General features: G+C 39.6%; 1 protein-coding gene and 1 pseudogene across 3 annotated transcripts; one reads left to right on the top strand and one right to left on the bottom strand.

Annotated features, from left to right (window-relative positions):
- LOC102183506 lies at positions 19,377-31,916 on the bottom strand (annotated as a pseudogene).
- Positions 39,273-58,157, top strand: LOC108636060 (C-type lectin domain family 2 member D11-like). 3 transcript variants are annotated; one of them, XM_018048496.1, is made up of 6 exons: positions 39,273-39,519; positions 49,941-50,069; positions 51,346-51,521; positions 52,094-52,200; positions 54,199-54,305; positions 57,651-58,157. In XM_018048496.1, exons 1-6 carry the CDS (start codon positions 39,321-39,323, stop codon positions 57,659-57,661), a joined length of 729 nt encoding a protein of 242 aa, XP_017903985.1. In that variant the 5' UTR covers positions 39,273-39,320; the 3' UTR covers positions 57,662-58,157. The 3 variants fall into 3 exon arrangements, with proteins under 3 accessions (XP_017903985.1, XP_017903984.1, XP_017903986.1); XM_018048495.1 differs by lacking the exon at positions 57,651-58,157 and having other exon boundaries at positions 54,199-54,636; XM_018048497.1 differs by lacking the exons at positions 39,273-39,519; positions 57,651-58,157 and adding an exon at positions 42,764-42,918 and having other exon boundaries at positions 54,199-54,636.

The raw sequence follows: 72,089 nt of genomic DNA, 5'->3' as shown, positions 1-72,089 counted from the left end.
CATCAGAACTGACTCAAATGTATTCTTTTTAATGGCTGAGTAATACTCCATTGTGTATATGTACCACAGCTTTCTTATCCATTCATCTGCTGATGGACATCTAGGTTGTTTCCATGTCCTGGCTATTATAAACAGTGCTGCGATGAACATTGGGGTACATGTGTCTCTTTCAGTTCTGGTTTCCTCGGTGTGTATGCCCAGCAGTGGGATTGCTGGGTCATAAGGCAGTTCTATTTGCAATTTTTTTAAGGAATCTCCACACTGTTCTCCAAAGTGGCTGTACTAGTTTGCATTCCCACCAACAGTGTAGGAGGGTTCCCTTTTCTCCACACCCTCTCCAGCATTTATTGCTTGCAGATCTTTGGATCGCAGCCATTCTGACTGGTGTGAAGTGGTACCTCATTGTGGTTTTGATTTGCATTTCTTTAATAATGAGTGATGTTGAGCGTCTTTTCATGTGTTTGTTAGCCATCCGTATGTCTTCTTTGGAGAAATGTCTGTTTAGTTCTTTGGCCCATTTTTTGATTGGGTCGTTTATTTTTCTGGAATTGAGCTGTAGGAGTTGCTTGCATATTTTTGAGATTAGTTGTTTGTCAGTTGCTTCATTTGCTGTTATTTTCTCCCATTCAGAAGGCTGTCTTTTCCCCTTGCTCATATTTTCCTTTGTTGTGCAGAAGCTTTTAATTTTAATGTGTTTTTACAACAGAAAAAAATACAAGAAAAGTTACATAACCAATGGAAAGCAAGTGTTCAGTAATGATAAATAAAAGAAGGAAGGATATGTTATTTGAAAATAGTAAATATGTAAGAGGATTATTTTCAACGGAATCTCTTTCTTGTCCCATACCAGAGAATAGGAAATGGTCAATTGTTGGAGGAATACAGTGGGACAATAGACATGGAAGATGTAGGAAAAATCTCTAAGATTAGAGTGTATAGCAGAGTCATCCCGTTATGTTCTAGACTAACACATGAAACGGTGCACATTTGACTGGCTTATCCAGGAATGGAATTATAAACAAAATGATTCCTGCTAAATTTAAGCAATTCAGTTCAGTTCAGTCTCTCAGTCGTGTCCGACTCTTTGCAGCCTCATGAATTGCAGCACCCCAGGCCTCCCTGTCCATCACCAACTCCTGGAGTCCACTAAAACTCACATCCATCGAGTTGGTGATGCCATCCGACCATCTCGTTCTCTGTCATCCCCTTCTTCTCCCACCCTCAATCTTCCCCAGCATCAAAGTTTTTTAAATGAGTCAGCTCTTCAAATCAAAGTATTGGAGTTTCAGCTTCAACATCAGTCCTAGCAATGAACACCAAAGACTGATCTCCTTTAGAATGGACTGGTTGGATCTCCTTGCAGTCCAAGGGACTCTCAAGAGTCTTCTCCAACACCACAGTTCAAAAGCATCAATTCTTCGGTGCTCAGATTTCTTTATAGTCCAACTCTCACATCCATACATGACCATTGGAAAAACCATAGCCTTGACTAGATGGACCTTTGTTGACAAAGTAATCTCTGCTTTTTATTATGCTGTCTAGGTTGGTCATAACGTTCCCTCCAAGGAGGAAGCCTCTTTGAATATCATGGCTGCAATCACCATCTGCAGTGATTTTGGAGTCCCCAAAAATTAAGTCAGCCACTGTTTCCGCCTTTTCCCCATCTATTTGCCATGAAGTGATGGGACCAGATGCCATGATCTTAGTTTTCTGAGCTTTAAGTTGAGCTTTAAGTCAACTTTTTCACTCTCCTCTTTCACTTTCATCAAGAGGCTCTTTAGTTCGTCTTCACTGTCTGTCATAAAGGTGGTGTCATCTGCATATCTGAGGTTATTGATATTTCTCCTGGCAATCTTGATTCCAGCTTGTGCTTCCTCCAGCCAAGTGTTTCTTGTGATGTACCCTGCATATAAGTTAAATAAGCAAGGTGACAATATACAGCCTTGACATACTTGTTTTCCTATTTGGAACCAGTCTGTTGTTCCATGTCCAGTTCTAGCTGGTGCTTCCTTACCTGCATACAGGTTTGTCAAGAGGCAGGTCAGGTGGTCTCATATTCCCATCTCTTTCACTCATGAGCATATAGCTGTACTGCTTAAGTATCAACTTTTAGTTTAAGTCTCAGGACTTCATTGTAAAATCAAATATATTTTATCCCTTCTTCCTCTGCATTCCTTTGGTATTATCAAACTATATCTGTTTTTCTACTGAAAGGAAATTTTCTCTGGAATCATGACTGTTTTCTAATGCAGGAGAATAAGCTGAACAAGAGGACGAGCTTGAATTTGCATTGGGTCTATTCTTTATGCTCTAACCTTATGTTCAGTTGCATGTGCCTCTTAAAGTGAGCTCTGTACCATTGTAAAAGAATGTTGCCTGAAGAACAGCCCTTTCGAGGACTGCCTCCCTGTTTTGGTCTTTAAAGCCACAGCAGTTTTCATAGGTATAGAGATTATAAGCTACAAAACAGAAAGTAACACTAGTCTTGTTTGAGGTTTAGAGGAACATTATGATTAGACCCATGTGGACAGCGAGTGTAACAATGAAGAATTGTCACACGGTCTCTGGGTGCTGACCAGCACCAAGAAGTCTGTAGTAAACAGCCACACCACTCCACTTTTTGTATTAAAGAAGTCTCATATCCAACTAGGGAAAGATCCTTCTCTCAAGACATTAGTCCTCCATCTTCTCCAACAGCTCATTTTCCAAAGTCACTATTCCTTGCTCCAACACATCCTCTCTTGATTTACTGGCCTGTTGTATAGGGAACAGCACAAGCTTAGACTCAGTAGCATGATTACATGGATATATACTAAAGGAAAAAATGAATATTGGATGAGGTCTTGTCTTCATATTCTAGGCTTCCCAGGTAGCACTAATGGTAAGAACAAGCCTGTCAATGCAGCTTAGACATAAGAGATGTGGGTTTGAACCCTGGGGCAGCAAGAACCCCTGAAGGAAGGTATAGCAAGCCACTCCAGTATTCTTGTCTGGAGAATTCCATGGACAGAGAAGCCTGGCAAGCTATAGTCCATAGGATTACAAAGAGTGGGACGCAACTGAAGCAACTCATCTCATATGCATGCTTCTTATTTGCACTGGGGAGGAGATCACATTGTAAAAATTAAAGTCTTCTGAACACCAAGTGAACCTGCTGATTGACACAAGATCAATACAAACTCTTCTATGTTGCCAACACACTCTAGCTTGTTTCAGAATGAATTATACCAATATTCAAAACACATTCAACATGACAATGAGAAGAAAAAAAATACTGCAGATTTGTGTGTGCGTGTTTAAGGTTCAAAATTTTTCACTGCAAGAGAATTAGGCCAGTTACCTTTATGCACAGGAAATGCTTGCTATAAATATCTTCCTAGATACTTTAAAATATTTATCAGTTCAGTTCAGTTCAGTCACTCACGCATGTTCGACTCTTTGCGACCCCATGAATCGCAGCACGCCAGGCCTCCTTGTCCATCATCAACTCCCAGAGTTCACTCAGACTCACGTCCATCGAGTCAGTGATGCCATCCAGCCATCTCATCTTCTGTCGTCCCTTTCTACTCCTGCCCCCAATCCCTGCCAGCATCAGAGTCTTTTCTGATGAGTCAACTCTTTGATGAGGTGGCCAAAGTACCAGAGTTTCAGCTTTAGCATCATTCCTTCCAAAGAAATCCCAGAGCTGACCTCCTTCAGAATGGATTGGTTGGATCTCCTTGCAGTCCAAGGGACTCTCAAGAGTCTTCTCCAACACCATAGTTCGAAAGCATCAATTCTTCTGTGCTCAGCCTTCTTCCCAGTCCAACTCTCACATCCATACATGACCACAGGAAAAACCATAGCCTTGACTAGATGGACTTTAGTTGGCACAGTAATATCTCTGCTTTTGAATGTGCTATCTAGGTTGGTCATAACTTTTCTTCAAAGAAGTAAATGTGTTTTAATTTCATGGCTGCAATCACCATCTGCCGTGATTTTGGAGCCCCCCAAAATAGAGTTTGACACTGTTTCCACTGTTTCTCCAACTATTTGCTATGAAGTGATGGGACCAGATGCCATGATCTTCGTTTTCTGAATGTTGAGCTTTAAGCCAACTTTTTCACTCTCCTCTTTCGCTTTCATCAAGAGGCTTTTTAGTTCCTCTTCACTTTCTTCCGTAAGGGTGATGTCATCTGCATATCTGAGGTTATTGATATTTCTCCTGGCAATCTTGATTCCAGCTTCTGTTTCTTCCAGTCCAGCGTTTTTCATGAGGTACTCTGCATATAAGTTAAATAAGCAGGGTGACAATATACAGCCTTGACGTACTCCTTTTCCTATTTGGAACCAGTCTGTTGTTGTTCCATGTCCATTTCTAACTGTTGCTTCCTGATCTGCATACAGATTTCTTAGAGTCAGCTCAGTTGGTCTGATAGTCCCACCTCTCTCAGAATTTTCCACAGTTTATTGTGATCCACACAGTCAAAGGCTTTGGCATAATCAATAAAGCAGAAATCGATGTTTTTCTGGAACTCTCTTGCTTTTTCCATGTTCCAGCGGATGTTGGCAATTTGATCTCTGGTTCCTGTGCCTTTTCTAAAACCAGCTTGAACATCAGGAATTTCATGGTTCACGTATTGCTGAAGCCTGGCTTGGAGAATTTTGAGCATTACTTTACTAGCATGTGAGATGAGTGCAATTGTGCGGTAGTCTGAGCATTCTTTGGCATTGCCTTTCTTGGGATTAGAATGAAAACTGAGCTTTTGCAGTCCTGTGGCCACTGCTGAGCTTTCCAAATATGCTGGCATATTGATTGCAGCACTTTCACAGCATCATCTGTCAGGATTTGAAAGAGCTCAACTGGAATGCCATCCCTTCCACTATCTTTGTTCATAGTGATGCTTCCTAAGGCCCACTTGACTTCGCATTCCAGGATGTCTGGCTCTAGATGAGTGATCACACCATCGTGATTATCTGGGTCGTGAAGATATTTTTTGTACAGTTCTTCTGTGTATTCTTGCCACCTCTTCTTAATAGCTTCTGCTTCTGTTAGGTCCATACCATTTCTGTCCTTTATCGAGCCCATCTTTGCATGAAATGTTCCCTTGGTATCTCTAATTTTCTTGAAGAGATCTCTAGTCTTTTCCATAGTTATGGTCAATAAGTGTGTCAGGGACTGGAGTCCTAATTTAACGTTTGTCTAAAGTTCAATCACTGAAATGTGTATCAATATTCCTAAATATAACTTTATAATCTAAAATTGCATTTATTTTGATGATAAAACTCTAAAGGCAGAAAGTGAAGAGGAACGAAAGAGCCTCTTAATGAGGGTGAAAGAGGAGAGTGGAAAAAGTTGGCTTAAAATGCAACATTCAAAAAACGAATATCATGCATCCAGTGCCATCACTTCATGGCAAGGAGAAGGGGAAAAAGTGGAAACAGTGACAGATTTTCTTTTCTTGGACTCCAAAATCCCTGAAGACAGTGACTTCAGCCATGAAATTAAAAGGCACTTACTCCTTGGAAGGGAAGCTATAACAAACTGAGACAGCATATTAAAAATCTGAGACATCACTTTGCCGGCAAAGGTCCAGGTCATCAAAGCTATGGTTTTTCAGGTAGTCATGTAAGATGTGAAAGATGGATTATAGAGAAGGTTGAGCACAGACGCACTGATGCTTTTGAGCTGTGGTGCTGGAGAATAATCTTGAGAGTCCCTTGGACTGCAGAGAGATCAAACCAGGCAATCCTAAAGGAGGTCAACCCTGAATATTCACTGGAAAGACTGATGCTGAAGCTGAAACCTCAATACTTTGGCCACCATATGTGAAGAGCTGTGTCTTTGGAAATGACCCTGATGGTGGGAAAGATTGAGAGTGGGAAGAGAAGTGGGCAACAGAGGGTGTGATGGTTAGATGGCATTGCTAAGTTTGAGCAAACTCTGGGAGATGTTGAAAGACAAGGAAACCGGGCCTGGTTGCAACAAGTCAGACACAACAACAAGGGAAAATATAAAGAGTTTCCATTTGTTTTTGAAAATTTTGACCTTGAATGCTAGACTCAACCAAGTTATCAAGCTGTCAATAGACTTAATAAAGTATGCTATATAACATCTTTCCTGGAAAAAAAAAAATCATCATTTGATGCACTTCCTTCTTCTTGGTAACACTTCTTCATTTGCCCAGCAGGACAACGGCCTCTATGGTTTTCCTTCTCCTCAGTGGTGTCTTATCCACAGCCTTTTTTGTTGATCCCTGCAATTCTCCCCAATTTTGCAGTATTGGGGGTACCACCAGGGCTAAGTCCAATGCCTCTTGTCCATCAACATTCTCTCTCTTTATGATCTCATTTAGTTCCTTAGTTTTATATGCTATTGAAGTGAAGTGAAGTGAAAGTCACCCAGTCGTTTCTGACTCTTTGCAACCCAGGGACTGTTGCCAGCCAGGCTCCTCTGTCCATGGAATTCTCCAGGCTAGAATACTGGAGTGGGTAGTCGTTCCCTTCTCCAGGGAATCTTCTCAAGCCAGGATTGAACCCAGGTCTCCTGCACTGCAGGCAGATTCTTTACCATCTGAGCCACCAGGGAAGCCCAGAATACTGAAGTGGGTAGTTTATCCCTTCTCCGGTGGATTTTCCCGACCTAAGGATTGAATGGAAATTTCCTGTATTGCAGGAGGATTCTTTACCAGTTGCGCTATGTTAACCCCCAGACTCACCTGGAGCCCAGAGCTTTCTCCCTAACTGCAAAGTTATGCATTGAGTTACGTCCTAGGAATCTGAAGTTGGGTATCTAGTGGATATCTTGATTTCATTCAAACGAATGAATGGAGGTGCTAATGTATCTCCAAAACTGGTTTATCCAAAGCCTTCCCACATTTCACTTGATAAGTCTCCCTTTCTCCTGCTCCATAACATCTGGACTCACTCTCAGCTGTCCATTATCTCTCATATCCCACACCAGTCTGTCAGCAAATGCTGTTAATTTTGTCTTCAAAATACATCCGTAACCCAAGTACCTCTGATGATCCCCAAGGCTATCACACTGCTTGGAACCTCAATCATCTCTTCCTTATTTTATTATTATTGCACCCTAAACTTCATCTTGATTTTTTTTTGGTTTGGTCCATGCCATGTAGCATGTGGGATCTTAGTTCCCCAGAAGGGTAGGAACCCCTGTCCTTGCACTGGGACCACAGAGTATTAACACTGGACTCCCAGGGAAGTTCCTAGAGAAGGAAAACCCTACAAGTAAAATTTCCCCCCTTAAACCCAACTTTGCCCTCCACAATCTTTTGTTAGCACAGAAACCATACTGATCCTCTAAAACTAAAATACAAGCCAGATCAACTTCTTACTGTGTTCTTCAGCCCCACACTGGTTTTCCATTCTCTTCAGAGGAAAAGCCAAAGTCCTTACAATGACCTACAGGAATTATATGGTCTCACCTTTTCGCCTTGCTCTGTCATTTACTCAGCTCCAGTGGTTTTCACCTTCTCTCTGTTCCTGGAACATACCAGCCATATTTTTATTTTCATTGGCTCATCCTTCTCCCTAAAACTCTCTTTCATAGGGGGATATTGCCTAACTCTTTTATCATTTTGATATTCTGTTGGCTAAATCTCTCACCCACTCCTAGTCCTTGCTTACTATGTCTGATCTTCACCATTTTAATTAGTACAGCAGTCCACACGTCCATCCTTCACATCTTTCACCTTTACTTACCTTTTTTTCCTCTGCTTCGTACTTATTTGGAGAAGGAAATGGCATCCCACTCCAGTACTTCTACCTGGAAAATTCCACGGATGGAGGAGCCTTGTATGCTACAGTCCCTGGTGTCACAAGGAGTCAGACACAACTGAGCAACTTCATTTTCTCTTTCAAACTTATTACCTTTTACACATTTATTTATTGTTATTGTTTATTGTTACCCTGTTTGAGAATGTAAACTCTATGAAACCTGGGATCTTCATGTATTATCTTCACTGATATATCCCAAGAGACAAAATATTGGTGTACATTGTACGTCAATAGCTATTCAATGAATAATTGCTTCTGAACTTCAATGGAACACAAATATAGACTAAGAATATCCAAAGAAATGTTGTTCTAAAATATATGTGGAACATATGGGGACCAAATTATGGTGGGAAGCTTTGCTTTACCCCATGAATCGCAGCAAGCTAGGCCTCCCTGTCCATCACCATCTCCCGGAGTTCACTTAAACTCACATCCGTCGAGTCGGTGATGCCATCCAGCCATCTCATCCTCTGTTGTCCCCTTCTCCTCCTTTCCCCAATCCTTCCCAGCATCAGAGTATTTTCCAATGTGTCAACTTTTTGCCTGGGTGGCCAAAGTACTGGAGTTTTAGCTTCAGCATCATTCCTTCCAAAGAAATCCCAGGGCTGATCTCCTTCAGAATGGACTGGTTGGATCTCCTTGCAGTCCAAGGACTCGCAAGAGTCTTCTCCAATACCACAGTTCAAAAGCATCAATTCTCGACGCTCAGCTTTCTTCAGAGTCCAACTCTCGCATCCATACATGACCACTGGAAAAACCATAGTCTTGACTAGACGGACCTAGGATATAACAGACTAAACAAATATTTGGGCAAATTTATGAGCTTTGTGAATTGTGCACCTCATAGAGCACATAATTTCTTTCAAAAAATCGATTAAGAATTTTGTAATTATTTTAGAAATTCTAAAACAGTTTAAATAAAAGTTTCAGTAGTTGGAAGAAATAAAAATCACTCCTCTAAATATTTCTTGAACTGAGAAGAATTTCAAATGATAAGTACAGAGTATGTAAAGTCTGTATATTGTCACCTTGCTTATTTATTTAACTTCTATGCAGAGTACATCATGAGAAATGCTGGAATGGAAGAAACACACGCTGGAATCAAGAATGCAGGGGGAGATATCAATAACCTCAGATATGCAGATGACACCACCCTTATGGCAGAAAGTGAAGGGGAACTAAAAAGCCTCTTATGAAAGTGAAAGAGGAGAGTGAAAAAGTTGACTTAAAGCTCAACATTCAGAAAATGAAGATCATGACATTTGGTCCCATCACTTCATAGTAAATAGATGGGGAAACAGTGGAAACAGTGTCAGACTTTAATTTTCTGGGCTCCAAAATTATTGCAGATGGTGACTGCAGCCATGAAATTAAAAGACGTTTATTTCTTGGAAGAAAAGCTATGACCAACCTAGACAGCATATTCTAAAGCAGAGACATTACTTTGCCGACTAAGGTCCATCTAGGCTATGGTTTTTCCAGTAGTCATGCATGGATGTGACAGTTTGGGAAGAAGGCTGAGCACCGAAGAATTGATGCTTTTGAACTGTGGTGTTGGAGAAGACTCTTGAGAGTCCCTTGGACTGCAAGGAGATCCAACGAGTCCATTCTGAAGGAGATCAGCCCTGGGAATAACTTGGAAGGGATGATGCTGACGCTGGAACTCCAGTACTTTGGCCACCTCATGCGAAGAGTTGGCTCATTGGAAAAGACTCTGATGCTGGGAGGGATTGGAGGCAGGAGCAGAAGGAGATGACAGAGGATGAGATGGCTGGATGGCATCACTGACTCAATGGACATGAGTCTGAGTGAACCTTGGGGGTTGGTGATGGGCAGGGAGGCCTGGCGTGCTGTGATTCATGGGGTCACGGAGTTGGACACAACTGAGCGACTGAACTGAACTGAGCAGAGTTCTTATATAAAAAAAATGATAGTGTCAGCATAATCTAAATGTGCCCCTTGTGACCTACGTCTTACCCAGAACAAACATCACTGTCTCAAATGCCTTTATTATTGGTGAACAAGTTAAATTTCTAAGAGATCTACACACTTATTTAGGATCACACATTTCAGTTGGCTGGATTAGGACTTGAACCTACTTATTTTCTCAATTTGTTGAGCAGAAGTCAGTAAAGAGACAAGGTTTGTTGAAAGGGAAGTTTGCTTTATTTCAGAGGCCAGCTACCAGGCAGCTGGTTGGGGGTTGGGTGGGGAGACTCCTGTTCAAATGCTGACTCCTCGTTACTGACAATCAGTTGACAAGGGCCTTTATAGATGGAGGGAAGGTACTACATGCAGGAACAGTGCAGTCAGTTCTGATGGTCATCATGAAATCCGTCATTGCAGTCTGACCAGTGTCACCTTGATTGTTTCAAAGACCATTCATCTTCAGTTCCAGGGTTGGATTGTTTCCAATTCCTTGAGGCCATTTTTCAGAACTGTGCCAGCTTACGTCGTGACCTCAGTTTGCTCCTCATGTAGTTCACTTCTCCATTTGGGGTTTCAGGGTATGTAACACAGCTCACAGTATATGGCTCAGAATAACATCTATAGCCTTGGAGGAGGAGCTAAGCATCCTGGGAGAGGAGGACGATAGGGGCCTGCTCTATTTCAGTCTCGCTTATAAGCTTAGAGGCCTACTTCCAACAGCAAGCCTCCCAGGAAATTTTCAGTGTAGGTTGAAGCAACATTGATTTTCATGATCTAGCAAAGATGTTATGTTGGTTGAAAACACATTCAAGGGCACTGGGCACAGACCCTATTCCCAATGGCAAATGTCAACGAAACTGGAGGTTACATTTTAAAATTGATGCTAACGTTTAAGGAAACAATCATATCCCTATCCATAATGCAATAATGCATTTTTATTTTAATGAAATTTTATTGACAATAATATTCACCTAGACTCCTTAATAAATGAATTCCAAGGTAAAACGAGCAAGAGTAGAGGGACAATTCTTTAATAAAACACACTAAAGTGATGTTGGAGACAAGTAAAGAAAAATCCAAATGGAATCACTTGTGTTAAGCACTATGTCACTAAACCAAGTTTTAATTACAGCTTATTCCTAGGTTTCTTTTAAACAGTGACAGTAACCAAATGCAAAGTGTAAACTTTGATTAGCTCCTGCATTGAGGATGAAAGGGTTCTAAAAAACATTTTGGAAGGACTAGGATATAAAATATATATTAGAATATATATTAGAATATTTTGATTTCCTTGTAAAGTGAAGTTGCTCAGTCGTGTCTGACTCTTTGCAACTCCGTGGACTGTAGTCCATCAGGCTCCTCTGCGCATGGGATTCTCCAGGACAGAATAATGGAGTAGGTTGCTATTTCCTTCCCCAGGGGATCTTCCCAACCCAGGGATTGAACCCAGGTCTCCTGCATTGCAGGCAGACGCTTTAACCTCTGAGCCAGCAGGGAATTTTATGTATATATGCAACTTACTAATTGCCACATTCAGAAAAAAAAGGTAACAGAAAGCAAGTGAGAAGAGGTAAAGGCTAAACGGGAAAACTGTAATAATTGTTCGATCTAGGTGAGGAAAACATTGGTATTGAACAAACTGTTCTGGAACCTTTTTGTGCACGTGAACCTGCTTCTATGGTTGCAACTACACACTACAGTCACAAGGTGGCGATAGGCTCACTTATGAATTCCTACAGAAACACTCCTTTGAAAGGAGTCCAGAAAGAAATATTTCTCAGCATAACATCCTTAAGTGCTGGCTCTATGAGGAGAAATGTGAAAATCCCAGAAGGCAAAAATAATGGAGAAAATTCAGGCCTTATTTGAATAGTTAACATTGAATTAAGTGCTGGAAAGTGGAAGAAATCCTGAAGTAGGAAGGGATACTTGCTTCAGAGAAAACCTAGTCTCTAGTCGTGGCTTCATTAACATCTCATTCTGTGGCCTTACACAAGTCGGAAATGAGTAGCTGTCACGTGAAACATGAGGAACATATCTGAAGAAAAACTTGGAGAGTGACTTCAGTTAGAATTGGAATTGCCTTTAAAAATGATGCTTATTAGAGGACTTTGCTTAGAAATTTTTAGCCACGTAGCAGTTACGTAATTCTTAAAGTATAACATTGACAATTTCTCATGAAGCACAGAGAGTAAATCCAAAGCACACTGTGATTATGCAGCCTTCTAAGTTTATTTTGAAAGGACCCTTACACATTGTTTGATAGAGAGTGCAGTTGGATCCATACACCTGGGTGGTTGTATTTGGGTTCTAACCCTGTTAGTGGCTCACCTCCTGTGCTCACATCCTCAGTTGTGTCAGACTGTTTGCAGCTTCATGGAATGTAGTCTCCAGGCACCTCTGTCCATGGAAATTTTGCAGGCAAGAATATTGGGGTGGGTGGCCATTTCCTCCTCCAGGGTGTCTTCCTGACCCAGGGATCAAACCCTCATCTCTTGCATCTTCTGCGTTGGCAGGTGGAGTCTTTAGCACCACCACCGGGAGAGACTCAGATCACCTCCTAAATGCTGATGCATCATTCTATGCTGCTTATTATTTGAAAAATGATCCTTTCAGAAAACTGCTCTTGTAACTCAGTCATCCTCCTGAGGTTTCAAGTAATCAGTCACCACATATACAAGCAACACAGACTTTGAACTAACCCCAGTCCAGTAACCATCTTACACCCGTTGCACGAGAGGCCTCAAGCAAGAATCATCTAGGAGAGCTCATTCAGTAAACAAATTCCATCTGATAATTATGTGTTTGTTGTTCAGGAAATACTTACTGAACAACTACTATGTGCCAAAACCATGCATTGACTTACAATACTACAAAGGTACTTGATCTCATGGAGCTCAAATGGCAATAGTGGTATGCAATAATAACAATAGTAAAATGAGAGATAAATAAATGATCAAATCTCATATGTGATGAAGGAAATAAATAAGCTGTGCAAAAGGACAAAACAGATTAAGCACTTCTTTTTGATATACAATTTTCTTTTCTTTTTTTTACTTTGGTTTTGCTTTGTCGCAAGGGAACAAGCATACTTAAACACACACACACACACACACACATACACAACAAAACCCAATAAGCCAACAAGAGGACAGAATGGAGTTTACCAAACACCTGCAGATGCAAACCAGCTGCTGTCAAGGGGTGAATTAAAAACTTTGCCCATCACACCTGGTTATTTTAGTTGCTTCAAGAGTTTCTAAATGTTTAGAATTTAAAACTATTTTATAATTAACTCATAATCTTAGATTTTCCTCTCCCACACTGCTTGATAAGAATGTAAAAACTTACTCTTGTTTATCCATACCTGAAACAGAATTTAATTGGCGGCTACTTACACATAATAGATAGGAAAAAAATAGCTTAAAAAAAGCTAGGCTATTGTGCTATGCTTTATTTTTAATTTTTCCCATGATAATTGATTTTTTTAAAAAATGGAAATACGGTTACTTTACAATGCTGGGTTAGTTTCCAGCGTACAGCAAAGGGATATACAGTATGTCCTTGCTGTTTATTTTACATGTAATAGTGTATATATGTTAACCATGATACTTGCTTGAACACAGACTGTGTATATGGAGGAGCTCTGTCAATGGGTAGAACATGAAGGTAAAATAGTGGGAAATGAATTTCAAATTCAAATACATGGCCCAGAAAATAAACGGAAGATATGTCACTGGTCCAGTCTCAAGGGTGATTCAGTGCAGCATAAACAGACAATTGTTATGCCCTTACTCTTGTAACTGAGTCAGAGACCTCCCTTCATTGTTCTATCATGATATTTGTCCAACTTTAGCCAGGAAAGAAGCAGAGCCAGTCTTACAATCATAAAATGAACTAACTATAATATGGCAAAAGTGAAAGGAAAGTGAAAGTGGTCGCTCAGTCGTGTCCAACTCTTTGCGACCCCATAGACTGTAGCCTACCAGGCTCCTCTGTCCATGGGATTTTCCAGGCAATAGTACTGGAGTGGATTGCCGTTTCCTTCTCCAGCGGTTCTTCCCAACCCAGGGATGGAACCCAGGTCTCCCACATTGTAGACAGACGCTTTACTGTCTGAGCCACCAGGAAAGCCCATATAACAGGGCAAAGAAGAAGCTAAATCCTGTTTTAGAAAAGTGGGGAGAAGAAGATTAAAAATGATGAGAACCAGGGAGATTTGAGGAAAGTTCAGAAAGAAATGAACCTTCGATTAGCGCTTTCTACAATTCCTAGGCTTTTCCTAGGCAAAGCATCAAAGGGTTATATGAAAGGAATGTGTTACACATGTGGGGCAAAAGTGAAATCCTTAAACATCAGGATCCGTTTGGAGAGTGGTCAGGAACCTGCATCTGAAGCATGGGCTCCACAGAGGAAGTGTAAATGGCTGATCCTGAATGACATGATAGGTTGACATGACTTGGCTTTGCAGTGAGTTTATTGTCAGGAAACGTTGACTCAATACTGCAAACAAAAACAGGTTCTCTTATCTGATATTTTTTTAATCTGTCTATAATACGGTTTCGACTAACCTTCCTCCTGGAATTGCATCTTTATAGTTTGAATTTCAGAGATGACCTCAGCCTTAATATATCCAAGAATGAATTCACATAATTATCTAATAGTGCAATAGCAAACGACAGAGGAAGAACCTAACTTCTTGGGCTTCATTTCATTGTAAAAGGTTCGTACAGATGTGTGCTTTAGGGGTGCTTGATTTCAAATCTCAGAAGTATAGGAGAATGAACTTAGCTTTACCCTGATCTGCTTTAGAAGGTTACTTTGAACGTCATTCCAAGGAGGTAGGAATGTATATTGTCAATTGTGGGAACATTTTTTCTAAAGTATCTGTTCTTTACAGATCTTTTCCCCCAAAGTATCAAACACTTCAAAAATCTCACTTTTATCATGTATTACTTTGTAATGATACTCTTGTCTAGAATCTGTTTCTAAAAACTTGTTAATATTCCCTAAGTAATTGGTACAAAATGAATTATACTTTGAATTTTTGATGTGTTCAAAATTTTATATGAATAATTATTATAAATCAACATGCATGGAAAGCAGAAACTCAAATTTTATTTTGGTCTTTATACTATTATTTGAATTTATATGATTCAGGTTGGCATTGACTTACCAGAGTAAGTAGATATCTATTTTTCAGGAAATTTATTATGAGTCTCCTTAAAGGATAAATTCAATATTACCATTTATTTGGTTTCCACAGAAAATTTGCCATGTGTTTTTTTTTAAACAGAGTACTCGAGAGATCTATCAGAATAAATATGTCTTTTCTGTAACTTTAGCTTCCCCAACTGTGGAGATGGAAAATAAAAGTCACATTTTCCACGATAGCAATGAAAAGTTTGATTACATATTTCCTATATCATGAACCATAGAAATAAGTAACAAAAAAAAAAGAAGTAAACATAGAAGAAAAATAAACAAGCATTGAAGAGAAAATCATAATTGAAAAAGACACATGCAGTACAATGTGTACAGCAGCACTATTTACAGTAGTGAGGACACAGAAACAACCCAAATGTTCATTAGCAGAAGTGTGAATAAGAAGATGTGGTGCATGTCTACAATGGACTATTACTCTGTCATATCAAGGAATGAAGTTGGGTTGCTTGTAGAGAGATGGATGGACCTAGAGACTGTCATATAAAGTGAAGTAAGACAGAAAGAGAAACATAAATTTTGTATTATTGCATACATGTGGAATCTAGAAAAATGGTACTGGTGATCATATTTGCAAAACAGAAGCAGAGACACAGACATAGAGAACAAACGTTTGGACACCAAAGGAGAAAGGGGATGGTGGGAGGAAATGAGGGATTTGATTGACATATACCCACTATTGATACTATGTAGAAAACAGATAACTAATGTGGATATACAGTATGGCAGGGCCCCCAACATCCTGGATCTAATGCCTGATGATCTGATGTAAAACCAGATGGAGCTGATATAATAATATAGAAGTAAATAAACAAATGAATAATAAAAATCACATACTTGAATCATCCTGAAACATACCCCCTTCTCTGGTTGGTGGAAAAAATGTCTTCTCGAAATTGGTCCCTGGTGCCGAAAAGGTATAGCACAGTGCATAGCACATGGAACAGTACTTAATGCACTGTTGGAAGGAAGTCCTAAAGGGAGGGGATATATGTATATGTATGGTTGGTTCATTTTACTGTACAGTAAAAACTAATACTGTACAAAAAAGATCTTCATGACCCAGATAACCATGATGGTGTGATCACTCACCTAGAGTTAGACATCCTGGAATGCAAAGTCAAGTGGGCCTTAGGAAATATCGCTATGAACAAAGCTAGCGGAAGTGGTGGATTTCCAGCTGAGCTATTTCAAATCCTAAAAATGATGCTGTGAAAGTGCTGCACTCAATATGCCAGCAAATTTGGACAACTCAGCAGTGGCCACAGGACTGGAAAAGGTCCGTTTTTATTTCAATCCCAAATAAAGGCATGACAAAATTACTCAAACTACCACACAATTGCACTCTTCTCACAATACTAGCAAAGTAATGCTCAAAAGTCTCCAAGCCAGACTTCAATAGCACATGAACCAAGAATTTGCAGATGTTCAAGCTGTATTTAGAAAAGGCAAAGAAACCAGAGATCAAATTGCCAACATCTGTTGCATAATCCAAAAGCAAGAGAATTAGAGAAAAACATCTACTTCGGCTTTATTGACTATGCCAAAGCGACTTTATTATCTTGGGCTCCCAAATTACTGCAGATGATGGCTGCAGCCATGAAATTAAAAGACTCATGCTCCTTGGAGGAAAAGCTATGATGAACCTTAAAAGAATATGAAAAAGCAGAGATGTTACTTTGCCAATGAAAGTCTGTCTAGTCAAAGCTATGGTTTTTCCAGTAGTTATGTATGGATGTGACAGCTGGCTATAAAGAAAGCTGAGCAGTGAAGAATTGGTGTGGTTTTATTTTCATTGGAGGTTAATTACATTACAATAATGTATTGGTTTTGCCATACATCAACATGTATCCGCCACAGGTATACACGTGTTCCCCATCCTGAACCCCCCCTCCCTCCTCCCTCCTCGTACCATCCCTCTGGGTCATCTAAGTGCACAAACTGTGGTGTCGTTGAAGATTCTTGATAGTCCCTTGGACTGCAAGGTCAAATCAGTCAGTTCTAAAGGTAATCAGTTCTGAAAATTCACTGGAAGGACTGTTGCTGAAGATGATAGTCACAATACTTTGGCTATCTGATATGAAGAACTGATTCACTGAAAAAAACCATGATGCTGGGAAAGATTGAAGCAGGAGGACAAGGGAACGACAGAGGATGAAATGGTTGGATGGCATCACTGACTCGATGGACATGAGTTTGAGTAAAATCCGGGAGTTGGTGATGGACAGGGAAGCCTGGTGTGCTGAAGTCCATGGGTATGCAAAGAGTCAGACATGGCTGAGCAACTGAACTGAACTGAGAAACTAACACAACATTTTAAAGTGATTACACTATAATAAAATTTAATTTAAAAAAAAAGCAGGGATAAAATTAAAATGAAAAGAACTTTGCAATGATGGGGAAGAGTTAAGTCCCCTTCTCCAAATTCCTTTAGTAATGGATCTCTGATATAAAAATCCAGAGAACTGATTTTAGTCAGTGCTCTACCACAAAATATAAAAGCAAAACATAGAGGCTGTGGAAGAAGCAGAAGACTTTAGAAATATTGACTAAAACTTTTTGGAGGTGAGATAAGGCAGAGAAGGGGGTGGGTGAAAGCTGCTGGATTAGAAATCATTCCCCTTAGCTGGTTTGGGGTTTTATCCATAGTGCATCACTGTCTCTTAAAATGAGACTTTTCATGAGAGTATAATTATTTTACAATATTGTGTTAGCTTCTGCTGTACAATGAAGTGGATCAGCTATAAGTATATATATGTATCCCCTCCTTCCTGGGCCTCCTGCCTGCCCCCCTCCTCATCAGACTCTTCTAGGTCATCACAGAGCACTGAGCTCAGTTCTCTGTGCTGTATAGTAGCTTCCCACTAGCTATCCATTTTACATATGGTTGTGTACTTATGTCCAAGCTAACACACCCGTCAGAATGACCATCATGAAGAAAATCTACAAACAGGAAATGCTGGAGAGCATGTGGAGGAAATGGAGCCCTCCTGCACTACTGGTGGGAATGCTTGATACAGCCACTATGGAGAATGGTATGGCAGTTCCTTAAAATACTGATAAATAGAACTACCATATGACGCACCTATCCGACTCCTCAGCACATGCCCTGAGACATCTTTTCTTTAGGTATATGTTTTCTCAGTTATTTAATGAGGAGGTTAGACATGAACTTTTGTAAAATTCACAAAAATTAGAATCCTCAGTGTGTGTTCACTTTGTACCACAAAATGTACATGGAGCCACTATGACAATATATACAGTTAAAATGACAGAGATCTGAAATGGAAATTAAAGAGATGGAGGGGGATATCTGCTGGGGTCCAGCCCCGGTGGATCTAGGGTGATTCGAAGGGGAGATGGATAGGCGAGGAAAACTTAATTTAATTAGAAATATAAGATTAGATTTGGAAAAAATGGTGTAGTAGGAAAATGAGTGGAGGAAAGAGGCTGATTAGCTTGGTTTATGTGGAAAACCAATAAAGTTTCAGACAAGGAACTTGCACCATCTACGCTGGGCCACAGGCTCCCGCTTAAATAGCAGAGGGTGCCCCACCTTGGGCTCCCTCTTGAATGGGTCTCAGAAGCCCGGGCAAGTAAGTAGACTCGGTAAGCCTCCACGTTCCAAGGGATTGGCCTGAAAAGGAGAGGGAGGGAGAGGGAGCAAGAGAAAGAATTGACACGGGAGAGGCCAGGCTTGTGCAAAAACCCCCTCCAACTTTATTATTCAAAAGGTGTTTATATACCCTAAATTTTACCTAATGGAAGATACAGAGTCATGCAGGGGCAGCAGTCCTGACCCTTTCTGAATATCTTTTTGTATACAAAAGGTCTCAGGTGATTTACATTATCTACTGGCCAAGAGGCTTGTTAACAATTTTTGGCTCTCTTCCTTAATGAATGTTGATCTCGTTTCCCCTGAAGTGTTTTTCTTTAATCTGCATCTCCTTAAAGCACTAAAGTTACATGTCTATAGAACAAAGGTGCAGTGGGTTATAACAAAGAAGGTACTTAACTCAAAGATCTAATGTTGCTACTTGTTTTTTTCTATATACCAACTATATCAACAAATAAAAGATATGAAAATTTGGCAGCAGTATTGGCTCAACAATGAAGCGCTTAATCAGTTTTATTCTAATGATCTTGACATCTCGAAAGCCCCTGCATTTCTAGGATGTTTTAAGCTTCCTGTGCCTCTGGCGGTTGGGAGACTGTAAGCAATTCACAAGCTGTAAAAATTCCGGGGGAACCTGTTAGGCAAGCTAGAGAGTTATCAGAGGGGGTTTTAAGCCCAGACATTCTTTTGCAGGAGACTGAAGCCCTGAATTAACTTTTTCCAGAGAGTGTCAGAAAAGTAGAAAAGCACAATACAATAAGGCAGGCGTATTCTTATTTTGGGGGGGTACGTGCTCAGGAAATACCAGGGGGAAAACCTGAGGCCTGATTCGCCTTGCCCATCAGGCCTCTGCCACATGACCTTGTCATGGGTGGGATTCCTCACACTGGCTCCTGGCAGATATCTAGTCAATTGGAGGAACATATGACTTTACTTCTGACAGGTTTAGTTCTTTTTGGCAGATCCCTCTATATTTTACAGCACAGTAATCAGAAATAAGTTGTGTCCTTGATAGGCAAACACAGCCGTCTTCTTTAACATCACCAGAAATGGGTAATCTGTAGAGCAAAAGAAAAGACTCTTTAGTGTTCATGATTTTCTCACATAATTCTCCTCATCCAGCCAGTATTTTCTGTAACTTTCAGGAAACAATGAGATGCTCAGTTACTAAGCACTGGGTAAGTAAACAGTCTGATGGCAGAAAGTGAAGAGGAACTAAAAAGCCTCTGAAAGAGGGTGAAAGAGGAGAGTGAAAAAGGTGGCTTGCAACTCAATATTGAAAAGCTAAGATTTCAGCATCCAGTTCCATCCCTTCATGGCAAATAGCAAGGGAAAAAATGCAAGCAGTGACAGACTTTGTTTGCTTGGGCTCCAAAATCTTTGTAGACAATGACTAAAGCCCTGAAATTAAAGTCACTTGCTCGTGGGAATGGCTACCCACTCCAGTGTTCTTGTCTGGAGAATTCCATTTCTGTGGACAGAGGAACCTGGAGGGATACATCCATAGCGTGGGAAAGAGTCACACCGAACTGAGGGACTAACACTTCCACTTTCATTTTCTTTTCACTTGCTCCTTGGAAGGAAAGCTATGACAAACCTAGACAGCATATTCAAAAGCAAAGACATCACTTTGCCAGCAAATGTCAGTATAGTCAAAGCCAAGGCTTTTCCATTACTCATGTGCTGATGTGAAATTTATACCATAAAGAGAGTAAGTGCCAAAGAATTGATGCTTTCAAATCGTGGTGCTGGAGAAGATTCTTGAGAGTCCCTTGGACTGCATGCAAATCAAGTCAGTCAATCCTAAAAGAAATCAACACTGAATATTCCTTGGAAGGACTGGTGCTCCAATACTTTGACCACCTGATGGGAAAAGCCAACTCATTGGAAAAGACCCTGATGCTGGGAAAGACTGAGGCCAAAGGAGAAGGGGAAGGCAGAGAATGAGATGGTTAGATAGCATCACTGACTCAAATGGACATGAATTTGAGCAAACTGGGAGACACTGGAGGACAGAGGAACCTAGGGAGCTGCAGTCCATGGGGGCCACAAAGGGTTGGACACGACTTAGCAACTGAACAGTGATAACTACACAGTCAGTCATAAATATAAACTTTTAATAGAAAGCTAATATAAACATCTGGAACTTGCAAGTTCATCTTCACTGGAAGTGAAGCATTCTAAATAGAAATATCATCATGATATATACAAAATGAAGCTTTGAAAATTGGAAACTGAATCTATTAACATATCACACGAAAAACTTATTGCTTTCACGGAACTTTGATTTTCTTAAATATTTAGGATATAATAATCTAGTATTTGGGGAGGCATCAAGATGATACCTATAGAAGTGTGATCAGGCTTAAACAGAGTATGTGCTCAGGAAATGTAGTAAGTACGTATAGATACGCAGGGTCTGCAGAATTTGAATGTGGCCAGAAAAGGAGGTTCAGTTCATGTTGTATGTAGTGGAAGGTTCCTTTCTTCCCGTTCCAAACAGTTTGCGAGTGTCTGCTCTGATAAATGTTCTCTTAGTTCCAAAGATGCAGGAGTGTTGTGGCTCATTGCAGATGTGGTGTGAGTAGCCGTCAAAGAATGGGATGGTAACACAGAACTGGCACGCCAGGATGGGGTATGGGCAAGACGTTCACCTTCTTGTCCTAAATTGAAAGTGAAGTGGTATGGTGGGCAGGGATCCATCACAGATTTTCTTTGTTCCTTTGCTTCTTTTCTTCATAAGGGCCCTTGGCCCTGAGAAGTCCACCTGATTCCCTCCTAGCGCCTGACAGTCTAGTCACATCAGTATTTCTCTCAAGCGAGTAATAGCAAAAGTCCCCTGTGTTTTATCTCTTTCACCCTTCTCGTCCCCTTCTTCAAACTTCAAGATAACTTTTTAAATGCTCATTTGACTTTTTTCAAAAGACCCTCAGTGACTTCACAGGCCTTCTTTGACCAGATCTCTGCCTACTTCTTTACTATTATCTTCTTAATCCCCAAAACTGAAAAAAAAAAAATTACTGTTTATGTTTTTCATTACTTGAAAACCAGGGTAGAGAACTAAATAAAAGCAGAATCTAACTGCTACTCTTTCTACTATCATATGATACCTTTCAGGGTTACCTGATCACTGTCTTAACCAAAGCATCCTTTCAGTCTTCAGAATAGAATAGAATGTTAATTGAATTTAGTTCATTAACTTTGCCTATATTTCTTCTCATAGACACTACAGAGATTTCTAATTTTATCATAAAGTTTAATAGAATAAACATAATGGCCCGATAAGAAACATACCCACGCAGAAACCAAAGTTAACCTTTTCTATGTTCAGAAAAATAGAAATAAGTTAATATTAGAGTTGCATTTATATGTAAATAAAGTAAAGAATATAATCCCTGGAAAACAAATAAAAACCAGAATAGATTTTATGTAACAAAATATATTTGCCTTTCCATACATTTATTCTTGTCCAGGACCCTTTATTTTAAACTGATATTCATTTTTAAGTACTATATTTAAAAATATTATATTTTAGAACATGAGCAAAACAACATAAAAATTTGCTAATTAAAGCAATATATCTATCAAATTTTTCTAAGTTTCCACATAACAAAGTATTGCTCTGTTTTAGATAAATTTTTACCTGCTCCTGTGTCTTCAATTTTAATGTCTTATTTTTTTGAATGATAAAAAATCAATTTTAACTGTACTTTATACAAATGTAAATAAATCATTCACAGACTCAAAAATCATAACAGGATATCATCTGTTCTGAAACGCTCACCAGAATTTCTTTACAGAGCCTGTGCTCTGCAGCAAGAGAAGCCACTCCAAGGAGAAGCCCACACACTATAGCTAGAGAGTGGCCCCTACTCTGAGCAACTAGAGAAAAGTCTGAGCAGCAGTGAGACCCAGCACTGCCAAAAATAAATAAAGAAATAAATAAAAAGTTTAAAGAAATAGCAGATAGCTCTTTTGTGGCTTATGCAGTGTCATTGCATCTCCTCAAACAACTCTCTCTCTCCACCACCGATTAAAATAGGCTACAATATTTGTCACAAGTTGGCCAATCCTCTCAAATGCCTGGATTCCACAATTAGATATTTACTATACTTTTTTCTTCTCATATTCATATTTCAGTGCTGTATGTGGCCTACTTATTTGGTCCCCACAGGTTGAAAAGTTCTACTTAAATTCTTTATATTTAATAATATTGGCACAAAAATTCTTTTTCCAATAGCATCCAGCTAGAAATTTCTTTATTTTTAAATTTTGTTATTAGAATTTTTTTTTTTGGTGTCCCTCCCAAAGGAGTTGGTTTATCCCCTGTTTCCTAAAACTCCACTGCAATTAAAAATATACATTGTGACAAAGAGTGATGTCTTTTCATATATGGAGATTTTCAACTAACTTCAAAGTCATTCTTCTCAGAATATACTGCTTCTTTTGAAAATTTCTAAACTAAATTAAAACTATAAATCTCAGTCTTCAATAGCAATGTTACTATCTTGCCTTGCAAACCTCATACAAATAGAATATTCAAATTAGCTTATCTAATATTTACATATTAGAATTTAAAATGGATCCATTTATCCACTTCCAGTTCTTCTCTGATAATGTAAAATTTAATCCAATCCAAAACAGAATTCCTTCTTTGTTTATCAGGTTTTGTATGAGTCTCTGCAAATGAAACAGAAGAAATGAGTATTGAATCCATTTATCTATTGCAGGTTTGCATTCTTCTATTCATCCTCTGAAACCCAGTTCAAGTATCACTTCCTCACAAAGCCTTTCCTGACACCCCATTGGAGTTAATTATTCCTTACTTGTGATATTTCTATTCCATTCATTTATACATCCAAATATTTATGTTTATATTTTTGTATTCATTAAATAATATTTATTTTGCTTATATGTCCATTTAGTCTCTCAGATTGTAAGCTCCTTGAAGTCAAGGTTAATACTTCCATCTGCATAGAACCCTCGAGACTAGAGCACAAAAATCTTGATATGGTTAGAAGCCAATGCTGAGTGTTATTGAAGTATTTTACTTATTAATAATTATTTACCAATTCTTCATGATCTTGAATACGCAGTAGACTGGATTCTCTTGTGTAACAGTCAGCTAGACTGTCATTTGAAAGTTTGAAAGTTTCAGTAAAATATAAGCATTTATCTCGGATTTGTTGCCAGTGCATTGGACACCTTAACAGAACTGGTCTCTCTAAAGTAACAAAGAAGAGGGAAAATAAAAATAAAGTAAAAAAGAGGAAGAAAAGAAATGAATGTTATATTTCTAACCTGTCCCCATTCCACTAACACTGACCACACATACACAGTTCAGTTCAGTCACTCAGCAGTGTTCAACTCTTTGTGACCCCATGGACTGCAGCACGCCAGGCCTCCCTGTCCATCAATAACTCCCAGAGTTTACTCAAACTCACGCCCATTGAGTCGGTAATGCCATTCAACCGTCTTATCCTTTGTCATCCTCTTCTTCTCTGGCCTTCAAACTTTCCCAGCATCAGGGTCTTTTCAAATGAGTCAGCTCTTTGCATCAGGTGGACAAAGTATTGAAGTTTCAGCTTCAATATCAGTCCTTTCAATGAACATTCAGGATTGATTTCCTTTAGGATGGACTGGTTGGATCTCATACAAGTTATTATAAATTCAGGAAAGTCTTTGACTGTCATTGTGAGAACAATTTATGAATTTAATATAACTGAGGGTTTTGAGACCACTGTTCATTCTGCTATTAAAATTTGAAAATTAGTGACCAGCTAAAACACTGACAGACAGAATAACTTGTTCAATTCCACACAAGCAGGTGGTGATAGAGCCAAAACTCTTTTTGAGATTCCTTAAATTCCTTATCATTGCCCTTCCTACTCCATGGACAACTATATCAAACTCTCTTTAAAAAAAGTCTACTTGAAACAACATGTAAAATGTAAAGCAAATAATAATTCGTACCCACAATTAATGGCAAGTATCATGGAGAGAAATTATTTGAAAGTTTCTAATTGCTAAATTATATATTTGCCTAATAATGAGATCTATTGGATAGCATTTTTTAGAGGGATATTCTCATTTTCTTAAAATTTCTCTTCTATACAAATGTATATAATAAATGATCGCATTTTGCTATAGTCTCTCAACAATAGAGTATTAACACACACTGCTTAGTAAGTATAAGGACAAGATCAATATCTTAATGATTAATACAATAAGTATTAAAGAATTCATTACATGTTTGTGTTCTATTCATTAGCTTTAGTCAAAGGTTAGCTGTTTGACATATTAAAATCACCAAATATCTCACTTAATGTATATTTTACTTTATGGCTTAGATTTTGACTAATAATTATTGACTCTCCTAGCCTGAGTACTCAGAAGGCAGTATTATCTGGTAGTTACGGTCATAGGCTCTGACGATAGACCACTGAAGTACAATTCTCAGTGTCACCCCTTAGCACATGTATGACCCCAGATGAATTGCTTAACCTTTCCATGCCTCAGCTTTGTCAAACATAAAATCAGAGTGATAAAACTAATCTTAACACATGGGTTGTAATGAGCCTTAACAAAAATAATACGATATAACTATCAAATTATAGCTGTTATTCTTAGAAAATTCAAGCCACAAAATATACCTGTTGCTTCCTTCCTGTTCTCTTGAGCATCCATGCTGGTTTTTTCTATTGATGTATTTTGTCTTATGAGTATCACTGGTAAATAAAGAAACACCATTAAGAAGATAAAATGCTGAAAGGTGCAATGAAATGGATATGCTATATTTATCACTTCAGGAAATTGTTGTCTTAGTACTATCTCAACAAGCTTGAAATGAACAGAAGATAAGAGCAATAGCAATTTAGTAACAGCGGGTCTGCTTAGAAGACAACATAAACAAACACATAAGTAAACATGGAGTTGCTTGCATCTAATATATAAGTAATCTGGAGAAGGGAATGGCAACCCATTCCAGTATTCTTGCCTGGAGAATCCCATGAACAGAGGAGCCTGGAGGGCTATGGTCCCTAAGATCTCAAAGAGTCAGAAATGACTGAAGTGACTTAGCATGCACACACCCACTATATAAGTAAAATCCCAGGTGTTATTTAAATTCTTAAATTGCTTACACTCCTGTCTACATGTTCCATTTTCAGAATGAGTATAATAGTGTCTGTCCTATGGGAGACATTGCCTAGGACAATCTAGAATTTAGTAGGCACCTAAGAAACTGTAGGGATGTCCCAGGAAGTCCAGTGGTTAAGACTTCACCTTCCAATGCAGAGGATGCTGGTTTGATACCTGGTGGGGAAGCTAAGATCCCACATGCCTTGGGGTCAAAAAACAAACAAACAACAACAACAACAAGAAAAACCCAGAACATAAAAACAGCAGAAGCAGTATTGTAACATATTCAATAGACTTTAAAAATGGTCCACATTAAAAAAAAAAAAAAAAACCTCTAAGCAATTATAAACTTATTTTCTTTGTTATTATCAAGCTTTTATCATAATTGCAATTTTTAAAAAAGTTCTTGGAGCACATGTAAATCCCCTATGAATATTCTCAGAATAATTAGAAAGAGAAATGTGAAAGCCTAGGGTTTGCAAAGTGGATGTGGGCTGGGCACTGTTAGAGCACTCTTTTATAACTGTTTTTATTTCATCAATCTTCCACTAAGTTTGGGGTGGCCAAAGATGTTTAACATACTTTACTATTTATGGCAGAAGGAGAATAAGTAGAACAAGAAATAAATGGTCTTGCATCACTTACCTGAAATACTCAACCCAGTCACAGTCAAGGCAAGAAGTATAATCACAGCACAACCAAATTTCAGGGCAAAGTTGTGCCAACGTGGACCATGACGAAGATCTGAGACATTAAGAAAACATGCTTGGTTAACTTAGCTGAGTTCATCTGGTACAAAAAGCAAAGGCTGTTTGGCTCACATAAGAAAGAGCTAGATTCAGGTTGGGGGTTAGGGGCAGAAAAGAACATTTATCAGTTATCTTAAAGTAGGGTCCTAAGGACTTTCCTGGTGGTCCAGTGGTTAAGAATCTTCCTGCTAATGCAGGGGACACAGGTTCAATCCCTGATCCAGGAAGACCCCACCTGCTGTGGCAGGGTAACTAAGCCTGTGGGCCACAAGTATTGAAACTCAAGCACCCTAGAGTCTGTGCTCCACAATAAGAGAAGCCACTGCAATGAGAAGCAACTAAAGAGTTGCTCACTACAACTAGAGAAAGCCCACACAGCAACAAAGATCCAGCACAGCCAAAAATAAATACAATTAATTAATTGATTAAAAAAAAAAGTTCCAGAGTGACCTGCAAGTCCATTTATTTATACTTTAGTTTTTTACAGTCCCCCAGGCGACTGAGTTGTGTGATCCAGTTTTCAGCCAACTACTACCAATCTCTACTGTTAGTATGTTGACATTTGTATAGAGTTAGCCCTTTCTAAAATATCCTTGTAGAGATGGAATTTAAGATAGCTATATGTGATAAAAGATTAAGGTAGGAAACAGAATGTATTAAATTTTAGATAGTGACACCTGGATAATCATGTGAAGGAGAGAGAGAAAAGATAACACCTAGAGGAGCTCCAAGGTCCCGGGTGTAATCTGAAAATGAGAGAAACCACACTGGAGAATATTGACCTAGAACTTCTAATGTGATCCTGTGTGACACAGAGCAGCTAAACTTAGTGAGACTTAGTCCTAGGTGAACTTTCCTGACAGCTGTGTGGTATTTTACCTTTCTGTCTCTTTTCTTCCTTATTCTTTCCTGCCTTGAAATTTTGAAACATGGAGAAAGTTTCATATAGTCACTATCTTATTTATTACTGAAGGAGAGCAGTGGTTAAGAGCAAAGGCTCTCAAATGTAACAGATTTGTATTTGAGCATGTTACTTTAAGCCTGTAACCTTCATAAAATACTAACTTCCTCACTTGTGAAACATAACATAAGTTACTTGGTGAGGCTTTGGAAAGGGTTAAATGAAAAAATTCTTCTCAACATGGAGTCTAGTACACAATAACTGTTCATTGAAAATTTATGGAATTGAGAGGAGGGTTTTATGACTCTTCTGAGCTGTTTTTCTGCAACACTTCATGACTTTAGAAATAACGAACTTACAACAAATTGAAGATGCCAGGTAAATTTTCAGTTCACTTCAGTTCAGTCGCTCAGCCGTGTCTGACTCTTTGCGACCCCATGAACCTCAATATGCTAGGCCTTCCTGCCCATCACCAACTCCTGGAGTTTACCCAACCTCATGTCCGTTGAGTCGGTGATGCCATCCAAGCATCTCATTCTGTCATCCCCTTCTCCTCCTTTAGTCATCTGGAAATATCCATGCAGGGCTAGTTTTTGTTTGAATATAAACAATATGCCAAGGATTTCCTGGTGGTGTGGTGGATAAGAATCTGCCTGCTAATGTAGGGGACTCACGTTCAATCCCTGGTCTGGGAAGATTCTGCCGCAATTACTGAGCCCATGCTCTACAGTCCACAAGCCCCAGCTGCTGAGACCGCATTCTGCAACTACTGAAGCCGTGATCCATAAAAATGAGAAGCCCTTGGACTGCCACGAAGACCCAGTGCAGCCAAAAATAAATAAATACATAAAATTAAAAAAAATAATAAACAGTATGCCAAATCATCTCACTCCATTGCTCTAAACCTTTCCTTGGCCTTCTCTCAAGCAGATTTAAGACTGTATATCTGTAAAAGAGCCTACAAATTCCTGTTCAATCCATTTCCCGTTACATCTCTGACTTTATCTCCTGCTGCTTTCAACACAGACATGCTCCATCATTTCACACCCAACCTATGTGCTCCTCCTACAAAAGGACAGGAACGTTCTCATCCCAGAGAACTTGCCCTTGCCCTGGTCCATCTTCTAAAAAGCTCTTCTCCAAGGAAACATATCTTTGTCCTTTAATTCTTTCAGGTCTTGGCTCAGATGTCATCCTGTGAGGCAGGGCTCCTACTTGATATCATACCCTCTCTGAAGTTAACTCGCAATTCCATCACAAATAAAAAACAGTTTCTCAGGACTTTTCTAGTGGTCCAGTGGTTAAGAATCCACCTGCCAAAGCAGGGGACAGGGATTCTATCCCTGATCTGGGAAGATTCCACATGCTGTGAAACGACTAAGCAGTGCACATCTGGTACCAAGGCTGAGCTCTGCAACAAGAAAAGCCACCACAATGAGAAGCCTGTGTACTACAGCTAGCGAGGAGCCCTTGAATAGCCCACAACTCGATAAAGTCCACAGGCAGCAGCAAAGTCCCAGCGCAGCCATAAATAAATAAATAAAGGATAAAAAAAGCAGAGGGGTGAATGTGAGAGTACAAAACATAGATAAAATTTTCTCTCTTGCGTTTAATATTATCTAACCCAGATATATGTATATACTTAGTTATTTGTTTATTTGTATGTCTTCCTAGTAGTATAAAATAAACACACAAAAAAGAAAATATTTTTCCACTATTTTTTTCATTTGTCCTAACCTCAGCACCAGGGCATGCCTGGCACAGGTGCTTATTTTTGGATGAATAGATAGACTCTAGAGGCATTTTGTGAACACTTATCTACTTTTTTAAGAAATCAAGTGCTGGGCCATAAACTAGGTGGCGACTCACATCTCTGGTTTACCTGAATGCCTTTGATATGATCACTGTTCTACAGTTCCCACAATGGCACCCCACTCCAGGACTCTCGTCTGGAAAATCCCATGGACGGAGGAGCCTGGTAGGCTGCAGTCCATGGGGTTGCTAAGAGTCGGAGCATGACTGAGCGACTTCACTTTCACTTTTCACTTTCATGCATTGGAGAAGGAAAATGGCAACTCCACTCCAGTGTTCTTGCCTGGAGAATCCCAGGGATGGGGGGAGCCTGGTGGGCTGCCGTCTATGGGGTCTCACAGAGTCGGACACGACTGAAGCGACTTAGCAGCAGCAGCAAGCAACACAGTCTCCCACAGCCTGAACAGTTCAGCCAAAGAGCTCAGGGGGTAGTTTCACAATAATTGTAATAACAGGTCAATCTGTGGAGAAAGAATGTCACCTGCCATTTCAATAGACAAGGGATGTTGTGACCATAAACCCATCAGCCAGGGTAGCTGCCCCGATGTTGAAACCCGAGTGGAATTCAGAGTGAAGAAAAACAGGATACTAGCACTAGATAGTTAAAATAGGCATCACGGGAATGATTTCAGTAAGTCCAGACTCTTGCGTCTTCTCACACATAAGAAAACACTAAAATCATTAACTCGATATGTCTGTTTTTGTGATTAGTAGTCATCTTTTGGTAGTCAACTATATATATTTTTTATTTGCAGCAAAAACTCCTATATGTCCTGGCTTCTCCCTTACCATTTGGGAACAGTTCCTCAGAGTTATCTAAGAGGCTGCCTTCCCAGCTATGGTCCTCGGTAAAACCACCAAATACAAAATTCTCAACTTATAGGTTATACATTTTTTGCAGTCAAGTGTTTTGTAACCACATATTTTGTTCTGACTTTATTCTGCTTTGTTTTTCAGATTTACTTTTATAATGATATTTTGAGGAATAATGATTATGAGCAGAAGAGACACATTTTCTGACCCCTTTGATTTGGGATCTTAGATCATAGCTTTTGAGGAAAATCTTGCTTTTTCTATATTCATCCTGCCACATCTCCTTTCAACACCATCCTCCTTTTTCTCCACTTTTGCTAGATTTGAATAGGGAACAGAAAGCTTTGCTATTTCCCACCAAAAAATATAGCTTGACCAAACTGTCACTATAGTTATCAAAATTCTCCAATTTTCCATAACCCCCATTTGAAGGGTATCGTGAAACTGTTTGCTAACCCTAAGACTTTTCAGTCTCCAATTTAGAATGTTGATAACTGAATAGTTTGAAATTATCCCACGTCATCCTGAAAGGATGCAGCACACCTGCTAAGCACACAATGGAATGAATATCAGGTGGGATAAAAATTGCAATAGTAGTAAATTTGGTTTGACATCAGAAGGCAGTACTATATTATGATCATTTTATACATTTTTTCTACTTAGTTTCTAGTTTCTTTTCAGCCATGGAATCCATCACCTGTTACCTCACATTAGAATCCTCATCTCCTTCACTCAGAATACTAGCTCCTCTGACACACAGAAAATTGCCAAATTCAACAAATATCAAGTAGGTTTATCAGGGATATTCTCCTGTGTCTTGTGGCTTATCTCCTTCTAAACTGATACATTTTTCAATTTAAAAAATAATCAGATTGTGAGTACATTCACATCAATCTTGAATATAATTTTCTTTTGGAACATTTTTTCCTTCCCTTTGAAAAGTGGAAGATATTCATCATTAACATCTGTAGCACTTTGTGTTAATTAATTAGCAAAGTGTTAATCATTAACACTTTGTATTCTGAAAGGAATGCTATGGGTGCAAACGCATTGGAACTTAACCAGTATTTTACAGAGAGATTTGAAATAAAGTAGGTTACTATTACAACAAGGTAGCAGAATATTTCTAAAAAAAATTCTTTGTTAAAAACAAAAACAAAAAAGGGACTTCCTGGCTGGTCCAGTGATTAAGACTCCATGCTTCCACTGCAGGGAGCACAGGTTTCATCCTTCGTTGGGGAGCAAAGATCCTGCACGCCACATGGGATGGCAAAAAATAAAACAAATACTGGATGCTTGGGGCTGGTTCACTGAGATGACCCAGAGGGATGGTACGGGGAGAGATGAGGGAGGAGGGTTCAGGATGGAGAACACATATATACCTGTGGTGGATTCATGTTAACGTATGGCAAAGCCAATACAGTATTGTCAAGTAAAATTAAAAATAAATAAGTAAATTTATATTAAAAAAAAACAAAAACAAAAATAGAAAAACTGCTTTTATTTCCAAATAAAATAAAAATACTCCTTTGTTCACACTTGTAAAATATTTATTCAGGTTCTTTTAGCCAAGGCTCAGTAACAGGAATGATGTTCACTTTTCACAAAAGTATCTTCATAAAAAGAAATCTAAAGGTATGTACTTTTTTCCACACCTGTGATTATCTACAGACAGGCCATGCTATATCAACTTAATACATGACTACTGCTCATCTTCAAAGTCATGATTTAAAGCCACAAATTTACAGGAACATCTAACTATTGGAAGATACACAAATGCCAAAAGGAAAATTAAAGCCACTTACTCTGAAGACGAGATGGAGGTGATGACCTTCCAATGCCAGAATCCCTGGGTAAGTTTAAATCAGCATATACCACCTGACTCTCCATTGCAAACAGAAGAATGTAGTACTATACTCGTATAAGAGGAAAAACTCCAACTTCTGTGAGGCAAGATCAGCTGAAGGAAGTGACCAATTTAAAAGGTTTTGCTGTCTCTCTTATAATCAGCACCTAGCCACAGTGGTTACTGTGGGCTTTGTCTATAAATTAGTGAGGAAGTCCACTTACTGGATGTCCAGTGTACTTAGACATGTAATATTAGGTTGGCCAAAAAGTTTGTTCAAGTTTTATGGAAAACTCCAAAGGAACTTTTTCACTATTTTCAATATCTACTTTGTTTAGTTAATTGGCCTATTGTTTGACAATATTCTGGAAAGATTGTTTGTTGTCTTTGTAAGTATCTTTTTTCAACAACTTTTTCTGGGCCAGGACCAGAGTGAAGGAGATAAAGTACTCTGATTTGGCTCAAACACACACACACACAGACACACACACACACACACACACACACAAACAAGAATCAAGATAAACCATATTTAATGCCAGGTTATAAAAAGTAAACACTAACACACACAAAAAACTGAAGGACACTTTTCTAAAGCTCTCAAATCTTCCTGAAATATTTGTGCCCCTGGCAAGAGCTGAAAAATGTGGGAAAAGGAGCTATAAATGTGGAAAAGGTCACTGGGTAATACAACAGAGACAGCAAAGAGCCAAAGATCCAGACTATTCTTAGTTTAAAAGAATGCTTTCAGTGCACTGAGGTTTAACTTCAAGTTAGGAAGCGTGACTATGACCTCGAGGAGTCCACATTGGCCATGTTAAAAACAACTGACTGAGGAAAGAGTATTCTCTTCAACCAGAAGCTTGCAAAATTATGTGAGCTTCAAAAGTACAAACCAGCCAGAAATATAAACCAAAGGAGACTTTTCACTTGTGCATATGCAGTGCAAAACATATTGATGGATGTTTTCATTTGTTACAACCATCTTGACAACCATCTTATAGGACAGAAGACCCTTACTATGCAATCACTATTGTATACATATAAAATGGACTTCCCAGGTGGCTCAGTGGTAAAGAAGCCGCCAGCCAAAGCAGGAGATGCAGGAGACAGGGGTTCGATTCCTGGGACAAGAAAAGCCCCTGGAGAAGGGAGTGGCTACTTACTCCACTATTCTTGTCTGGACCACCCCATGGACCAGAGGAACCTGGCAGGCTACAGTCCGTTGGATCACAAAGTGTCAGACACAACTGAGTGACTAACATACCTCAACATAATAAAGACCATTTATGAAAAGCCCACTGCACAGTCAGTGGTGAAAAAAGAAATAAAAGTGTTTCTTCTGAGGTCAAGAACAAGCAAGGATATCTGTTCTCACCACTCCTATTCAACACAGGTATGGAAGTTCTAGCCAAACCAATTAGACATGGAAAAGAAATGAAGTCATCAAAGTTGAGAAAAAAGAAGCAAAATTACATCTGTTCAGAGAAGACCTTATGTGTAGAAAACCATCAAGACTCCAGACACACACACTCACAAACTATTAGCCTAATAAATGAATTTGTCTAAGTTTCAGAATAAAAAGTCAATACACAGAAATCAGTTGCTATACACTGATTAATGATTTGGAAAGAAAATGAAATTCATCGGCAACAGTATCAAAAAGAATAAAATACTTCAGAAAAAAACCTAATTAAAACTTGTACTGAAAACTGTAGAATATCGCTGAAAGAAATTTAAAAAGACATAACTAGATGAAGAGACATCCCATGTTTGTGACTTGGAAGATTAATATTGTTAACATATGTCTACTAGAACTACCATATGACCAAGCAATTCCAGTCCTGGGTATATGTCACAAAAAAACAAAAACACTAATTTGAAAAGATACATACCCCTCAATGTTTGTAGCAGCATTACTTATACAATTGCCAAGATATGGAATAAACCTATGTCTAGGGCTTCCCAGGTGGTGCCAATTGTAAAGAATCTGCCTGCCAATTCAGAAGACATAACAGATGTGGGTTGGATCCTTAGTTTGGGAAGATCCCTGGAGAAGGTCATGGCAATCCGCTCTATTCTTCTTCCCTGGAGAATCCGCATGGATAGCAGAGATGGGCGGGGTATAGTCCATGGGGTCGCAAAGAGTAGGACGCAACTGAGCACCCATGCATGCACGCACATAAATAAATGGAGTATTGATTGCTAGAGTAAAACTTGCGTAGTTGCTCCAAAAACTCAAGTGTTTTTTGCTTTGCAGGTTTTTTTTTTTTGTTGTTGTTGTTGTTGTTGTCTGGTTGGCTGGTTGGTTTTTGTTTTGGGGTTGCTTTTTGTAGTTCAATGTTTTTAAAAACCTGAGTTCATCTACTAACAGTTCCTACCAGGGGGCGCTGCTGGCCTTTCTTTTTTATATCCTTAAACCTTCTGTATACTGAAATCAGAAAGCTCAAGTTATTGGTAAATGCTTCAATCCACATTGTTTCATTTGATACATTAATATCTGCCTTATCCAAGCATTGGAATTTGTTTGAATTTACAGAGGAGCCTGTTGGGCTTCTGTCTATGGGGTCGCACAGAGTCGGACACGACTGACGCGACTTAGCAGCAGCAGCAGTAGCAGCATGGATGAGTAAGGAGCAAGAATGATCATCTGTTTCCTACCTCAAAACCCAGGCTCTTTTTGCAACCTACCGAACCACATTTTGCTCCTGTAATACCTACAAAACCAAGTTATAGAGAGGGAAGAAAAGCTAAAATAAATTTTGGTCAAGGCTGGCAATTATACTGTAAACAGTAGCTCTGCTCCTGGATAGGTAGTTTGTCTAAATTAGAGTGGATAAAAACAATATTTACTGTGTTGCTTATTGTGCCAGGGTACCTCTGAACAAGATTGATGTATATGTATATGTATATGGTGACCTGGACAGCCTTGATATTTCCCTAACTTTGTTTACACTTTGTGTTTAGTCATTCAGTCATGTCTGACTCTTTTGTGATGTTATGGACTGCAGCCCGCCAGGCTCCATAAGGATTCTCCAGGGAAGAACACTGGAGTGGGTTGCCATGCCCTCCTTCAGGGATCTTCCCAACCTAGGGATCTAACCCAAATCTCCTGCATTGAAAGAGGATTCTTTACTGTCTGAGCCACCAAGGAAGCCCATGGATAATGGAGTGGGTAGCCTATCCCTTCTCCAGGGCATCTTCCTGACCCAGAAATCGAACTGGGGTCTCACGCATTGCAGGCAAAGTCTTTACCAGCTAAGCTACCAGGGAAGCCCCTTGTTTAAGCTCTGGACAGGTGTTTGCCTAAGTCAAAAGATACCTTCTTCAGGAGATCTTCCCCACCCAGGGATTGAACCCACAATTTCTGCAGTGGCAGGTGGATTCTTCACCAAAGCACCATCTGGGAAGCCCAACTTTTTAGATGGATACCACCATCAGATTAATTATATTATTTGCAGCTGAAGATGGAGAAGCTCTATGGTGATGGTAGTTTAGTTGTTAAGTGAGTCTTAGTTGCAGCATGCAGGGTCTTTTTTTTGTGGCACGGCTATTCTCTAGTTGCAGCCTGAGGGTTTAATTGCTCCACAGCATGTGGGATGTTAGTTCCCTGAGCAGTGACTGAACCTGCTTTCCCTGGATTGGTAGGTGAATTCTTAACTACTAAATCACTAGGAAAGTCCAAATTATACTTACCCTTCAGCAAGGGTAGTTGGATGGATAACAATTCTGTTTCAAAGGTTACTGTGGTCATAGCAAAGCAAAAGTAGAGATTTCAGCCTCTCTTTTTCTCTTGATGGCTTAGTGCTTTAATTTGCTCAGCATTGTCTCCAGTGGTTTCTAACGTGCCTTTTTCAGATTTACACTTTAAGTTTAAAGGATTCTGACAGCAAATAATCATTGACCCTTAACTCATGTCACACAGAATACACTAGAGCTCCGTATATGTCGCATGTTTAACTTCCAGTTCTAGTTTAAGGATGAGAGCGGGTTCTTAGGTCACTGAGCTAAAAACATGATAATGCTGACTAAGAGTCAACTGCTCTTTTAAGTTAAGAGACTCCATTTTAGGCTTATGAAAAAAAAAAAAAAGCACTTTTAGGTTCGGGTAAAAAGCAGAAATGCAGAGTTTCCACAGGCATTTCTTCCTCATACACAGTTTCCCCTGTTTTAAACACATTGCATTAGTTTGTTTTATTGGTTACAGCTGATGAACAAATTTTGCTCCAATATTATGAACTGAAGTCCATAGACTACATTAGGGTTTGCTCTTTATGTTCTATATGCTATGGCAAGCTTGGGCTTTCCTGTTGGCCCAGACAGTAAAGAATCGGCCTGCGAGGCAGGAGGCTGGGGTTCAATCCTGGGTCAGGAAGAGCCTCTGGAAAAAGGAATGGCTATCCACTCCAATATTCTTGCCAGAATTCCTTGGACAGAGAAGCCTGGTGGGCTACTGTCCACGGGGTCGCAAAAAGTCAGACACGACTGAGCAACTAACACTTTCATTTTTATAATGACATGAATTTGATAGGGATAGAGTAAAGGGACAAAGTGGGTAATTAAATGGTTAATCCCACTGGAGATTGTAAGTAAAAAGTATGAGAATGGGAAACCCCTGTATGTTAATGATTGCTTAAAAAAGCAGGTTTGCTTAACTACAAAACCAAGCAGGGTTGTTTAGCAACAAAATCTTGCAAAACAGAAGCATGAGACATCTCTGAAAACAATAGAACAATGACGGCATGAGACCCACATCCCACCTAGTGAGCTCAGTAAGTTAATGGCCCACAGGACAAGCTCTTTGCACATAGGTATGGGGAGGGAGGTGGGAGGGGAGTTCAGGACTGGGAACTCATATACACCCGTGGTGGATTCATGTTGATGTATGGCAAAATCAATACAGTATTGTAAAGTAAAATAAAGTAAAAAAAAAAAAAACAAAACAATAAAATAGAAAGGTGACATTCAAAGTGAAAGATCCTCATGGTACTGAGACTTGAAACAATTTTCCCATAGTGCCATGACTGTCCTGGCTTAACCATGTAGGGACAAGAAAACTCCCCAGCCTGACGTGAAGGCAGAGCTGACTATGGAAGCTTGACATCTACTCAAGAATGAGGGAAAAAGTGGTATTTTTCCCCTCCCCATTTTTCCTTTGATTATTAATATAAAACTATAGCCCACTAAGTTCTCAGGCACAGCACCCTCTCATCTATCCACTTGTTAACCTCACAAACCTCCTATTCTAAAAAATCACTTCTCATCTATCACTTTGCCTCTCACTGGATTCTTTCTGTGCTGAGACATAAAGAACTAGAGATCTTGAGAATCCCCCCAAACACCACCTAGTAGTTTTAAATCCATCATTACAGAATCACAGAGTGTAGTTTCATTGAATAAAAACCCCCTGGCCTCCCCCATTCATCCCTCCCAATCTCTCCACCTTGGCCCTTCAGACATGTCTTTTCAACATCTCCATAGTTTTGCCTTTACGTAAGTGTCAAGTTGTTGCAATCTTACAGTATGTAGATTTATCAGATTGCCTTCTTTCACTTAATAACCTGCATAAAAGCTTCTTTTTATGTTTTTTTTTCTTCACTTGAGAACTTTTCTTAAAGTCCCTGAACATTATGCCATTGTTTGGAGAGTCTACAGTGTGTTTAGCCATTTATATATTAACAGGCATCTTGGTTGCTTCCAAGTTTTGGCAATCATAATTACAGCTGCTATAAACACACCTGTGTAAGTTTGCATAAACATCAGTTTTCAACTCATTTCTGTAAATGCCCCAAAGTGAGACTGTTGGATCACCTGGCAAGTATATTAATTTCATAAGAAACTGACAAACTGTCTTCTAAAGAGTCAGCTTTTTATTGTCACCACTTGGTGAAACTTCTAAATCACTTCAAGGATCAAAATAATTCACCAGGAAAAAAAATTTTTGTTCATCAAAGACTGATTTCTGCCATTACTGTCTTGTTTTAAGAATCTGTTTGTAAACTCTGTTCCAACTGGACTGAATCTCACTGTAGCAGATCCTCAGGGTTGAAATCTTATCACCCCACAAAAGTCCAAAAAAGGGTAATGTAGACATTATATATATTATATTATATATATATTTTATATATATATAATATATATATATATATTTGCTGCTGCTGTTGTTTAGTCACTAGTTCAGTTCAGTTCAGTTGCTCAGTCGTGTCCGACTCTTTGTGACCCCATGAACCGCAACACGCCAGGCCTCCCTGTCCATCACCATCTCCCTGAGTTCACTCAAACTCATGTCAGCTCTTCACATGAGGTGGCCAAAGTACTGGAGTTGTTTAGTCGCTAAGTCCTGTCCAATTCTTTTGCGACCCCATGGACTGTAGCCCACCAGGCTCCTCTGTCCATGGGATTTCCCCAGCAAGAATATTGGACTGGGTTGCCATTTTCTTCACCAAAGGATCTTCCTGGACTGAGGATTGGACCTGCTTCTCCTGCATTGTCAGGCAGGTTCTTCATCACAGAGCCACCAGGGAAGCCTGATTATGTATTTAAGATCTTTCAAAAATAAAAATGGAGTAACTATAGTTCACACACACAAAATGGAGCCAGATGGCCTTAGGTGGAGGTAGTTTCAGATGCAGTCTTGCGTCTGAGAACTTGCAGATGCATCACTGAGAACTTAAACTTTCTGAATTATATAAAACTCAAGACCATCACCAGACATTTTCAAAATAGTATCTGCAGGCAGTGTCAGGTGCAAACATTGTTTCAAAGTTCCTCCCTCCTACACCTGCAAATGTGTAACCATTTTGAACCCCAAACAACTCCTGTTTAAACAAGCATTCCTATTTCTTCCCAACTCTAGTCCTAGTTCCTGACAGTTTATATGACCTTGTAGTTTTTGGCCTTTATAACCTTTCCTCATTTTGTAGCCTCAGAACATATTAGCCTGGGGTTTTGATCTGTGTATGATCCCCTGAGAACAGTGGTGCTAACAAGCCACAAATCAACACCTTTTAGAGGAGGTTTGTGTGTGGGTGACTACATACAACAGGGTTTCTGTTCTCAGGGGTCTTGGTTACCACAGGTTGAACCTCAGAGAGACAGACAGAGCCTTGTCCCCATCTCTGCTAGGCCAAGGAGACTCACAGGCTGTGGAGCTTCATGCAGACTTTCTCCTGCTAGGAAGGGACCCAGCCTGGCAGACAGCCTGAGCAGAGGGCTGTCCTCTTAGATCCCCCGTTAGTCCACCAGGTCCCCATCAGGCGTTTGGCAGGTTGGAAAGGAGCCAAAGACCCTTCAACGGCAGGTATACTGTTTACAAGTGTTCTGACTTCCTTTTCTGCCTCAACATCCTGAGAAATGAAACACAGGAAGTGGGGCCTAACATCTAGGGCGGAGCACGGAAGGTGGAGGGTGGTGGGGAGGGAGCATTATCTAGTACCATCTGCTCTATGGGTGTAATTTCCCACACCCTGCATCCGGTGTCTCTCTTAGACCTTGGCAGACGGTTGTAACTGAATGTGGGAGACAGCCGCGGATGGAGAGGGATGTGGTCACCCCACAGGGAAGCTAGAGGTGCCGGGAGAGGGTGGCGGTTGCAGCCCTGAGATGCCGCATCCCCCTGTTTGGCCACCTCTGGTCCAGAGCAAAGCCATAGTGAAAAAGAAACTGCTATCGAGAGGAGAAGAGAAAGAAGAAACTGCCTTCTTGGTCTCAAGTAGGTTGCAAACTCTCCAGGGCTGTCCCAATACGGGGTGAACATCTGGCCTGGTTGCGTGATTTGAAAAATATTTGACTTGATTTCTCCCCAGATGGCTGTGCACCTAAGCTTCCCTCTTCATAGGAGTTTGCACAACTTTAGTGGGTGACTGGGAGATTCCTTAGGGTAAGCTCTGTGGTCTAGGGATTAAGGGCTTTGAAAGGCTGAGAGGGGGCAGCAGGTGTTCTTAGGGACCTGGTTCAGTCTTTCCCCTTTTTATGTCTCTGTCTGCCTAGCTCCCAGGATTGTATCTTAATTGAAAAGTTGAGATCCCTTTGGAACTGGCCTGAATTACGCTCCTTTCCAGAAACACGAAGGTCCCAGTGTTCTTGGGGAGACTTATCTTTCCACTTTGACTGAAGAGCCTTAAGCTCCTGGGGGCAGAATAAGGGTGTGTTAAAAAAAAAAAAAAAACAAGTTCCCTTCCTGGTGTCATGCAGGTTAAGCATGTCGCCATTTTCATAATGCATTGCTTTTAGTAACTGAAATTTCAGAAACAAAGACCTGATTGAGAAGAAGAGGCATTTTTTGGCTGGATTGTTAGAGCCCCAGCTTGGAGACACAGATGCAGGAAGCTCTGACTTGTGACTGACACACTTAAAAAAAAAGGAGGAAGTTTATTTATTTTTCTAAATGAGAGAAGCCATGGGTTCATTACAGAACTTGTTTCTCAAGCATTAAAACTTCAGTTGATGAGAAGTGAAGTGTGTTAAGCAAGGACTTGTTCCATGAACACAGGAAAGGGAGGGAGGGAGATCTTTAGGGAGACAACAAGATTTCTCGGGGTACCATGAGGCCACAGAAATTGGCAGGTGTTGCTCTGTCCTTTTGTGTGGCACAATACAAAGATACAAAGAAGTTCTAGTTCTTGAATTCTGAAATTGGACCCATGCCTTCCAACTCCATTTTTGTATGCTGACCACTTCATTATAATTATAATGATCACTATTATAATTTCAATTCGTCATTGCTCTTAGCTCTGTCAGGTTTTTGGTGGTACTATAAACCGTGATCTTTTAAAATGTTCCTGTCTTCACTAGACACCAGAGAAGATACTAACCTTGCCTCAGCTATTCTGGAAAATCCATCCAGACCTCTCCCACACAAGACCCAGGTGCCTGCTTCATCCTCTTCATCCGAATTTGCAGAGCTTTTGTTTTTCAGCACCTACCATAGTAGTAACAATCTGCAGATATTTGGTGACTGGATAAGACGTGATTAGTAATGCAAAAAACTATGGAAAAAATGAGGCTGCCACTCTGACTAGATACATTACACAGCTGCTACAATAGATAACCTAAATTTTGTTGATAGCACAGTGTATATTTACTTAACACTCATGTAGCTGTGAAATATAGGTGTTTCTAGTTAGAACGCAGCTTTCTTCCACATGGAAATTCAGGGACATAAGTTTCTTTTATCTTGAGTCTGTGCTACCTCTAAGGTCTCCTTGTTGTTGTTGTTGTTTTTTCACGAACAGAGAAAGACAAAGGTTTTTGTGAAGACATATCTGAGCTTAGGTGACCTCAACCTGCAGGGACTTGAAATAGGACTTTGGTTTCTGGCCAGAGATTGAAGTCTGGCCAAGTGTTGAATCCTGGCCATTAGGATTCATTTCCAGAAAATGAATTTCCACAGAGAAACAAAAACTAGTGAAACAAGTGAAACATTTATTAGGAGGGAAAAGAGTACACATGCATAGGCACACACTGTCAAGTCCAGAGCATCAGGTCCTTGTAGTTCGAATCACTTTTATGCGATTTTCTTCTGGGTTTCCTTTGGCCAAACATCTTGCTTTGGCTGATTCTGAGTCCATATTTGGTATATATCAGTGTCTTCCCATGTGTGTACCCACATTTCTTAACCAAGATGGATTCTAGTGAAGAGGCCTGTGGACAGGTTGACATTACTCCCTTTTTGATCTACAAAGAGCCTTGCTGCAGGTGTATTCTTGGAAAGGTCCTCTGAACCTTGAGAATGAGAAAAGTACTATCACATATGTGGGCAGGGCTCAGCTCCTCCTCCTCTTTATCTTGGGGTATCTATCCACAGGGGACAAAGTCCAGCTGTACAGCCCCGAGTCCATTTAGCTCCTGCCTCATGTACATTTCCAAAAGCACAAGAGATGACTCTAAATATGGCCACCTGATGTGAAGAGTCCAGTCATTGGAAAAGACCCTGATTCTGGGAAAGATTGAAGGCAGGAGGAGAAGGGGATGACAGAGGATGAGATGGTTGGAGGACATCACTGATTCAACAGTCATGAGTTTGAGCAAGCTCCAGGAGATGGTGAAGGACAGGGAAACCTGGTGTGTTGCAGTCCACGGGGCCACAAAGAGTTGGACATGACTGAGTGACTGAACAACAAAAACATGTACATTTTTGGAAGGTCTGCACCCAGTGACATCGTGACATGATGCTGTTCAGTTGCTAAGTCACGTCCAACTCTTTGTAACCTCGAGGACTGTAGCACACCAGGCTCCTCCGTCCTCCATTTTCCTCCAGAGTTTGCTCAGATTCATGTTCATTGAGTCAGTGATACTATCTGACCATCTGATCCTCTGGCACCCCTTTCCCCTTTTGCCTTCTGAAAAGACCCATCATTGGGGTCTTTTCCAATCAGTAAGTTCTTCACATCAGGTGGCCACAGTATTGTAGCTTCAGCAACAGTCCTTCCAACAAATGTTCAGGACTGATTTGCTTTAGAATTGACTGGTGTGATCTTCTTGCCATCCAAGGGACTCTCAAGAGTCTTATCCAACACCACAGTTCAAATGCATCAGTTCTTTGGTGCTCAGCTTTCTTTATAGTCCAACTCTCACATCCATACATGACTACTGGAAGAAACATAGCTTTGACTAGGTGGACCTTTGTTGGCAAAGTAATGTCTCTGCTTTTTAATATGCTGTCTAGGTTGGTCATAGCTTTTCTTCCAAGGAGGAAGCATCTTTGAATTTCATGGCTGCAGTCACCATCTGCAATGATTTTGGAGGCCAAGAAAATAAAGACTGTCACTGATTCCATTGTTTCCCCATCTATTTGCCATGAAATAATGGGACTGGATGCCATAATCTTAGATTTTTGAGTGTTGAGTTTTAAGCCAGCTTTTTCACTCACTTTCATCAAGAGGCTCTTTTGCAATGAGAGGTGGAGTCTAAACTGAGAGGTTACTAGTTTCCTTTTCAGCCAAATGTTAACAGAAGTTCCTTTCAATTCACATTTCCTGCTTTGCAACTACTGAGAAAAGATACCACCAAATCCCTTTTTCAAACAGAAACATGACAACGACAGAGGTGTCTTTAAAAATCTTAGAGACAGACCCTACCTATAGAGCGAACATGGAGGAGTGGAGATCTGGTAAGGTAAAATTGATACACTTTGACAAAACAAAACAGGAGTTGGGGAGGAGAGTTCTTATACTACTGATCACTGACAGCATAGTAGCAATTGTGCTTCAGAGGTATCAGTACTTCACAGTTAACCTCCATAGAAGAAGAGATGTTTTGAGGGACTAGAGGTGGGTGAGAGGGCAGGTGTGTAATTGTTACGTTAGTTATTCTGCTATTGGATATGTTACTTAAATATTACTGCACAGTGAATTATGTTATAGGAGGTTAAGAGAAAAATGGTCTGTGGGTTTTGTTTTCAATTAGTCTTCATATTTTCTCCAGGTTGCTGGCTACTTGCATTCTGGCAACTCACATTATGATGTTAAATAACAGATGATTATATCCCAGAGTGATGGCAAACAGACACCAACAATTTTGTAATACATAAACTAATGAAAGTTACCCATACCTCCTATATAGCACAGGGAACTCTGCTCAATATTATGTAACAACCTAAGTGGGAAAAGAATTTGAAAAAGAATAAACACATGTATATGTTAAAAAAAAAATTAACCATGACACCTATGCTGTAGTCTGTTTGAAACTAATGATAATATATTTGGAATCTGCTATTTGTTAGACACAGAGCTACAAAGACAAATTGTATTTAAACTCTGCCTGCAGGGCTTCATCACCTCAGGGACAGACAAATGAGTTACTACAATTTGATGTGATTTGTACTACAAGGTATTTAATAAAACCTAGGGAATTGGTGATGGCTTTACTTGTGAAGTGACTTTTGATCTGGGCTTTGAATGAGTCGTCACATTTTCTGGAAGAAATATGAGTAAAAGTCACAATTTTTTGTTAAAAAAAAAACTAAAAAATGTATATTTTCTTACCCTTGGGCACAAAACTGTCCTGAAAAATTTTCTTTTGGAATTAAGGGTAAATGTGATTTTCAGTGATATCATTAAGTGTTTCAGACGAAATCTATTGAGGCTCATTTATGTGTTCAAATGACTTTCCCTTTGTCTCTCCCTCTGGCTTTCTCCAGCTTTCCCAAGTGGTTCAGTAGGTAAGGAATCTTCCTACAATTCAGGAGATGCAGGTTTGATCACTGGGTGGGGAAGATCCTCTGGAGTAGGGCATGGCAATCCACTCCAGTATTCTTGCCTGGAGAATCGCATGGACAGCGGAGCCTGGTGGTCTATAGACCATGCGGTCACAAAGAGTCAGACACGACTGAAGTGACTGAGCATGCATGCACTGTCTCTCTCTTGCTTTATGTCTCTCTCTGTCTCCTGGGCTCTGGTGTACTTCTGTGTTCCCTCTCTTGTTTTTCATTCTCTGGACTTTTGATTATAGCACATCTTCAGCTAAGCTTTATATCATCCTATTTAGAATACATTACCAAAGTAGTTTATATAATGTGTCTTACCAGAAATTTTCAGAAGTGATCATAAAAATGAAATGAGCATCTTTTAAACATAACCATTTTAGTTAAATTAAGAGATTTCCTGGTGGCTCAGATAGTATAGAGTCTGCCTGCATGTGGGAAACCTAAGTTTGATCCCTGGGTCAGGAAGATTCCCCGGAGAAGGAAATGGCAACCCACTCCAGTATTCTTGTCTGGAAAATCCCCTAGAAGAGGACACCAGTCTCTTCTGTTTATGAGAGTCTAAAGGCAAGAATACTGGAGTGGGTTGCCATGTCCTCCTCCAGGGGATCTTCTGGACTCAGCGATCAAACCCGGGTCTCTAATGTCTCCTGCATTGGCAGGTGGGTTCTTTACTACTAGTGCAACTTGGGAGCTGAGAATTAATTTCTTATTGTTCTCTAAAGAGACTTTGTTTGATAAAATCATGAATAATTATTGACTTTTAAAAAGTTACCTGCAAAAACTGAGACTATTGGTGTATAGATCCTTTGTAATTTAATTTCTATTTTTTAAAATTTTAATCTTTGATAATTTAAAAGCAGATGTAGAGTTTGAAAGTAGGAATTGGACCTAAATCTATCCACCAGCAAATTCTTTAGCATTTTTAGTTTATATTAAATTTGATGATGAAGAGAAAGAATATAGCTTATGCATGTTTGCTCTTCAGTCCAGTAGAAAGAATACTTTTTATAGCTTTTACTGAACTTCTATTTTCTGCTCAAAATTTGCATTTCCTTCTTTCTTCTTCCATTCTCCCCTCTCTCTGAACTTAACTTTTTATCTGGGACAATAGGATATTGTAGTTCCTGAAACACAGGGCTCATGTTTAATGCTTAGTGAAAGCAAAAGTTCTTGCCAAATGTTGATGTTTTACTAGCTAAGCCACGTAGGTGAAACTACTTGAGCAGCGCAAAGGTGAAATCTATTTTCTTTTAAATTTAAACTGTCCCTGTAAGTTAAATAAGTTTTCTAGGACATGAAACTAAAAATTAAAACCAGTAGATCAGTAATTATGCTCCAATTAATATAAATAAATAAATTTAAAAAGAAAGCATCATTCAGTTCAGTTCAGTCACTCAGTCGTGTCCGACTCTTTGCGACCTCATGAATTGCAGCACGTCAGGCCTCCTTGTCCATCACCAACTCCTGGAGTTGACCCAAACTCATGTGTATCAAGTCAGTGATGGCATCCAGCCATCCCATCCTCTGTCGTCCCCTTCTCCTCCTGCCCCCAATCCCTCCCAGCATCAGGGTTTTTTCCAGTGAGTCAACTCTTTGTATGAGGTGGCCAATGTATTGGAGTTTAAGCCTCAGCATCAGTCCTTCCAATGAACACCCAGGAGTGGTCTCCTTTAGGATGGACTCGTTGGATCTCATATATTAATGCATATATATGGAATCTAGAAAAATGGTACTAATGAATGCATTTACAGGGCAGGAATGGAGACCCAGGGGAAGGCGAGTAGGACAAACTGAGAGAGTAGCATGGACATATATACACCACCATCTGCAAAATGGATAACTAGTGGGAAGCAAATTGAATATTCAAATTAGCTTATCTAATACTCACATATTAGAGTTTAAAAAGGATCCATTTATCCACTTCCAGTTCTTCTCTGATAATGTAAAATTTAATCCAATCCAAAACAGAATTTCTTCTTTGTTTATCAGATTTTGTATGAGTCTCTGTAAATGAAACAGAAGAAATGACTGAATATTGAATTTGTTTATCTGTTCCTGGTTTGCATTCTTATGCTCATCCTCTGAAACTATCACCTCTTCTATGAGGCCTTTCCTGAGTCCCTGTTGGAGTTAATTAATCCTTATTTGTGATATTTCTATTTGTTCATTTATATATTAATATTTACAATGTTTATGTTTATATTGTTGTATTCATTACATTATATTTATTTTGTTTTTATGTCTATTTAGTCTCTCAGATTGTGAACTTCTTGAAGTCAAAGTTGATATTTTCATCTGCATAGAACCCTTAAGGCTAAAGCACAAAGATCTTGATGTGGCTAGAAGTCAGTGCTAAGTTGTATTAAAATATTTTAGTTAACTATTTACCAGTTCTTCCTTATCTTGAATAAGCAGCAGACTGGATTCTCTTGTGGAACAGCCAGCTAGACTGTCATTCCAAGGTTTGGAAGTTTCATGAAAATACAAGCATTTATCTCAGATTTGTTGCCAAGGCATTGAGCACATTAACGGAACTGATCTCTCTAAAGTAAGAAAGAAGGGGGATAATAAAGTAAGAAAGAGGAAGAAGAAATAAATATTATGTTTCTAACCTGTCCCCACCCCAATAACGCTAATGCATGCACTAGTCATCATAAATTCAGGAAAGACTTTGCTCATCGCTGTGAGGACAATTATGTATTTAGAATTTAATATAACTGTGAAGCTTTTGAGACCATTGTTCATTCTGCTACTAAGGTTTGAAAAATAGTGACCAGTTAAAACACTAACAGACAGAATAACTTGTTCAAGTGTTCAAGTCCACACAAGCAGTTGGTGATAGAGACAAAACTCTTTCTAGGATTCCTTAAATTTCTCACCTGTGCTCTTTCTACTCCATGGACAACAATATCAAAATCATCTAAAAAATACACTTGAAACAATATAACTTGAAAGCAAATAATAATTCATAAGTTTATGGCAAATACCATGGAGAAAAATTATAAAAAATTTCTGATGCTAAATTATATATTTGAATATTCAGTTCAACTCAGTTACTCAGTCTTGTCTGACTCTGTGAACCCATGGATTGCAGCAAGGGGGTTCCTTGTCCATCATCAACTCCCAGAGCTAGCTCAAACTCATGTCCATCAAGTCGGTGATGCCATCCAACCATCTCAACCTCTGTCATCCCCTTCTCCTTCTGCCTTCAATCTTTCCCAGCAACAGGGTCTTACTTTGGTCAGGGCTCTGTGATGATCTAGAGGGGTGGGATGGGAGGGTGGGAGGAGTCTCAAGAGGGAGGGGATATATGTATATTATAGCTGATTCATGCTGTTGTATAGCAGAAACCAGCACAACATTGTAAAACAACTATCCTTCAATTAGAAATAAATTTTTAAAAAAAGTCATTCTTTTGGTATATACTTCTAGTTTTGACAAATACATATAGTTGTGTAGCCACATCACAATCATAAAGAACAGTTCCACCCGTACCCACACCTTTGTAAACATTGCTTTCCTCTCTGTCCACACTTTAACAAAAACTGATCTGTTATCTTTTCTTATACTCTTGCTTTAGAAGAATGTCGAGGGGGTCTGACTTTTTTCACTAAGCATCATGCATTTGAAATTCATCCATGTTGTACTGTGTTATCAATAGCGTAGTGTTAAGAAGGAGAGAGATTATTTACAAGGACTCCTGCAATAGGAAGAATGCTCTAAAAAAGGTTCTCATTTTATAAATAGGTCAAGAAGTGTGTTGGACACTTGTGGGGGAAGAGAGCATGAAGTGTAAAGAGTAGATGATATCCTGAAGTTGGCACTTCCCACTTTGTGCCGGGGACACAAACTCATGGTCACACATGAGCTATGATGCATCTCACTTCTCTTTTTAGAGCTGGTTTACATTTTCAGGCAAGCCAGAGTTTGGTAATTTTGAGGGGAGACTGAGCCACACTAAAATTTAGCAAGCCAAAGAAAAACAAGAAATGAGCAATTGTGAATATAAAGTCAAGTTTTTCTTTTCTCCTAGTTTCAAGTGGTATTTATTTATCTTTCTATCAGCTGAAGGATATTTGAATTGTTGCCAGTTTTGGTGATGATGAATAAAAAGGTAAAGCGAAAGCCACTCAGTTGTGTCTGACTCTTTGTGATGCCATGGGCTATATAGTCCATTGAATTCTGCAGGCCAGAATACTGGAGTGGGTAGCCTTTCCCTTCTCCAGGGGATCTTTCCAAGCCAGGGATCGAATCCAGGTCTCCCACATTTACAGGTGGATTCTTTACCAGCTGAACCACGAGGGAAGCCTGATAATGAATAAAGTTAATATAAATATTCAAGTCTAGGTTTTTGTGAAAATGGAAGTTTTCATTCCTCTTGCATAGATACCAAGGGATTCTTACATTGCTAGGGCATATGGTAAGGATATGTTCACCACACCTAACTGCCAAGCTGTTTTCCAAAGTGGCTATATAGTTATATTTCCAACAGTTCATGAGAATTCCATTTGTATCTTTTCTTCCCTGTCACTTAGTTTTGTTATTTTGTTTAACCTACCACTTTGATGCACATATTGTGGCAGCTCACTGTATTTTCTGTTTCCCTAATGACTAGTTATATTGGTTTCTTGATTGGTGGCAGCCAGCAGGGAAGCCACAGGAGCTGCCTAGGGCTGCTAGAGTCAGCAGTCACTGGGGTGAAAGGAGGCCTAGTTCCCAGAAGCCTGCTGGGAACCTGGTGTCACAGGACTCACTTGGGTCACTGGAGCTGGCAGGCACCTGGGAGAGGGGGGCCTTGGTTGGTGAGTCTGCAGGGAGTCACACAGGGCTGCAGGAGTCAGACGGCTGGGAAAGGCAGATCTGGGATGTGTAGTGAAGGCAGGTGCTGTCTTCCTCCCCTTTTCCCATGGGGAATGGGTCTCTCTCTGTGCTGGACTGCCCAGTCCTGAGGGAAGAGTTTCGGGGGCTTGGTCCCCAGGAGTTCACTAGGAGCCAGGTGTCACAGGAGCCCCACCTGGAGCTGCTGGAGTTGGCAGGTGCAGGGGGAAGACAGGAGCCTGGGCTCCTAGGAGCCCACAGGAAGCCCTGGGTGGAAGCTGTTGAAGGCTGCATTATCTGCCTGGAATTGCTAGAGTACACAGGAGCTGGGATGAGGCAGGAGGTGGGTGTACCTGGCTCTGGGGAAGGTATTTTAATGTGCAGATAATTTTCAAATTAATATTTCTACTGGGAGGAGAGTGGATGTGACTTCTTGAAACATTTTCACTTCTTTCTAATCTCTTTGCCTTTTTAACTTTTGCCTTACTTACTTTTCTTGCCTTATTGGCACTCATAGAAACCCTAGTAAAATGTTAAATTGGATTGGTGAGAACAGGCATCCTTGCCTTGTTCCTGATCTTTGGAGGAAGGCCTTCACTTTTTCACCATTAAGTATCATGTTAGCTGCACTATTTCTATGAAAGTGAAAGTTCAGTTCATAATTTGTTGGGCTTTGTTATTTTGTATGACTGTTACATTTTTCCATATTTTATGTCATACTTACCGACATGGTCATATCCATTTCTCTTCTCTTATTCTGTTAATATGATGAATTATAGTGATTAATTTTCTAATGCTCTTCTCAGAACTTCTATTTGTTATTTAAGGAGGTAAATCTGGATTGTTTATATGTTTCATTTTCATTCTGATTTCTACTCTTTTCATTTCTTACTCTCTCATCAGCTCTCCAGGGGAAAAAGCTTCAGTTTCTCTTCTCTCTAGTCGCTTTTGGGCTGTGGTCATCTCTCCTGGACATGGACCTTTTGTGAGAGAGTTTGGCAATAGGGAAGGTGAGGTACAGCGGACTTTACATGTTGATTCTGTGATAAATTTAAGTTTTTCTTTCTAATACCTCCATGAGATTGAGATTATGACATTTGTATTTACAGGTAAAGATCTCCGAAAGAAATGCCCAGCAATTGCCTCTCCTGTTACACCTGCCAAGCTTTGCTGCTGCATCTTGATTATCTTTATACTTGTAGCTCTAAATGTGGTGACACTTTCCACTCTTGTGGCAGGTGAGTTACCTGTTCTCCAAACCGTACCATGTTCTTTGCACATTCACATTGTCAATAAATATTTATTGAGCTCCACTATGTGCCAGGGTGTGTGAAATGCTTGAGGTGTATCAGTGAACAAAACACTCCTATTCTATTAATAGCAGGAAGATGCAGATGTTATAATATAGGGTAACATATTGAGTTGAATGTAAGTGTCCAGGGCAAGCCTCCTTGAGAAAACGACTTTTCAGCAAACTTGAAGGAGATGAAGAAGCCATTGGGTTTGTGGGGAAAGCATTCCAGATGGCAGGAACAAGTAGAATGAAAGGAGGAATCTCCTGGTAGGTTTGAGGAACAGCATGGAGGCTTCTACAGCTGAAGCAAGGTGAGAATGAGGAAGAGTAATGGGCTGGGGGTCAGGGAGCTCACAGCCTAATGAGTCAGGTAAAAACTGTGGCTTTTGATCTGAGTGCAGTAGGGGGTATCAGGAAGAGGGAAATTATAGGAGAGAAATGCCATGATCTGAATTCCATTGTAGAATAATATTTTGACTGCTACGTTGAGAATCATGTACTGTGTATATTTATTAACATAATAGTTTTCATGGAACATTCTATTCTAAGGCAAATCCTCAATATAATAAAATCACTTGGGAAAAGCAACTGCCACTAGTTTGTACTCAGCAAGTGATCACAGATCTCAATATTCCATTTTCCCAGAAGCCAAAAAGAAAAAATGACCTCAAAAGAGTTGTTGTTTTGGCAAGCAGTGAAGTGAAGTGCAATCACATTTCCAAGTATTGACTAACAGTTGGTGTTTTATAAATGACTAAGGCTGATAGCATTCTAAGAGGCATTAGAAATGCACTTGAGAATATGTTCCTGGAAGTAAAATGAGAGAAAATTATGTAATTAATTAATTATGCCAAAATACATAAAAAGGAAAACTGTTCATTTGGAAAAACAGACAAATTTGGGCTTGGAAAACATTTCTAAGAGTCTGTCTATCTATAGAAAATAGGCCCTGTTCAGATTTTGAGAAGAGCAAAAGATTATTAGCCAAGGCCATGAAAGTACAAAAGTCTAGTTGTTCTTTAGCATGCTCTTCTTCAAACCCCTCATTTTGGAATTCAGTTATACTGTACCTACATATACATGTACACACATGTATATTTGCATATATTAATACATACATATGTAAAAAAAGACTGACCTCAGGATGGTAAGTGGAAAAATAGATAAAATGGAAGGGAAAATTTATTTGTTATGCTTCACTGTGTCTGTCCAACTTTTAGTGAGAAGCAGAGAGACAGACGTACAAGTTCTGCTTGCCGCCTGCCCAGAAGGGTGGATTGGATTTGGGAGTAAGTGTTTTTATTTTTCTGAAGACTCAGAAAATTGGACATTCAGTCAGACATCCTGTACTTCAGTGGGAGCTGTTCTTGCTCAGTTTGAAATGGAGGAGGAGTTGGTAAGGAATATTTTTAGATCATGTTCTTTGTTAAATACTTAGCCCCTGAGAAGGATATAGGCTGCACAGGGTGACCGCTGAAAGAAGAGGAAGGCTCCCATTCCAGGCAGACTTACGGGCTTGGAGTGCATATTAGTGCCTGATATTTCTTGGGTATGTTCTCTGCCTGGAACTCTGTGAGTCAATTTGGACACACTCTCTCATGTGATCCTCATAGTTAACCTTCAAATTAGATATATTCTTACCATTGTAAAAGAGAAGGTTGGTGATCATGTAATTTATCATCCAAGTTGGGACATTTTGGGGAGTGAAAGTGACAATATTATGTTGGAACCACAGGCATAACCTGGGACTTTACCAGTCAAATTGAGATGTGTGATCACTTTAATGTAATTTAGGGTCAGAGACATTTGAGTGACTTAAGCTGAGAACTGGGGACTAGTCTTCTCCCTTCAATGTCTAAGCTTCTCAATCTTACCAGGCTGTCATCCAAAGAGAGAAGGCTGGGGGGAAGAGGACTCAAGGGTAAAATGAAGGAGACATGTGTTTTTACTTTCTGTGTTTTATAATAGAACTTCCTGCAAAGATACAAAGGCCCTTTTGACCATTGGATTGGCCTTAGCAGAGAATCATCACATCATGCTTGGAAGTGGACAGACAACTCTAAACTTGATGCCTCGTAAGTTTTTAGGCTGCCTTCTATTGTAGGAATATGTAGTTATGGGTGTGAGTTGTACTTATGGGAATGTAAATTTAATATCATGGAAGGTTTCAGGTGTAAGAAATAGAAGTCCTTTGTATGCTCTTCTTTTTATTAGCAGTGCCTTTGGGAAAAGTTTACATATCATGTTTTCAATTGAAATCTTTAGCATGAGGATGCCATTAGACATAGTTCTGCATTCACCCACTGACTTAAGCTGTGCTGAAATCCATATTTAGAATGGAGAGAGAACAGCTGAGGCACTCCAGGGTCCTATAGTCTTGGAAAGCCAGGGAAGAATTGGTATCTGCAGACCCTCAGTCCACTCTGCCAGCTGCTGTGTTTATTACTAAAAGGAAGGTTGTCAGGGACCCAGAGGGAATCCCTCCTGTGATAATTTATCCCTGGAAGAAACTTAGTAACACACCTTTGGTTCTGAACACTTCAGTGGAGAGATCTTCACTGTAACCATTACACTGGAACAGACAGAATGAAAAAGGGCAATTGCTTCCCTCAATCAAAGCCAAGCCTGTTTAAGAATTTACTAGTAAGTACATAATTTTATTTTCACACAGGTATAGAACAGGTCAGAAGAACAATGAAAATCATCTTCATTGAAGGCCAATGAAAATAATCAATAAATGATCAAAAATAAAATAATAGAGAAGAGTTTTATTTGAGCCAAGCTGAGGACTAGGCTGGAAGGCCACCTCCCAGATCACTCTGAGAAACTGCTTCAGAGAAACAGGGTTTCTAGCCCAGTTTTATATTTTGTCAGAAGAGAGAACATTAAACAAGTCAGGATCACATTCCTTCAAGATTTCAAATGAAAAAAATTGACCAGCATATACAAGCGGGTCAGTATGGCCTTGGCACCTGGGAAGGGAGTCTTATCACCGAAGGAGGACCAGCACTAGTGTCCCCAGAAGAGAGACATTTAATCTTTATTCTTAACATGGACATTTTTTTACTTCTGGTCAATGTGCACTTTTCTTTAGTCGTTAAAGCAAAACTACAATATATGTTTGATAGGCCACAAACAGGGTATTATAGATGGCCTAAAATTCAAGTTAACTCATGTATAAGCCAGAATGACTTCCCTATATTTCAACATATGAAATTTTTTTTAAATCTCCACCATGGCAGCAGTTCACTTGGCCACAACAGCGAGCACTAAATTACTAGTCAACAGCATAACTGGATTTGGGATGGGCGATGATCAGTTCAGTTCAGTCGCTCAGTCGTGTCCAACTCTTTGTGACCCCATGAATCGCAGCACGTCAGGCCTCCCTGTCCATCACCAACTCCTGGAGTTCACTCAGACTCACGTCCATCGAGTCCGTGATGTCATCCAGCCATCTCATCCTGGGTCGTCCCCTTCTCCTCCTGGCCCCAATCCCTCCCAGCACCAGAGTTTTTTCCAATGAGTCAACTCTTCGTGTGAGTTGGCCAAAGTACTGGAGCTTCAGGTTTAGCATCATTCCTTCCAAAGAAATCCCAGCATTCATCTCCTTCAGAATGGACTGGTTGGATCTCCCTGCAGTCCAAGGGACTCTCAAGAGTCTTCTCCAATACCACAGTTCAAAAGCATCAATTCTTCGGTGCTCAGCCTTCTTCACAGTCCAACTCTCACATCCATACATGACCACAGGAAAAACCATAGCCTTGACTAGACGGACCTTAGTTGGCAAAGTAATGTCTCTGCTCTTGAATATACTGCCTAGATTGGTCATAACTTTTCTTCTAAGGAGTAACATTCCTTTAATTTCTTCTGATATTCAAGTAGGGAGTTTGAGAATATAAAGGGAATTAAGTATAGAAATGATGTATATGTACTAAGAAGCCATATGAAGACAGATTTTCACATTTCTCTGGTTCACATTAAAAATACCTGGAGTGGGGGTGTGGAAGAATATGAGGAAGAAAGAATACAGATGTCCAACCTATGCTTTTTAATACTTTTGTGTTTGGTTTTAGGTTTGTCATCAGAGGAGATGGGGAATATGCCTTCCTGAATGACTTTGGAATTACTACTAGTATCAACGGAGCTATACAGAGAAGATGGATTTGCAGCAAGACAAACAGTAATGTCTCCATACCCTTACATACTTCAAGGCCATTTTAGGGAATTTCACACACCATTTCCAAGCGATGCATTATAGATTGCTATATACAGTTGCCACTGTATTGCCTCATCTGCCAAAAATTTATCATCAAAATTCATTTATAATATTTGCTAACAGTTAAGAAGTAAGCTAGTCTAAAAAAAAAAAAAGAAAAAGAAAAAGAAGTAAGCTATTCTTGAATGATATAGGGATTTGGAAGAGCATAATTCTAAGTGTCAGACTTTATTTTGGGGGGCTCCAAAATCACTGCAGATGGTGATTGCAGCCATGAAATTAAAAGACGCTTACTCCTTGGAAAGAAAGTTATGTCCAACCTAGATAGCATGTTAAAAAGCAGAGTTTGCCAACAAAGGTCCGTCTAGTTAAGGCTATGGTTTTTCCAGCGGTCATGTATGGATGTGAGAGCTGGACTGTGAAGAAAGCTGAACGCCAAAGAATTGATGCTTTTGAACTGTGGTGTTGGAGAAGACTCCTGAGAGTCACTTGGACTGCAAGGAGATCCAACCAATCCATTCTAAAGGAGATCAGTCCTGGTGTTCATTGGAAGGACTGATACTAAAGCTGAAACTCCAATACTTTGGCCACCTCATGCGAAGAGTTGACTCATTGGAAAAGCCTCTGGTGCTGTGAGGAACTGGGGACAGGAAGAGAAGGGGACGACAGAAGATGAGATGGCTGGATGGCATCACCGACTCTATGGACATGAGTCTGAGTGAACTCCGGGAGTTGGTGATGGACAGCGAGATCTAGCATACTGTGATTCATGGGGTTGCAAAGAGTTGGACACAACAGAGCAACTGAAGTGAACTGAACTGAACTGAACTCTAAGTGTTAAATATTGTATATGCTAAGTTACTTCAGTTGTGTCTGACTCTTTGTGACCCTATGGGCAGTAGCCCATCAGGCTCTTCTGTCCATGGGATTTCCAGGCAAGAACTCTAGAGTAGGTTTCCATGTCCTCCTCCAGGGGTTGAATAATATGAGTTGATACTAATATTTGAACCTCATAACTGTGAATGGATAGAGAAGCCTGACATGCTGCTGTCCATGGGGTCACAAAAATTTGGACATGACTTAGTGAGTGAACAACAAAATATGAATGAATTCCTCTTTTGTTACACAGACAGCACTTTTCTTTGCACAAATGGGACCATAAAAATGACTATGATAGCTGAAGCCATGCAAAATGATAATGAGAAATTTATAACTGACCAACATAGATAGCATGTTCAAAAGCAGAGACATTACTTTGCCAACTAAGGTCTGTCTAGTCAAGGCTATGGTTTTTCCTGTGGTCATGTATGGATGTGAGAGTTGGGCTGTGAAGAAGGCTGAGCACCGAAGAATTGATACTTTTGAACTGTGGGGTTGGAGAAGACTCTTGAGAGTCCCTTGGACTGCAAGGAGATCCAACCAGTCCATTCTGAAGGAGATCAGCCCTGGGATTTCTTTGGAAGGAATGATGCTAAAGCTGAAACTCCAGTACTTTGGCCACCTCATGTGAAGAGTTGACTCATTGGAAATGGCTCTGATGTTGGGAGGGATTGGGGCCAGGAGGAGAAGGGGATGACAGGATGAGATGGCTGGATGACATCACTGACTTGATGGACGTGAGTCTGAGTGAACTCTGGAAGTTGGTGATGGACAGGGAGGCCTGGTGTGCTGCGATTCATGGTGTCGCAAAGAGTCGGACACGACTGAGCGACTGAAATGAGTTGCTTCTGCTGCTAAGTCGCTTCAGTCGTGTCCGACTCTGTGCGACCCCATAGACAGCAGCCCACTAGGCTCCTCTGTCCCTGGGATTCTCCAGGCAAGAATACTGGAGTGGGTTGCCATTTCATTCAAAATTCTCTTACTATCAGTTACAAATATATAGGGAAATTTTCAAAAGCACTGAGACTAAGGACTCCCTGGTGGTCCAGTGGCTAAGACTCCATGTTCCCAATTCAAGGGGTCTGGGTTTGACCCCTGGTCAAGGAACTAGCTCCCACATGCCACAGCTAGAAGGTCCCATGTGCTGCAAGTAAAGATTCCCACATACTGTACAACAAAGTGAATTAGCTGTACAGCAAATGGAATCTTTAGTTGCGGCATGTGGGATTATACTCCAATGGCGGTGGTGGGGAGGGGGGGGTGGAAACTTTACCACAAAAAGCAAAAAAAAAAAAAAAATCACAGAAATTGGCAAAAAAAAAAAAAAGAAAAGATTCCACATGTTGCAAGGAAAATTGAAGATCCCACATGCCATGGCTAACATGTGATGCAGCCAAATAAATTTTTTAAAAATTACCAAGACTGGAACACATGTACACCTGTGGCAGATTCATGTTGATGTATAGTAAAACCAATACAATATTGTAAAGTAATTAACCTCCAATTAAAATAAATAAATTTATATTAAAAATTGCCAAGAGTAACATTTCTTTTATATTTTGTATTTTAAAAGAGTAGTATTAGAAACACTGAAAAAAGAAAGCTTTTTACACTTATTCTCAGTGTTCATGTTTTTACATGTTTTACAGTGTGCTAAATAAATGTATATAAATATCAATTTTTTATTTTTTACTAGATTTAAAACATCCTGCTTTTATCCCACTTAAATCGAATAGTTAAATACTTCTACTAATGAAGGCTGTGATACCCAAATCTCAGAACTGTTACATATAATTGAGTTTTAAGAAACAAAATGTTTTAAATTTTACAGCATTAGCTACACTGCACTGATGAGTCCCAAAAAGGATGAAATAGCAATTTATAATGCATTCTCTCTTTCTGTGTTATTGGGTTGGCCAAAAAGTTTGTTCCGGTTTTTCCATAAGATTTTATGGAATGGAAAAACCAGAATGAACTTTTTGGCCAATCCAATACTTCCAATACTTCCATTTCTCCCATCTCACTTGTATATTTCTTGGTTTCTTCTTTTGTAAAATTTTTGATTTACAGCTATACTCTAATAAAAATTTCAGGTATACAGCAGAGTGAATTAGCTATGCATGTATACGTGTGCACTCTTTTATAGACTATTTCCCCTATAGAAATTCACACAGTATAGGGTAATGTTCCCTGTGCAATATAGTACATCCTTACCAATCATCTCTTTTGTAGAGAGTTGTGTGTACACATCAGTCTCAATCTCCCAATCTCCCTTTCCACTCCTTTACCACCAGGTAACCATAAGTTTTATTTCCACACCTGTGATTCTATTTCTGTTTTGTAGATCAGTTCATTTGTGCCGTTCTTTAGATACCATATATAGGCAATATCATATGATGTTTGTCTTATCAGTTTCTTCTTGTTGTGCAGTCACCCAGTGATGTCCGACTTTTTGTGACTGCATAGACTACAGAACTGGAGAAGAAAATGGTAACACACTCCATTATTCTTGCCTGGAGAATCCCATGGACAGAGGAGCCTGATGGGGTCGCAAAGAGTCAGGCACAACTGTAATGACTTGGTTTGGTGTGGCAGGGACTGCAGAACACGAGGCTTTGTAATTCTATGCAGTTTTTGACAATATTTAGTTTTGTATCTATTTTTATATATTGTATACTTATATTTTTATACATACTTGAGATTATGTCTTTGTTTTATTTTTTTCTTGTCTTACAATCATTTTGCCTTAGGTTTTCTTAGATGCCTAGACTATATCTAGCTCAGTTCTATATTCTCAGAGACTAGTACAATGCCTCAAATACTGAATATTGTCTAAACATAACCTGTGAATAAATAATGCCTTCCACTCTATGAGATTCTGTCCTATTTTCTTGGTTTCTCTACTTTTTTTTTTTATAAAGAAAGCTAAATTTCCACAGAAATCTGGAAGATAAAATAAATCAATGAATAGATTTTGTATTGATAAACTTGATGTGATTAGCTTACAAATGATATTTCAGTCAAATTGTGACCCTAAATGACTTAGTATTCTTTTACAAACTAGTTTTCAAACCATGTATCTAAAGCATGCATTTCATTTTTTAGCTATGAACTGTATAAATTATATAGCCACTCAAAGCAGAGTTTCTTCACATGAAAAATAAATACAATTACTAGTTTCACAGGATAGGCTCCTCTCTAGTTGCTGTATGGGGGCTACTCTCTAGTTGTGGTGTGTGGGCTTCTCATTGCAGTGGCTTCTCTTGTTGCAGAAAGTGGGGTCTAGGGCACCAGGGCTCAATAATTTTGGTGCCCAGTCTCTGTTGCCCCAAGGTACATGGAATCCTCTCAGACCAGGGATCAAACCTGTGTCCCCTGTCTTGGCAGGCAGATTCTTAACCACTGGGCCACAAGGGAAGTCCAATAAATAGTTTTCTTCTATCACTGCTCTATGGAAATAAAATTGAAAAGAACAGCAATTATTCTGGAACATCTAAGAGATGACAAGTCCACTGTCACTTTCCTATTGGCACTAGCAGAAAGTCAAGGAAGAGAATGAATCAGTTTCTAACACATCAGTGGAAATCACTACTGATTGAATTAATCATTCAAATGTCATGTAGGAACAAGCTTGTAAAATTACACAGAAACACATCTATATGATTTGAGACTTACCCATTCTTCCTCTTTAAATTTATTTTGATTCATTCTTTATCTTATAACCAGAGGGATTGTTTCAATGCAAAGTGTGATCTGGTCACTCCTTTGAATAAAATATTTTAATGACTTCTCCTTACTCTCACTATACTACGCAAACTCCTAATAGTAATCATAGTCATATAATTATGTCACTGCCTCCCCCAAATATAAAAAAGAAAAGCCTCCTAGAATTAATGAGTGAGCCCAGCAAGATAACAGAATACAAGTCCAAGACACAAAAAATTAATCAGATTTTATATACTAATAGTTAACATGGAAACAAGTGAAAAACATAATAGTATCTATAATCATTCCTAAGAAATGAAATACTTGTGTACAAAATTTTAACATTTTCAGGATATGAATGCCAAAATTTTAAATTGCCAATGAAAAAACGAAACAAAACTAGATAAATGAAGCTGAAGACTGTATTTGTGGATTTGAAGGCTTTGTTGTTTCTGTTCAGTCACTAAGTTGTGTCCAACTCTTTGTGATCCCATGGGCTGCAGCATGCCAGGCTTGCCTGTCCTTCATGGTCTCTCTGAGTTTGCTCAAACTCATGTCCACTGAGTTGGTGATGCCATCCAGCCATCTCATTCTCAGTCACTCCCTTCTCCTGCTGCCCTCAATCTTTCAGAATATCAGAGTCTTTTCATTGCCTCAGGTGGCCAAAGTTTGGAGCATCAGCTTCAGTGTTAGTTTTGTCAATGAATACTCAGGGTTGATCTCCTTTAGGATTGACTAGTTTGATTTCTTCATTGTCCAAGGGACTCTCAAGAGTCTTCTCCAGCACCACAATTCAAAGCATCAATTCTTTGGTGTTCATCCTTCATCATGATCCAACTCACATAATCTATACATGACTACTGGAAAAAACATAACTTTCACTATATAGACCTTTGTCGGCAAAGTGATGTCTCTGCTTTTTAATATGCTGTCTAGCTTTCTCAGCTTTTCTTCCAAGGAACAAGTGTCTATTGATTTCATGGCTGCAGTCACTGTCTGCAGTGATTTTGGAGCCCAAGAAATAAAATTTGCCACTGTTTCCATTTTCTCCCCATCTATTTGCCATGAAGTGATGAGATCAGTTGCCAGGATCTTAGTTTTGTGCCGGGAGCCAGCACAAGCCATCCCACCCATGACAAGGTCATGCAGAAGAGACCTGATAAGCAAGGCTTAAAGCTCAACATTCAGAAAACGAAGATCATGGCATCCGGTCCCATCACTTCATGGGAAATAGATGCGGAAACAGTGGAAACAGTGTCAGAATTTATTTTTTTGGGCTCCAAAATCACTGCAGATGTTGACTGCAGCCATGAAATTAAAAGATGCTTACTCCTTGGAAGAAAAGTTGTGACAACCTAGATAGCATATTCAAAAGTAGACTCCGTCTAGTCAAGGCTATGGTTTTTCCTGTGGTCATGTATGGATGTGAGAGTTGGACTGTGAAGAAAGCTGAGTGCCGAAGAATTGATGCTTTTGAACTGTGGGGTTGGAGAAGACTCTTGAGAGTCCCTTGGACTGCAAGGAGATCCAACCAGTCCGTTCTGAAGGAGATCAGCCCTGGGATGTCTTCAGAAGGAATGATACTAAAGCTGAAACTCCAGTACTTTGGCCACCTCATGTGAAGAGTTGACTCACTGGAAAAGACTCTGATGCTGGGAGGGAGGAGAAGGGGACAACAAAAGATGAGATGGCTGGATGGCATCACTGACTCGATGGATGTGAGTCTGAGTGAACTCCAGGAGTTGGTGATGGACTGGGAGGCCTGGCGTGCTGCAATTCATGGGGTCGCAAAGAGTCGGACACGACTGAGTGACTGAACTTGAGTAAGTCTCCTGGACATGAGAGGAATATTTCAAATCAAACCCCCCTGTTAGTATTCTAGCTTGCTTGACAGGTTTATCCAGACTCTTGCAGCTACGCATATGATTATTCACAGCCTCCCAACTGTGAGAGGCACAGGAAGCCTAAAACATAGAGCCTTTCAAAGAGTTAAAAGTTATTAGAGTAGTGCTGGTGTAGGATTTCAGTATTGGGCCAATGCTTGCTGCCAAGTTCCCATATCCCTTATCCACTGTGCACCTGGGAGTGCATTAGTTAACATAGTTGGAATGTAAGAAAAACAAGTGTAGCCTTGAAATTAACCACATCAGACCTTTGAGCTAATTGGTTCTTTCTTGTAACTCACTGTACCTTTACTCCGTGAGAAATGACTCTGTTTAGCATTTTCTGAGGCTGACATAGATTAGAACTATAAAGAAAAAAACACTTTGAGGGAAAGTAAGTTTTCTGGTTGAGCAGCCTTTATCAAAAGAGGGTCATACAATGTCCACAGGCCTCCAAGGCCAGAAGATAATGTACACAACATCATTTGTGGGAAAGGTATACAGAAAAAATCCTGGCTTCAATAAGGGCAAAACTGCTGGAGTGTTTGGGCTGATTCTGCATGAACTTGCATCTTTCATTTCCCTCTATGTACAAGTCAAGGTATAAAAGTCCCTTTTGAAAATAAAGTTACAGGCCTCACTCACTGAAGCTTGGTCACCCTGTGTCTTTTTTTTTTCTTTCTCTGTCTTACTCTCTTTTTCAGGCTGATCCCTTGGAGCATAGAGGCTCTCTGCGTTCACTTATCTGCCTGTGTTTCTAAGACCTGAACGGGAAGGTGTTCTGCATCTTCACTCCCTCGGGAGACCGGGGAGTGAAGGACTGAACTGAAGGACTCAAGCGGCTCCCTAGACCAGCTCGAGCATCTACCCCCAAACCATAATCTGTCTGTCTTACTATTTTGTGCCTTTCACCAACTCTCCTGACATTAACAGGGGGCTATCCTGTTAGGTAAGTGATGCTTTAGTTTTGTTGCAAAAGCCTGTAATCACAGCTCCTGCTCATAGAGGGATAGCCATGCCTAAGTTTATTGATAGTTGTGTGGTTGGTGTAAATGAGTGGGGTAATAGGCCTAATAGGTTTGAAATTTTTAATTGGAAAATAATAAAGAGGACTAAAAATATTGATAGGATTATTGTAAGTCATGTTGATGTGTCTAATTGTGGCATGTCACCACAGAGAGTATTGTGCTCTGTCTTTAACTTAAAAGGTTAACGCTGACATAACTTCTTGATGATTTTATAGTATTGATGCAGATCATTTTTCAAAGTATTTTAGTGGAACTAGTTCAAGAACAATTGTCATAAAGCTATGATTTGATCCACAGATTTCTGAGCATTGGCCATAGTATAAGCCTGGTCGGGTTGATATAAGAGTTGTTTGATTTAAATGACCTGGGATTGCGTCTATTTTTAGTCCTAAGGAAGGTACAGCCCATGAGTGTAATACATCTTCGGAGGAGATTAACATTCTAATTGTTGTCTCTATAGGTAATACAACTCGGTTATCTACTTCCAGTAGTCGTAATTCTCCTGGTTTCAGTTCTGATGTTGGAATTATGTAGGAGTCGAAGCTCAAGCCTTCATAGTCTGTGTATTCATAGCTTCAGTATCATTGATGTCCTATAGTTTTTACTGTGAGAGATGGGTTATTAATCTTGTCTATTATGTACAGAATTCCTAAAGATGGAAGGGCAATTAGAATCAAAATAATGGCTGGTAGAATGGTTCAGATTGTTCTTGTGCATCTATAGTGCTGGTATGAGTTAATTTTGTTGTTAGTATTAGTGAAATAATGTAAAGTACTAGTGAGCTGATTAAAAAGACGATTATTAGCATATAGTCATGGAAATGCGATAGTTCTTCTATAATAGGTGATGTTGCGTCTTGAAATCCTAGTTGTATGGGATATGCCATATGAGGTGTACAGGATTTTCTTTTTTTTTATTTAAAAAATTATTTTTATTTTTTATTTTACTTTACAATACTGTATTGGTTTTGCCATACATCAACATGAATCTGCCACAGGTGTAGACATGTTCCCAATCCTGAACCCACCTCCCACCTCTCTCCCCATACCATTTCTATGGGTCATCCCAGTGCACCATCCCCAAGCATCCTGTATCCTGCATTGAACCTAGAATGGTGATTCATTTCTTATATGATATTATACATGTTTCAATGCCATTCCCCCAAATCATCCCACCCTCTCCCTCTCCCACTAGGATTTTCACCTGTAATTTAACCTTGACAAGGTTACATAATGTTTTACTAACATCTCATTAATTGAGAGAGACATAGTGGCTATGGTGTTGTCTTGAAACCAACAACAGGGGGTTCGATTCCTTCCTTTCTTATTTTAGGTTAACATATGTAGGTTCTTCAAATGTGTGGTATGGTGGAGGATATCCGTTTAATCACTCTAGGTTTGTTGTGGTTAGGTCTACAGTTAGGACTTCTCATTTAGATGCGACTGCTTCTCAGATAATGAAAATTATTAGTATTACTGCTGTTAGTGAGATAAAGGAGCCTATGGATGAAATAGTATTTCATATTGTGTATGGGTCTGGGTAGTCAGAGTATTGTCGTGGTATACCAGATAGTCCTAAGAAATGTTGTGGGAAGAAAGTTATGTTTACACCTACAAATATTATTGCAAAGTGGATTTTGGCTCATGTAGTGTTAAGGGTGTAGCCTGAGAATAGTGGGAATCAATGTACAAACCCTCCTATAATGGCAAATACAGCTCCTATTGATAGTACATAGTAGAAGTGTGCGGCTACATAATATGTGTTGTGAAGGACAATATCAAGGGAAGAGTTGGCTAGGACGATTCCAGTTAGGCCTCCAACTGTAAAAAGGAAGAAGAAGCCCAGGGTTCATATTATAGCGGGAGATCATTTGATATTGCCTCTGTGAAGTGTAGCTAATCAACTAGACTTTCACTCCGGTTGGGATAGCAATAATCATAGTAGCTGACGTGAAGTAGGCCCGTGTGTCCACATCTATTCCAACTGTAAACATATGATGAGCTCATACAATGAATCCTAGGAATCCAATTGATATTATAGCTCATACTATTCCTATGTACCCAAATGGTTCCTTTTTCCCTGAATAATAGGTCACGATATGAGAAATTATTCCAAACCCAGGTAGAATAAGAATGTATACGTCAGGATGTCCAAAGAATCAGAATAGGTGTTGATACAGGATAGGGTCTCCTCCTCCTGCTGGGTCAAAGAAGGTTGTGTTTAGATTTCGATCTGTTAGTGGTATTGCAATACCGGCCGCTAATACAGGAAGTGAGAAGAGTAGTAGTATGGCAGTGATCAGTACAGATCACATGAACAGGGGAGTTTGATATTGTGATATTGCAGGGGGTTTTACATTAATAATTGTTGTAATAAAATTAATGGCCCCTAGGATTGAGGAAACACCTGCCAGGTGTAAAGAAAAAATGGTTAAGTCTACTGAGGCTCCTGCATGGGCTAGGTTGCCTGCTAGAGGGGGCTATATGGTTCAGCCTGTTTCTGCTCCAGCTTCAACTATTGAAGATGCTAAAAGTAACAGGTAAGAAGGGGGGAAGAGTCAAAAACTTATGTTGTTTATCCGAGGAAATGCCATATCAGGAGCTCCAGTTATTAGGGGAACTAGTCAGTTTCCGAATCCTCCAATTATAATAGGCCTTACTATAAAGAAAATTATTATGAATGCATGTGCTGTTACAACTACATTGTAGATTTGATCATCTGCAAGTAGAGTTCCAGGTTGGCCCAGTTCAGCGCGAATTAGCAGGCCTAGGGCGGTTCCTACTATGCCAGCTCAGGCACCAAATAGAAGATATAAGGTACTGATATCTTTATGGTTAGTTGAAAATAATCAGCGGTTGATGAACATGGGTAAAATGGCTGAGTAAAGCATTAGACTGTAAATCTAAGGACAGAGGTTTGATTCCTCTTATTACCACGCCCTGTGGTGAATTAGCATATTGAATTGCAAATTCAAAGAAGCTGCTTCAATTCTGCCGGGGCTTCTCCGGCCTTTTTTTTCTCCCGGCAGGAGAAGTAGATTGAAGCCAGTTGTTTAGGGTATTTAGCTGTTAACTAAAGTTTCGTGGGGGTGGAACCCACCAATCTACTGAGGACTTGGCTTAATTAAAGTGGTTGATTTGCATTCAATTGATGTAAGATGTGATCTTGCAGTCCTTATCAGGAAGTAAGTAAGTTATACTTGCTTAGGGCTTTGGAGGCTCTTGGTCTGTTTAACCTAAATTCCTATTCTAGGACTGATAGAATTGGTGTGAGTGGCAGTAGTAGAGTAGATAGTACGACTATTGTTGGTAAGAGGGTTATTTGTTTTGTGGTAGAGAATTGTCATTTTATCTTTATGTTATTTGTGGAGGGGAATATTGTAAGTGCAGTGGAGTATGTAAGTCGTATGTAGAAATACAGATTTAGTAGGGCTGTGATTGCTATAAGGGTAGGTAAAATAATATTGTCATTTTTTGTTATTTCTTGGATAATTATTCATTTTGATATAAATCCTGATAGTGGGGGGAGTCCTCCTATTGATAGGAGGGTAATAAGGACTAGGACTGTTATGATGGGTGCTTTGTTTCATGTATGTGATAGTGATAGGGTAGTTGTGGTTGAGTTAGCTATAAATAGTGTGACTATAGTAGAGGTTATAATAATATAAATGATTAGGTTTAGTAGTGTTATGGTGGGGTTATATAGTAAAACTGCTGTTATTCAGCCTATGTGGGTGATTGATGAGTAGGCTATGATTTTTCACAGCTGGTTTAGTCCTTCCCAGCCTCCAATTATAATTGACAGGATTGACAGGGTTAGGATTAGATTTAGGTTAATGGATGGAGAGATCTGGTAGAGTACTAATATAGGTGCTAGTTTTTGCCATGTGAGTAGGATTAGGCCTGAGGATAAGGAGACGCCTTGTGTTACTGCTGGGACTCAGAAGTGGAATGGAGCTATTCCTAGTTTTACGGTAAGGGCTATTGTTATGAGTATAGAGGCTTTGGGTTGAATAGTTTTATTACAGTCCACTGGCCTGAAAATATTAAGTCAATAATGACAGCTATTATTAATACTATTGAGGCTGTTGATTGGGTCAGGTAGTATTTGGTTGATGCTTCTGTGGCTCGTGGGTTATATTTTTTTGTTATAATAGGAATGATGGTGAGTATATTTATTTTGAATCCGATTCAGATACTTATCTGAATAAGTCAGTGGGAGCTAATTATAATGATAATGGTTCCAAACATAATGGTTGCTAGGATGATAATAAAAATGATTGGGTTTATTAGTACGGGAAGGATAAAACCAACATTTTTGGGGTATGGGCCCGATAGCTCAATTAGCTGACCTTACTGTTAGAATTTGGTGTAATTGGGAGCACGAAGAGTTTTGGGTTCTTAGGAGTAGGTTCAATTCCTATGATTCTAGAAATAAGAGGATTTAAACCTCTATTATTTACTCTATCAAAGTAACTCTTTTATCAGACATATTTCTTATGTTTGTGGGGGGATGCTTGATAGAAGAATAGGTAGTGATACATGTCATATGCATAGAGCTAGTGTTAGGGGCAGGAAACTTTTTCATAGTAAGTGTATTAGTTGATCATAGCAGAATCGGGGGTAGGATGCTCGGATTCACAGGAAAGTGATTGTGAGTAGTAGTGATTTAATGGTGAAGTTGATTGTGTAGAGTTCTGGTATATAGGGGCTGTGAAATGCTCCTAGGAAGAGAGTTGTTGTGAAGATATTTATTATAATAATATTTGCATATTCTGCTATGAAAAATAAGGCAAATGGTCCTGCTGCATATTCTACGGTAAAGCCTGAGACTGGTTCCGATTCTCCTTCGGTAAGGTCAAATGGTGCTCCGTTTGCTTCTGCTGGCGTTGAGATAAATCATATTATTGCTAAGGGTCGTGCTGGGAAGATTAATCATACTTGTTCTTGTGTAGTAATTAATGTGGAGAGAGTAAAGGATCCATTTATTAGAAGAACTGATAATAAGACGATTGCTAGTGTTACTTCATAGGAGATTATTTGTGCTACTGCCCGTAGGGCTCCGATAAGTGAGTATTTTGAGTTGGAGGCTCAGCCTGATCAAAGGATTGAGTATACAGCTAAGCTTGATATGGCTAATATAAATAGGACTCCTAAGTTTATGCTGATGAGGGGGTAGGGGATGGGTAGGGGAATTCATATGGTTAGGGCTAGGCTTAGGGCTAGAATGGGTGCTAAAATAAATATTGAGATTGAGGATGTGGTAGGTCGTAGGGGTTCTTTAATGAAAAGTTTGATTGCATCAGCGATAGGTTGAGGTAAGCCATATGGACCCACAACATTTGGGCTCTTTCGGAATTGTATGTAGCCTAGGACTTTTCGTTCAACTAGTGTGAGAAAGGCTATGGCTAGAAGAATGGAAATGATTAGTATTAGAATATTAACTATAAACATTTTGTTAAGGAGAGGATTTGAATCTCTGAATATAAAGGTTTAAGTTTTACACAATTACCAGGCTCTGCCACCTTAACCAAGCCCCTTTCTAGGGCAGGGTTTATTTGCGAGGTTAATTGAGATGAGGTCATTAATTAGTTTAAGGCGCTTTATTGAAGTTGGCCTTATTTCTCTTGTCCTTTTGTACTGGGAGAAATACATAACAGATAGAAACCGACCTGGATTACTCCGGTCTGAACTCAGATCACGTAGGACTTTAATCGTTGAACAAACGAAACTTTGATAGCGGTTGCACCATCGGGGTGTCCTGATCCAACACTGAGGTCGTAAACCCTATTGTCGATATGGACTCTTGAATAGGATTGCGCAGTTATCCCTAGGGTAACCTGTTCCGTTGATCAAATTTTTGGATCAATAAGTGATAGTTTGATTTGACTTGTGGGTCTAGTCTTTAAAATCGCTCGGAGGATTTTTTATTCTCCGAGGTCACCCCAACCAAAATTGCTAGTCCATAAAGAGTATTGTTATCCCCTAATGGTTAAGTCTATTTTCTTTGGGCTAGTTAGTTAAAGCTCCATAGGGTCTTCGTCTTGTTTGTTTATTCCCGCCTCTTCACGGGGAGGTCAATTTCACCGATTGATTTGAAGTAAGAGACAGTAAAACCCTCGTGTGGCCATTCATACAAGTCCTTATTTAGAGAACAAATGATTACGTTACCTTTGCATGGTCAGGATACCGTGGCGGTTTAACGTTTGTTACTGGGCAGGCAGTGCCTCTGATACTGGGAATGCTGGAGGTGATGTTTTTGGTAAACAGGTGGAGTTTGTGTTTGCCGAGTTCCTTTTACTTCTTTTAATCTTTCCTAGGTGCACTCCTGTGTCAGGTTAACAATGTAATTAATAAATTATTTATTGTTGGGTTATTTTTATTTACTGTTAATAGTCAGGGTATTATCAGATACTGACTTAAACTTATGCAAGGAGAAAATATTTCTTGTTACTCATATTAACATTATTGCTTTTATTTTATAATAGAATAGTCCAGTATTAGGGCTAGGAGTTAGCTGTTTGTTGTTGGGATTAATATTATTTTTATTGTTGAGCTTTAATGCTTTCTTAATTGATGGCTGCTTTTAGGCCCACTATGGTGTTGTTAGATCTTACTCTCTAGTGAAGGTTGTACCCATTTCTAAAAGGCTGTACCTTTTTAGACTAACTTTTAAAGATACAGTGAGATTTGTTTAGATTTTTGGTATCTTTAAAGCTGAACTAAAATTCATTTTCTGGACAACCAGCTATCACCAGGCTCTTTAGGCGTGTCACCTCTACTTATGGATCTTCTCACTATTTTGCCACATAGATGAGTTGGTTCTAATAAACTGTCCATGAGTAGCTTGTCTGGTTTCGGGTTACTTAGCTAAAATTCGTTTTGTTAAGTTTTTTGCTAGTTAACTCATTATGCAAAAGGTACAAGGGTTAATCTTTGCTTTTTTGTACTTTGATTTTTTCTTTCATCGTTCCCTTGCAGTACTTTCTCTATAGCACCATATTTAGAATTTCTATCTCCTATATTTTAAATTAGGATAGATGTTTTATTTTATTTGGGTTGCTTAATTGAAAAATGGGAATTTTGGGCTAGGTATAGTTCAAGATATTCATAGTGTGTGAAATCTTCTAGGTGTAAACTAGATGCTTTACTTAAGCTATATCTTGGTTTGTCCAAGCACACTTTCCAGTATGCTTACCTTGTTACGACTTGTCTCCTCTCATATGGCTGGTGCGTGTAAATAGGTTTGAGTGCATCGTAGTTACTTGAGGATGATGACGGGCGGTGTGTGCGTGCTTCACGGCCTGATTCAGCTAAGCACTCTATTCTTAGTTCACTACTAAATCCTCCTTTGGTCATTAGTTTCATAATAACTTTCGTATTGGGTTTTCTTGAGATAGAAAATGTAGCCCATTTCTTCCCATTCCATAGGTTACACCTTGACCTAACGTTTTTATGTGCTATGGTTGTACTTACTTTTATTCCTTTTCAGGGTTTGCTGAAGATGGCGGTATATAGACTGTATTAGCGAGGATTAGTGAGGTCTATCGGGCTTTATCGATTATAGAACAGGCTCCTCTAGAAGGGTATAAAGCACTGCCAAGTCCTTTGAGTTTTGGGCTGTTGCCGGTAGTACTCTGGCGAATAATTTTGTTTTTATAATTATTTGTGTTTAGGGCTTAGCATAGTGGGGTATCTAATCCCAGTTTGGGTCTTAGCTATAGTGTGTCAGCTGTTATAGAGTTACTTTCGTCACTTATTTTTGTTGTAATTATGGCTTTTTACAGTTTAATTAAAATTTAACTCTATTTGATGTAGCGCTTTAACACGTTTTACGCCGTGTTCCTGTTAGCTCGGGTTAATCGTATGACCACGGTGGCTGGCACGAGATTTACCAACCCTAGTCAATATAACTTAGTTAAACTTTCGTTTATGGCTTAATTTTTGTCACTGCTGTCTCCTGTGGGGGTGTGGTTAAGCAAGGTGTTATGAGCTACGGATGTGTGCTTGATACCCGCTCCTCTTAGTCTTACTGACTCAGAGGGCATTCTCACCCGGGCATGGATGCTTGCATGTGTGAGTCCACTGAAAGTTAACAGGAAGGCTGGGACCAAACCTATATGTTTATGGAGTTGATATACTCACCTAGGCATTTTCAGTGCCTTGCTTTAATTTTAAGCTACATTAACTATGTGTCATGGGGGAGACCCAGGCACTTATATACTTACTTTGGTTGGAGTGCTAATTTGTGTATTGAAGATGTGATAAGTTTAAATAAGTATCTAGGGGGAAGCATGTTGAAAATAATGGTAGGTATTTAAGGGGGAAAAAGAAACTGGGGGGAAAGTAGTAAGGTAATGTATGATAAACATTATATGTCCTGCGACCATTAACTATGATGCTCGTGCCTACCATTATGGTGATGCTCAAGATGCAGTTAAGTCCAGCTACAATACATGCTCCGGGTCAGGGCCTCAGATAGCCATAGCTGAGTCCAAGCATCCCCAGAAATTAAAAAATACAAATGTATGACAGCACAGTTATGTGTGAGCATAGGTTGATTAGTCATTAGTCCATTGAGATGGCTTATTTAAGGGGAAAGAATGGGTGATTTTAGATGAGATGGCCCTGAAGAAAGAACCAGATGTCTGATAAAGTTCATTAAATAGTGACCGCCATGATTAATGGGCCCAGAGCGAGAAGAGGGATCCTTGCCAAGCGGGTTGCTGGTTTCACGTGGCATGGTTGTTAAGCTCGTGATCTAATGGACGGGATACGCATGTTGACAAGAATGGATTTGACTTGGACGCGCTATGTACGATGAACAGTTATATGTCCTATGTACTATCAAAAGGTTTCATGTACTTGCTTATATGTGTAGGGTAAATCGTGTAATGTACTATATACATAGTATGTCTATATTACATTAATGTTTATGTGCTTGCTTATATGCATGGGGCAAGTCATGTAATGTGGTATATACATACTATGTCTGTGTTACATTATTACTTATGTCCTTACCCGCATGCATGGTAGACCATGTGATGTGCTGTATACATGTTATGTTTTTGTCACATAAACACTATATACATATATTTCGAGTGGCGCTATGTAATATATGTATGGGAGTGTAAGCATATACTATTGGGTATGCAATCACGTGTGCAGGGTTATGGGGTGTGAAACTTGTGTTGAATTTTTAGAAGTTTTGGTGAATTTAACACTGGGAAGGCTCTTGATGTTTGTGGGGGTATATTGATAGTGCCTCAGGGAATAGTTTAAATAGAACTTCAGCTTTGGGTGTTGATAGTGGGACTATAGCTTCGTCCTTGAGTCTTAGGGAGGTTAGTTGTTCTCCTCTGGTTTACAAGACCAGTATATTTAATGTACTACAAAGACTTGTCTTCATTTTAAGAGGTTATTTTCAATAGTGCTAGCCATTGGTATTAGTACTAGAATGAGTAGGAAATATATAATAGATGCTAGTTGTCCGATGATGATATATGGGTGTTCAACTGGTTGTCCTCAATTCATGTGAGTGTTAGTAGGTCTGCTACTAAAATTCAGACTAGACATTGACTAACTGGCTGGAATATTACGCTTCATTGTTTGGATGTGTGGAGTAGAGGTATAAGCACTAGGATTAGAATTGAGAGGACTAGGGCTAGAACTCCTCCTAGTTTTTTGGGAATTGATCATAGAATTGCGTATGCGAATAGGAAGTATCATTCAGGTTTGATGTGAGGGGGTATGTTGAGTGGATTTGCTGGGGTGTAGTTATCTGGATCCCCAAGTAAGTCAGGTGTGGATAGTACTAGGAGTATGAGGGCTAGGACTAACAGTAAGGTGCCTAGAATGTCTTTAATGGTGTAGTAGGGGTGAAATGGGATTTTGTCTGCATCTGATGAGATTCCTGTAGGGTTGTTGGATCCTGTTTTGTGGAGAAAGAGTAGATGGACTATGATGAGGGCTGCGATGATAAATGGAAGGATAAAGTGAAAGGCAAAAAATCGGGTGAGGGATGCTTTGTCTACTGAGAATCCTCCTCAGATTCACTCGACTAGGTTTGTGCCAATGTATGGGATTGCTGAGAGAAGGTTGGTAATGACTGTTGCTCCTCAAAATGATATTTGTCCTCATGGTAAGACATACCCTATGAATGCTGTGGCTATTGTTGCAAATAGAAGGATATTTCATGTTTCTAGGAAGGTATATGATCCGTAGTATAGGCCTCGTCCTACATGCATGAATAGA

The sequence above is a fragment of the Capra hircus genome, chromosome 5 (genome assembly GCF_001704415.2).
Source record: "Capra hircus breed San Clemente chromosome 5, ASM170441v1, whole genome shotgun sequence".
In the NCBI taxonomy this organism is placed as follows: Eukaryota; Metazoa; Chordata; class Mammalia; order Artiodactyla; family Bovidae; genus Capra; species Capra hircus.
The sequence above is the reverse complement of the archived record's forward strand: the minus strand, read 5'-3'. Positions and strand labels throughout refer to the sequence as shown.

Excerpts from the sequence above, each read along its gene's own strand:
- LOC108636060 (XM_018048495.1), top strand. The coding sequence starts at position 39,321 with ATGTGGGAGACAGCCGCGGATGGAGAGGGATGTGGTCACCCCACAGGG. Across the intron at positions 50,070-51,345 it reads ACTTTCCACTCTTGTGGCAG|TGAGAAGCAGAGAGACAGAC; the intron begins GTGAGTTACCTG and ends TCCAACTTTTAG. Across the intron at positions 51,522-52,093 it reads TTGAAATGGAGGAGGAGTTG|AACTTCCTGCAAAGATACAA; the intron begins GTAAGGAATATT and ends GTTTTATAATAG.